Raw genomic sequence first — 72089 nt, forward strand, 5'->3', positions numbered from 1 at the left:
AATACGTTATAACGTTATACCATATAACGTAATACGTTATAACGTTATACCATATGACGTTATAACATATAATGTAATACGTTATAACGTCATACCATATAACGTAATACGCTATAACGTTATACCATATGACGTTATAAAATATAACGTAATACGTTATAACGTTATACCATATAACGCAATACGTTATAACGTTATACCATATAACGTAATACGTTATAACGTTATACGATATAACGTATTGCGTTGTAACGTTATACCATATAACGAAATACGTTATAACGTTATACAATATAACATAATACGTTATAACGTTATACCATATAACGTAATACGTTATAACGTCATACCATATAACGTATTGCGTTGTAACGTTATACCATATAACGAAATACGTAATAACGTTATACCGTATAACATAATACGTTATAACGTTATGCCATATAACATAATACGTTATAACGTTATACGATATGACGTTATACCATATAATGTAATATGTTATAACGTTAAACCATATAACGTAATACGTTATAACGTTATACCATATGACGTTATAACATATAATGTAATACGTTATAACGTTATACCATATAACGTAATACGTTATAACGTTATACCGTATGACGTGATAAAATATAACGTAATACGTTATAACGTTATACCATATAACGCAATACGTTATAACGTTATACCATATAACGTAGTACGTTATAACGTTATACCATATAACGTAATACGTTATAACGTTATACCATATAACGTAATACGTTATAACGTTATACCATATGACGTTATACCATATGACGTTATACCATATAACGTACTACGTTATAACGTTATACCATATGACGTTATACCATATAACGTAATACGTTATAACGTCATACCATATGACGTTATACCATATAACGTAATACGTTATAACGTTATACCATATAACGTATTATGTTATAACGTTATACCGTATAACGTAATACGTTATAACGTTATACCGTATAACGTAATACGTTATAACGTTTTACCATATAAAGTAATACATTATAACGTTATACTATATAACGTAATACGTTATATCGTTATACCATGTAACGTAATACGTAATAACGTTATACCATATGACGTTATACCATATAACGTAATACGTTATAACGTTATACCATATGACGTTATACCATATAACGTAATACGTTATTTCGTTATACCATCTAAGGTAATAAGTAATAACGTTATACCATATAACGTAATACGTTATAACGTTATACCATATGAAGTTATACCATATAACGTATTACGTTATAACGTTATACCATATAACATAATACGTTGTAACGTTATACCATATAACGTAATGCGTTGTAACGTTATACCATATAACATAATACGTTATAACGTTATACCATATAACATAATACGTTATAACGTTATACCATATGACGTTATAACATATAATGTAATACGTTATAACGTTATACCATATAACGTAATACGTTATAACGTTATACCATATGACGTGATAAAATATAACGTAATACGTTATAACGTTATACCATATAACGCAATACGTTATATCGTTATACCATGTAACGTAATACGTAATAACGTTATACCATATGACGTTATACCATATAACGTAATACGTTATTTCGTTATACCATCTAAGGTAATAAGTAATAACGTTATACCATATAACCTAATACGTTATAACGTTATACCATATGAAGTTATACCATATAACGTATTACGTTATAACGTTATACCATATAACATAATACGTTGTAACGTTATACCATATAACGCAATACGTTATAACGTTATACCATATAACGTATTACGTTATAACGTTATACCATATAACATAATACGTTGTAACGTTATACCATATAACGTAATACGTTATAACGTTAAACCATATGACGTTACACCACATAACGTAATACGTTATAACGTAATACCATATAACGTAATGCGTTATTATGTTATACCATATGACGTTATACCGTATAACGTAATACCTTATAACGTTATACCATATAACGTAATACGTTATAACGTTATACCATATAACGTAATAAGTTATAGCGTTATACCATATAACATAATACGTTATAACGTTATACGATATGACGTTATACCATATAATGTAATATGTTATAACGTTAAACCATATAACGTAATACGTTATAACGTTATACCATATAACGTAATGCGTTGTAACGTTATACCATATAACATAATACGTTATAACGTTATACCATATAACATAATACGTTATAACGTTATACCATATGACGTTATAACATATAATGTAATACGTTATAACGTTATACCATATAACGTAATACGTTATAACGTTATACCATATGACGTGATAAAATATAACGTAATACGTTATAACGTTATACCATATAACGCAATACGTTATAACGTTATACCATATAACGTAGTACGTTATAACGTTATACCATATAACGTAATACGTTATAACGTTATACCATATGAAGTTATACCATATAACGTATTACGTTATAACGTTATACCATATAACATAATACGTTGTAACGTTATACCATATAACGCAATACGTTATAACGTTATACCATATAACGTATTACGTTATAACGTTATACCATATAACATAATACGTTGTAACGTTATACCATATAACGTAATACGTTATAACGTTAAACCATATGACGTTACACCACATAACGTAATACGTTATAACGTAATACCATATAACGTAATGCGTTATTATGTTATATCATATGACGTTATACCGTATAACGTAATACCTTATAACGTTATACCATATAACGTAATACGTTATAACGTTATACCATATGAAGTTATACCATATAACGTATTACGTTATAACGTTATACCATATAACATAATACGTTGTAACGTTATACCATATAACGCAATACGTTATAACGTTATACCATATAACGTAATACGTTATAACGTTATACCATATAACGTAATGCGTTATAACGTTATACCATATGAAGTTATACCATATAACGTATTACGTTATGACGTTATACCATATAACGTAATACGTTATAACGTTATACCATATAACGTAATACGTTATAACGTTAAACCATATGACGTTACACCACATAACGTAATACGTTATAACGTTAAACCATATAACGTAATACGTTATAACGTTATACCATATGACGTTATAACATATAATGTAATACGTTATAACGTTATACTATATAACGTAATACGTTATATCGTTATACCATGTAACGTAATACGTAATAACGTTATACCATATGACGTTATACCATATAACGTAATACGTTATTTCGTTATACCATCTAAGGTAATAAGTAATAACGTTATACCATATAACGTAATACGTTATAACGTTATACCATATGAAGTTATACCATATAACGTATTACGTTATAACGTTATACCATATAACATAATACGTTGTAACGTTATACCATATAACGCAATACGTTATAACGTTATACCATATAACGTATTACGTTATAACGTTATACCATATAACATAATACGTTGTAACGTTATACCATATAACGTAATACGTTATTTCGTTATACCATCTAAGGTAATAAGTAATAACGTTATACCATATAACCTAATACGTTATAACGTTATACCATATGAAGTTATACCATATAACGTATTACGTTATAACGTTATACCATATAACATAATACGTTGTAACGTTATACCATATAACGCAATACGTTATAACGTTATACCATATAACGTATTACGTTATAACGTTATACCATATAACATAATACGTTGTAACGTTATACCATATAACGTAATACGTTATAACGTTAAACCATATGACGTTACACCACATAACGTAATACGTTATAACGTAATACCATATAACGTAATGCGTTATTATGTTATACCATATGACGTTATACCGTATAACGTAATACCTTATAACGTTATACCATATAACGTAATACGTTATAACGTTATACCATATAACGTAATAAGTTATAGCGTTATACCATATAACATAATACGTTATAACGTTATACGATATGACGTTATACCATATAATGTAATATGTTATAACGTTAAACCATATAACGTAATACGTTATAACGTTATACCATATAACGTAATGCGTTGTAACGTTATACCATATAACATAATACGTTATAACGTTATACCATATAACATAATACGTTATAACGTTATACCATATGACGTTATAACATATAATGTAATACGTTATAACGTTATACCATATAACGTAATACGTTATAACGTTATACCATATGACGTGATAAAATATAACGTAATACGTTATAACGTTATACCATATAACGCAATACGTTATAACGTTATACCATATAACGTAGTACGTTATAACGTTATACCATATAACGTAATACGTTATAACGTTATACCATATGAAGTTATACCATATAACGTATTACGTTATAACGTTATACCATATAACATAATACGTTGTAACGTTATACCATATAACGCAATACGTTATAACGTTATACCATATAACGTATTACGTTATAACGTTATACCATATAACATAATACGTTGTAACGTTATACCATATAACGTAATACGTTATAACGTTAAACCATATGACGTTACACCACATAACGTAATACGTTATAACGTAATACCATATAACGTAATGCGTTATTATGTTATATCATATGACGTTATACCGTATAACGTAATACCTTATAACGTTATACCATATAACGTAATACGTTATAACGTTATACCATATGAAGTTATACCATATAACGTATTACGTTATAACGTTATACCATATAACATAATACGTTGTAACGTTATACCATATAACGCAATACGTTATAACGTTATACCATATAACGTAATACGTTATAACGTTATACCATATAACGTAATGCGTTATAACGTTATACCATATGAAGTTATACCATATAACGTATTACGTTATGACGTTATACCATATAACGTAATACGTTATAACGTTATACCATATAACGTAATACGTTATAACGTTAAACCATATGACGTTACACCACATAACGTAATACGTTATAACGTTAAACCATATAACGTAATACGTTATAACGTTATACCATATGACGTTATAACATATAATGTAATACGTTATAACGTTATACTATATAACGTAATACGTTATATCGTTATACCATGTAACGTAATACGTAATAACGTTATACCATATGACGTTATACCATATAACGTAATACGTTATTTCGTTATACCATCTAAGGTAATAAGTAATAACGTTATACCATATAACGTAATACGTTATAACGTTATACCATATGAAGTTATACCATATAACGTATTACGTTATAACGTTATACCATATAACATAATACGTTGTAACGTTATACCATATAACGCAATACGTTATAACGTTATACCATATAACGTATTACGTTATAACGTTATACCATATAACATAATACGTTGTAACGTTATACCATATAACGTAATACGTTATAACGTTAAACCATATGACGTTACACCACATAACGTAATACGTTATAACGTAATACCATATAACGTAATGCGTTATTATGTTATACCATATGACGTTATACCGTATAACGTAATACCTTATAACGTTATACCATATAACGTAATACGTTATAACGTTATACCATATAACGTAATAAGTTATAGCGTTATACCATATAACATAATACGTTATAACGTTATACGATATGACGTTATACCATATAATGTAATATGTTATAACGTTAAACCATATAACGTAATACGTTATAACGTTATACCATATAACGTAATGCGTTGTAACGTTATACCATATAACATAATACGTTATAACGTTATACCATATAACATAATACGTTATAACGTTATACCATATGACGTTATAACATATAATGTAATACGTTATAACGTTATACCATATAACGTAATACGTTATAACGTTATACCGTATGACGTGATAAAATATAACGTAATACGTTATAACGTTATACCATATAACGCAATACGTTATAACGTTATACCATATAACGTAGTACGTTATAACGTTATACCATATAACGTAATACGTTATAACGTTATACCATATAACGTAATACGTTATAACGTTATACCATATGACGTTATACCATATGACGTTATACCATATAACGTACTACGTTATAACGTTATACCATATGACGTTATACCATATAACGTAATACGTTATAACGTCATACCATATGACGTTATACCATATAACGTAATACGTTATAACGTTATACCATATAACGTATTATGTTATAACGTTATACCGTATAACGTAATACGTTATAACGTTATACCGTATAACGTAATACGTTATAACGTTTTACCATATAAAGTAATACATTATAACGTTATACTATATAACGTAATACGTTATATCGTTATACCATGTAACGTAATACGTAATAACGTTATACCATATGACGTTATACCATATAACGTAATACGTTATAACGTTATACCATATGACGTTATACCATATAACGTAATACGTTATTTCGTTATACCATCTAAGGTAATAAGTAATAACGTTATACCATATAACGTAATACGTTATAACGTTATACCATATGAAGTTATACCATATAACGTATTACGTTATAACGTTATACCATATAACATAATACGTTGTAACGTTATACCATATAACGCAATACGTTATAACGTTATACCATATAACGTAATAAGTTATAGCGTTATACCCTATAACATAATACGTTATAACGTTATACGATATGACGTTATACCATATAATGTAATATGTTATAACGTTAAACCATATAACGTAATACGTTATAACGTTATACCATATAACGTAATGCGTTGTAACGTTATACCATATAACATAATACGTTATAACGTTATACCATATAACATAATACGTTATAACGTTATACCATATGACGTTATAACATATAATGTAATACGTTATAACGTTATACCATATAACGTAATACGTTATAACGTTATACCATATGACGTGATAAAATATAACGTAATACGTTATAACGTTATACCATATAACGCAATACGTTATAACGTTATACCATATAACGTAGTACGTTATAACGTTATACCATATAATGTAATACGTTATAACGTTATACCATATAACGTAATACGTTATAACGTTATACCATATGACGTTATACCATATGACGTTATACCATATAACGTAATACGTTATAACGTTATACCATATGACGTTATACCATATAACGTAATACGTTATAACGTCATGCCATATGACGTTATACCATATAACGTAATACGTTATAACGTTATACCATATAACGTATTATGTTATAACGTTATACCGTATAACGTAATACGTTATAACGTTATACCGTATAACGTAATACGTTATAACGTTTTACCATATAAAGTAATACGTTATAACGTTATACTATATAACGTAATACGTTATATCGTTATACCATGTAACGTAATACGTAATAACGTTATACCATATGACGTTATACCATATAACGTAATACGTTATAACGTCATACCATATGACGTTATACCATATAACGTAATACGTTATAACGTTATACCATATAACGTATTATGTTATAACGTTATACCGTATAACGTAATACGTTATAACGTTATACCGTATAACGTAATACGTTATAACGTTTTACCATATAAAGTAATACATTATAACGTTATACTATATAACGTAATACGTTATATCGTTATACCATGTAACGTAATACGTAATAACGTTATACCATATGACGTTATACCATATAACGTAATACGTTATAACGTTATACCATATGACGTTATACCATATAACGTAATACGTTATTTCGTTATACCATCTAAGGTAATAAGTAATAACGTTATACCATATAACGTAATACGTTATAACGTTATACCATATGAAGTTATACCATATAACGTATTACGTTATAACGTTATACCATATAACATAATACGTTGTAACGTTATACCATATAACGCAATACGTTATAACGTTATACCATATAACGTAATAAGTTATAGCGTTATACCCTATAACATAATACGTTATAACGTTATACGATATGACGTTATACCATATAATGTAATATGTTATAACGTTAAACCATATAACGTAATACGTTATAACGTTATACCATATAACGTAATGCGTTGTAACGTTATACCATATAACATAATACGTTATAACGTTATACCATATAACATAATACGTTATAACGTTATACCATATGACGTTATAACATATAATGTAATACGTTATAACGTTATACCATATAACGTAATACGTTATAACGTTATACCATATGACGTGATAAAATATAACGTAATACGTTATAACGTTATACCATATAACGCAATACGTTATAACGTTATACCATATAACGTAGTACGTTATAACGTTATACCATATAATGTAATACGTTATAACGTTATACCATATAACGTAATACGTTATAACGTTATACCATATGACGTTATACCATATGACGTTATACCATATAACGTAATACGTTATAACGTTATACCATATGACGTTATACCATATAACGTAATACGTTATAACGTCATGCCATATGACGTTATACCATATAACGTAATACGTTATAACGTTATACCATATAACGTATTATGTTATAACGTTATACCGTATAACGTAATACGTTATAACGTTATACCGTATAACGTAATACGTTATAACGTTTTACCATATAAAGTAATACGTTATAACGTTATACTATATAACGTAATACGTTATATCGTTATACCATGTAACGTAATACGTAATAACGTTATACCATATGACGTTATACCATATAACGTAATACGTTATAACGTTATACCATATGACGTTATACCATATAACGTAATACGTTATTTCGTTATACCATCTAAGGTAATAAGTAATAACGTTATACCATATAACGTAATACGTTATAACGTTATACCATATGAAGTTATACCATATAACGTATTACGTTATAACGTTATACCATATAACATAATACGTTGTAACGTTATACCATATAACGCAATACGTTATAACGTTATACCATATAACGTAATACGTTATAACGTTATACCATATAACGTAATACGTTATAACGTTATACCATATGAAGTTATACCATATAACGTATTACGTTATGACGTTATACCATATAACGTAATACGTTATAACGTTATACCATATAACGTAATACGTTATAACGTTAAACCATATGACGTTACACCACATAACGTAATACGTTATAACGTAATACCATATAACGTAATGCGTTATTATGTTATACCATATGACGTTATACCGTATAACGTAATACCTTATAACGTTATACCATATAACGTAATACGTTATAACGTTATACCATATAACGTAATAAGTTATAGCGTTATACCATATAACATAATACGTTATAACGTTATACGATATGACGTTATACCATATAATGTAATATGTTATAACGTTAAATCATATAACGTAATACGTTATTACGTTATGCCATATAACGTAATGCGTTGTAACGTTATACCATATAACGAAACACGTTATAACGTTATACCATATAACATAATACGTTTTAACGTTATACCATATAACGTAATACGTTATAACGTTATACCATATAACGTATTGCGTTGTAACGTTATACCATATAACGAAATACGTTATAACGTTATACAGTATAACATAATACGTTATAACGTTATACCATATATCGTAATACGTTATAACGTTATACCATATGTAATTTCGACCAATTGCGGTGAGACGTAATCGCGAGAAGAGACGTCAACGTAAATCCCCGTTACGATTATAACAATCGACTCCACGAATTGATCGATCCCCTGATTTCCGTTGATATAATAGGGGTGATTGAGTTTGTATGACACTGTGATTCACAGAATTATAAACTATATATTTCCAACACTTAGATTACACTGACGTAGAGAAATAAATAGTACGATAGATATGTACGCTAGAGCGGGGCTCTTATAATGGAAATTAATGTATTAATGGATTTAGCACTATAATATATTTAGGAGAGAAGATGTATGTTCGACAACACCGAGAACCGACAAAAGATTTGCGTGAAGTATGCGACTCTCGCGCTATGTTTAGACTGCCGCGTTAGGCGTTAGTTTTTAAACTGACTGTCGCTCTTTTTCTAATACGGAAGAAAAGTTCGGTGTGGGTGTGCTCCTGTGCCTAAAGAACGCGGTTTCGTTGTTCCCACTTTCGTTATGAAAAGTGAGGGTAACGAACCGCGGTGTCGATTGGTTATGACCTGCACTACTGCTCGAAAGGATGAGTAGGAAGTCTCCTACCATCGTGGTGGATAGATGACTGTGTGCGTGAGAAGAACCTGGCTTGTTTTATTACAGGGCTATTCGGATTTTCCTAATGGGTGCATACCCGCTTTCTCCGTGTTTTAAGTGCGCCTAATAAACCCAAGGACGTCTCTAAAAACCGGCTGTGTTTCGAGAATATTTTTAAGCTTTAGAAATTCTTCAAGACAAACGGATTGAAGACACATGGCGAAACAATACAGGGAAGTGAAAGTTATGGTGGGTCCTTAGGTTTATGGAGGGTCGAAGTGACGTTACGCAGGCCGGTTGCTGCCCGGTCGCGCGGGCTGGCGTGCAGATGTTTTAGGCGGCGTAACATCCTCCCCCCGTTGAGAGGGCACCGATCAAATTCTGGCTGTGGAGTCAGGTGCGTCGTTGGTGACCTCCTTCGCTCCGTGTGGACGTTCGGCCTCGTCTGGATCTGGGTGGATGGGTAAGGGGACCAGTCTTTTGACACCGCGGTCCAGGATGCTTGTTGCCGTCTGCACGGTAGCGGTCCGGATGATTCCATCGGCTCCTGGATGGACTTTGATTACGCGGCCCAAAGGCCACTGCATAGAGGGCACGTTATCCTCCCTGAGGATTACTACGGTGCCTTCACGAATGTTATGTTTGCCCTTGTCCCATTTGTTGCGGCGGGTTAGTTCATTTAGGTACTCTCGATACCATCTGCTCCAGAAGTGCTGCTTAATCTGGTGAATGCGCTGCCAACTGGATAGCCGGCCTGATGGAACTGTCCTGAAATCACGCTCCCGTAAACTGGTTAGTGTGTCACCGATTAGAAAATGACCGGGAGTGAGGACAGGAGGATCTTTCGGATCGGATGAGATGGGAGTCAGTGGGCGTGAATTGAGAATGGCTTCAATTTCGATCTCAAGGGTGTTGAGGTGCTCAAAGGTCAGGAGCTCCGTGCCGACAACGCGGATGAGATGGCGTTTGAACGCTTTAACCGCGGCTTCCCATAAGCCGCCAAAATGTGGTGAGTTCGGAGGATTAAAACGCCATTGTATTTGTCGGTCGGCGAGAAAATTCTGTACCCTATCCTGGTGGTCGTCGGACTGCAATAGGGTCCGGAGTTCTTGCAGCTCCCGGTTAGCCCCGACGAAATTGGTGCCATTGTCGGTGAGGATCGTTGCGCAGTATCCTCGCCGCGAGATGAAACGGCGTAGCGCGGCCAAGAAGGCGTCGGTGGTTAGGTCGCTGACTAACTCTATGTGGACCGCCTTTGTCGCCAAACAAACGAATATGGCGGCGTACGTCTTGATTTTACGTCGGTTGCGGTCCCTCCTCTCCTTGATGTAGAATGGGCCGCAGTAGTCGATTCCGACGTTCGTGAACGGCCACGATTCGGTAATGCGCGCCTCTGGCAAATCACCCATCAAGTATTCCACTGGTAGAGGGTTGGCTCTGCAGCAGCGGACGCACCTTCTGAGAGTGCGCCATACCTGGCTACGGCCGTCGATCGGCCAATAGCGCAGTCTCACCGCGTATAGTGTAGCTTGTGTCCCTGTGTGATGATTGTTCCGGTGCTCTTGCTCTATAATTATCTCTGTCACCGGGGATTTCGGCAGGATGGTCGGGTGTTTTTGGCTGAAGGGTATGGCGGAATTGGTTAGTCGTCCTCCTACCCGGAGTATCCCATCTTCGTCGAGGAAGGGGTTTAATGGCTGTAGTTTCCCTCCAACGTCCTCGCTTCGATTTTTCTGGAGGGTCCGAATTTCAGGCGCGAAATGACTGGATTGTATTATCGTTATTAGTTTGTTGTGCGCTGCAGTTAATTCGTCTGTGGTGAGATGGGCAGATCGGTGCTGCCTATGTCTCCATCAAAGACACCAGGCGACGATTCTTATTAGTCTTGGCCAAGACGAGTAACGATGGAGGAGTGTGTTGTCGTTAATATTCGTCTTCAGACAGATCGTCTTCCTTTGCTCCGGGAGGTCGATTACCGGTGTCGGGCTCCAGACCGGCCAATAGTTTTCGCTTTGCAGGAGCCACCTTGGCACGTTTTTCCAAATGGACGGACATAGGAATTCCTTGGGCATCTGGCCTCGGGAGATGAGATCCGCTGGATTATCGTCGGTAGGCACATGACGCCAGTCGGAGATATTGGTCTTGATCTGTATCTCAGCGACTCGATTCGCCACAAATGTTTTCAAGGTGTGCGGCGAAGACCTTATCCAATGAAGCACGATGGTGGAGTCAGTCCAGTATACTATCCGCGATATCTTGGTCGTCAGGGCCTGTCGTATTGACGAAATCAAGGACGTCAAAATAAGTGTCCCGCTTAATTCGAGACGTGGTATGGAGAGCGATTTGAGCGGCGCTACCTTCGATCGCGCCGTGAGGAGTCGAGTCCAAATATTGTTCTTTCGGTCCGTCGTCCGCACGTAGACGCACGCCCCATATGCCCTTTCGCTAGCGTCACAGAATCCGTGTAGCTCAATTTTCGTTGCGGATTCTATGATGGTCTTCCGAGGGAACCTTACCGCATTTAACAACGGCAATTGTGTGTGGTATTTGATCCATTCTGTGTGTACGTCTGTCGGAAGGGATTCGTCCCAATCTACCTTCAATGTCCAGACTTGTTGCAAAATCATTTTTGCTCGAACGATTACCGGCGCGAGCAATCCTAGTGGATCATAGATTTGTGCGATGACTGAACTGATTGATCGCTTTGTGACTCGGGAAGTGTCACTGATCGTCTTGACCGAATATAGTATGGAATCGTCGGCTGAATCCCAAAAGACGCCGAGTGTTTTTAACGTGGATGACTCACCGAGATGTAGTTTCTGGTTGGTGTCTTCCTCAGGTAGCCCTCGTAGCAGATCCCGATCGTTTGATGCCCATTTGCGGATATTTCGACCGGCTAGCTTAAGTAATTTCGTGAGATCATTCCTGAATGATAAGGCTTCGTCCTTCGTATCTGCTCCGGTCAACGCATCGTCGACATAGAATCTCGCCGTAGGATCTGCGCTGCTCTCGGAAATCGAGGTCCCTCGTCTTCTGCCAACTGTTTGAGACATCGGATGGCCAGATACGGGGCTGCGGATAGACCGAACGTTACGGTGTTGAGTCGGTAAGTTTCGATCTCTCCGTTGTCGGCACGCCACAGAATCTTTTGATAAGGACGATCTTCTAGACGTAGGATGAATTGACGGTACATTTTCTCGATGTCGCCGGTAAGGACATATTGAAATGACCGGAATCTCAGTAGGATGTTTCTCAGGTCTTCTTGTAATTTCGGGCCCGTATGAAGGGCGTCGTTTAGAGACACTCCCGTGGTACTCGATGCTGAGCCGTCGGACACAACCCGGAGCTTGGTGGTGTCGCTCGATTCCTTGATCACGCCGTGATGTGGTAAATAATATCCGTGGTCGGTGGCGTGATCCGTGTTGATCTTCGTCATGTGACCCAAGTCTAAATATTCTTGAATCACAGCACTATACGCGGTTTCATATTGTTTGTCGCGTTGGAATCGACGATGAAGAGAGGCGAGCCTGCTCATTGCAGCGGCCTTCGATGACCCTAGTGAAGAAAGCTTTTCGTTGAATGGTAATGCAACGATGTATCTGCCTTCCTTGGTTCGTCGGACATGGTTTCGGAAATGTTCTTCACATAGTCGTTCAGATTCCGAAAGATGAGTAGTGGCCGGTCCCTCGTCGATCTCCCAAAACCGTGCGAGGTCCTCTTGCAGAGCCGTTGTAGTTGCGTGGAACGTATTTATCGCGGTTTGGGACGTTGGACTCCCCCCGATTACCCAGCCGAACCGTGTTTTTTGTAGACGTAGTTCAGGTTCGCCTGGTTGCGCCAGATTGACCTGCCCGATGCACAGCGACGCAAATGTTGATCCGGTACTAAATAAGACATCGATCGGGGCTGGGCAATGGAATTGTGGATCGGCTAATTGGATATTTCTGGGTAATTCCAGACTCGAGGGGTCGATGGGCTCGCTTGGTATGAAGGTCGATATGGCCGGGATAACAAGAAATCTCAATGTTTTCTTATACTTGCCGTCCGTCGACGTGATTGTGGCCGTGGTGTATCGTTTTGCCGTGGTGCTCAAATTGTCGAGGGCTCCGATCTGGATCGCACATCTCCTTTGCCTTATACCGAGGGAATTCGCGAGCTTATCGGTCATAAAGTTCATGCTCGACCCAGTGTCGAGTAAGGCTCGGGCTCGGATTGGTTGTGCCTGTTTGTTCAAAACCTTGATCTGTGCTGTGGCCAACAGATCATGATGCAGATGGGTGTGGGGAGATGTGTTTGTTAGTCCGATCCCCCTTGCTGTCGTAGTCTCAGACAGTCAGTTTTGCCCGGTTGGGACTTGGACGAGGAGGTTGGGGTGGTGTTCTTGATCCGGGCTGAGCGTGACTCATACGAGGTATGCTCTTTCGTACCTCTTGGAGCCGAAGATGTAGGTGTCCGTGAAGTGTCGGATGTACGCCTCGACTTGTGGGACGACCGCGACTTCGATGATCCAGATGGTGATTGTCCAGTGGAGGCTCGCTTGTGTGATGAACGACTACCCGACGACCGACCGCTCGATGAGCGACTGTCCGACGACCGTGAGTCTACCTGGGCTTGGTTGCGGTGTAGATAAGTATGGTGTCGGTGACCGCAGATACGACACGAACCCGATGTACACTGTGTCGGCGAATGTCCTCTGCCTAGGCAATTTATACACAACGATGCCTTCCTCACGATCTGAAAACGTTTGGTCGCTGATTTGGCCTTGAAGATTTTACAGTGTCTGAGCTCGTGAGGTCCGTTGCAGGTCGGACACACCAACGTTCTGCTGGTTGTAGCAAAGGTTCGCCCATGCGGTATGGTTGTTCGTTGACTGTGGTGTTTGTGGGTTGACCCTTTTGATTCCTTCGCTTTAGAGAGGAGTTGAGTCCCGTTCGCCCGTGTTTTGAGAAAGTCTATCAGATGCTGATAGGATGGCACCTGTTGGCGGGGCAGTGTGCGTTGCCATTTACGCAGGCTGGACGAGGGCAATTTCGACGCGAGCAATTCGATAATCGCTATATTTGATGTGACGGGCTCTTTTAGGTGTTCGAGCGCCTTTAGACTTACGCTGATGGTTTCCAACAAATCCTCTAGGGCTTCTGGAGTTTCCCTTTTGATTTCCGGATAGTTGCGCATCAAATTCCAATGGCGCATGCAGATTTGGAGGGGGCAATTGAACTTATCCTTCAGTATGTCAAGCGCGATGGGATAGTTGGCCTCTGTGAGTTCTAGTGACTGGATACTCTGTGCGGCCCGTCCAGTTATAGATGAGCGTAGATGCTGGAACTTTTGGACATTCGTCAAACTTTCGTTACGGTCCACTATGGATGAGAACGTGTCGTAGAAATAGGTCCAGTTCTCGAGGGCACCGTCGAATTGGGGCAAGCGAGCCTCTGCAAAGGTGGTCGGCTCTGGTTTCCGGCATGTCTCGCCTGTTTTTGTTGTCGACGGGGTTGTTGCTGACATTTGCTCAAAGAGACCTAGGAACCGCATGTCAAGCTCCCAATGCTCTTGCGATAACGAAGCTACACGCGCATCTTCCCCCTCATCTAACCCATCTAACTCTTCTTGAACCGCGAGTATCCTCCTCCAAATTTCATCGAACGAACTGCGGCAAGATGTTAGGAAGATTCTGTTTGCCTTCCCAGACGCTTCGTATTCATCGAGTTCGCGCTTTATGGTTGCAAGTCGACCGGCTAGGGCGCCTCGTCTCCGCCGTAACGTGCTGATTGGTTCAGCTTGGGCCATATTTGATTTTAATAATATGAACGATCTTACCTTGATCAAATGGACGTTGATCTGGGATTCGGTTGATACTCGTTACGATGCGGCGTGGGTTCGTGTAGATGCTGAGCGACGGAGGTGCTCCTCTCCGATGGCGGTTCCCTTGATCAGTTGATTAAGTGGTTGGAACTTGGATTTCACGCGACACTGTGTCGTCACTGGTCAGTGCACTTTTTGGTGGCACGAAATCCGGCTCGAAGGACCATGTAAATTCGACCAATTGCGGGGAGACGTAATCGCGAGGAGAGACGTCAACGGGAGTCGTAAATTCCCGTTACGATTATAACAATCGACACCACGAATTGATCGATTCCCTGATTTCCGTTGAGATAATAGGGGTGATTGAGTTTGTATAACACTGTGATTCACAGAATTATAAATTATATATTTCCAACACTTAGATTACACTGACGTAGAGAAATAAATAGTTAACAACTTGTTGCACAAAGATGCGATGAATATGTACGCTAGAGCAGGGCTCTTATAATGGAAGTTAATGTATTAATGGACGTAGCACTATAATATATTTAGGAGATATATGTTCGACAACACCGAGAACCGACAAAAGATTTGCGTGAAGTATGCGACTCTCGCGCTATGTGTAGACTGCCGCGTTAGGCGTTAGTTTTTAAACTGACTGTCGCTCTTTTTCTAATACGAAAGAAAAGTTCGGTGTGGGTGTGCCCCTGTGCCTAAAGAACGCGGATTCGTTGTTCCCACTTTCGTTAGGAAAAGTGAGGGTAACGAACCGCGGTGTCGATTGGTTATGACCAGCACTACTGCTCGAAGGGATGAGTAGGAAGTCTCCTACCATCGTGGTGGATAGATGACTGTGTGCGTGAGGAAAACCTAGCTTGTTTTATTAGAGGGCTATTCGGATTTTCCTAATGGGTGCATACCCGCTTTCTCCGTGTTTTAAGTGCGCCTAATAAACCCAAGGACCTCTCTAAAAACCGACTGTGTTTCGAGAATATTTTTAAGCTTTAGAAATTCTTCAAGACAAACGGATTGAAGACACATGGCGAAACAATACAGGGAAGTGAAAGTTATGGTGGGTCCTTAGGTTTATGGAGGGTCGAAGTGACGTTACGCAGGCCGGTTGTTGTCCGGTCGCGCGGGCTGGCCTGCAGATGTTTTAGGCGACGTAACATATTGGTTTCCTCGTTTAGTTTTCGGCATGGGACCTATTATATGCATTGCTATTTTTTCGTTTGGTTTAGTGGGGGTTTAAGGTATTACTGTTTCTGTTTTTGACATGCTACGCAATTTTTTATAAATTCCTCTACTTTTGAGAACAAATGTGGGATTTTAAATCGTTCTTTGATTTTTGCGTAAGTTTTCTGTATACCTAAGTGTCCTGAAACATCGTTATGGTTTTCTTTTATAATCGCGTCAACTTGTTCGTCTGTTAGAATTTGAATCGGGTCGTATGCAAAGGTTATTTCTTCTATTTTGTCGTTAACATACATCAAAAATATTTTTATTCGTGCCTTTTCGATTTCATCGAAGCTTTTGTCTCCTATGCCTAACTTTTTATGTTTTGTAGGTCATTCTACGAGTCTCGAGAGTGCGTCAGCAGCCGTATTATCATTTCCCTTGTGGTATTGTATTTCGTAATCGTATTCTTCTAGCTTTAATCTCCATCTAATCAGTCGTAATGAGGGATCTTTGCAGTTTTTAAGCCAAGTTAAAGCTTGGTGGTCGGTTCTTATGAGGAAATGTCTTCCTAGCAAATATTGTCTTAAACGTTTTACTGCCCATACGATTGCAAGGAGTTCTTTTTCAGTGGTTGAATAATTTCTTTCGGGAAGATTTAGTGTTCTGGAGATGTAACAACAAGGATAGTCGCTTTGTGAAAGAACAGCGCCCATTCCTTCGTTAAAGGCGTCGGTTGCTAATGTAAATGTTTCGTTAAAGTTGGGGTATGGCAATACTGGGGCTTTGCATAATGCATCTTTGAGAGTTTGAAAGCTATCTTGTTGTTTGTCTGTTCAATGAAAGGGTATGTCTTTCTTTGTCAGGTCTGTCAGAGGTTTGACTATCTTTGAAAAGTTACATATGAATTTTCTATAATATCCTGCTAGTCCTAAAAATGATTTTTAATGGTTGGGTTTTTGGGAATTTTGAATTCTTTGACTGCTTCTATCTTTTTCGGGTTTGGTTTTATTCCCTCGTATGTGATAATATGTCCAAGGTATTCTAATTCTAGTTTTAAGAATTCACATTTGTCTGGTTGAATCTTTAGTCCTAATTCTCTTAATCTCTGTAATACAATGGCAAGGTTGTCGTTATGTTGTTGAATCGTACTTCCGAATATTATCATGTCGTCTAGATAAACGAAGCAATATTTATTTAATAAACCGCGAAGTGCTGTGTCCATCATGCGTTGAAATGTAGCTGGGGCGTTTTTTAATTCAAATGGCATTCGATTGTATTGAAAGTGTCCCTCAGGTGTACTAAAAGCTGTATATTTCTTTGACGTTACGTCCATTGGTATTTGATGAAAGCCAGAAGAGAGGTCTAGTGCAAAAAAGAATTTCGCGTTTCCTAATTGTGAGAGTATATCATCAATGTTTGGCAAAGGGTACGCGTCTTGAACAATTAATTCGTTTAATTTACAGAAATCTTTCACTATGCGCCATTTTTGTTTTCCGGAGGCGTCCGATTTCTTGGGGACTACCCATACTGGACTATTGTATGGTGAGTCTGATTCTTCGGTTATGTTTTTGTTTAACATTTCTTTGATTTGTTTTTCGATTTCTAATTTGTGTGCTTCGGGTGGTCTGTAAGATTTTGTATTTATGATTTTGTTTTCTTTCAATGTGATGATGTGTTTTGTTAAATCGGTACATGGTAAAGTGTCTGTGTCTAAGTTGAATACGTCAATGTAGTGTAAGAGGATTTTTTCGATAGGAATGCGGAAGTTGTTTTCAATATGGCTTGTTCTAATTATGTTTTTGAATTTTTGAATTTGTTCGAGATCAACTTCATTAGAAAGATCGTTAGAAATTGGTATTGGTTGCTCACCAGTATTGCAGAAGCATACTCGCGTTGGTCTCTTGTCCAGATAAATTGTTTCGACTTTGGTTTGTCCTGGAGAAATTACCTGTGGTGGCTGAAATAAGAATACATGATCGTTGAGTTGGATTTGGTCGTTTGTAATTTTGTATCGATAGTTTTCCAGCATTGATAACTCTATGATTCCGTTTTCAATTAGTGGGAAGTCGTCAGGTACTATGTAGAATTTGTTTCTTTTATCACAGATTCTAAGGTAAATGTATTCGTCTGTCTCGTATTTGTCATTGTCCATAAAGAATGTTTTCTTGTCGTCTGTTAACGGAGTGGAAATGATTTTTGAGCGTTTGACTATGTTTATTCCGGCTCCCGTGTCTATTAAATATCCCTTTAGTCCAAGTTTTGATCCGATGGTAATTGTGAGGAGTCTTCCAGTGATGGCGTTAATTCGTGTTGTTGGTTCTCTTCTACTTCTTCCTCGGGATTCATATCCTCTTCGTCCGTCGTTATATGGTAATTTCTCGGTAACTGTTATTAAATATAGGTCTGGGGTTGATATTTAATGGATTCACTCAGATCGAATTTTACTTTCTATATTTCACCACCTCGTACAAAACGTCTGAACACACCGGATGTATTTAGATAATTAACACGTGGTCGACTCCTAAGACAAAAGAGCATCGTTAGGAGTCGTACCACCTTAGCTTGTAGGATCATACCAACTTAACATTTCTCAATAGTAACATAATCATGTTTGTAGAAAATAAAAGAAGAAAACTCCATTGTTGCAGTAAATTGGCCATCTGAATCTTTGTACGTCACATAACTTCTTCATATATGTATATTGTTTACATGAAAGACAAATTTTCATGAAGATTCTCATAGATACAATTTGCGATTACTTCCATGGATATCTTTCGTAATATATTTTCCTCCATAGAGCTTAAAGTGAAGATGGATCTCCGACCATAATACGCAGTGCGTTAAAGTACGATAAAGATGTGTATAGATACTAGAAGAGATAAGAAAATAATTAGTACCTAATCAAGAATGCAAGAATGCAACAAACATACTACCTTCGCGTAATGAGACAGCGAAAGTTGCGGTACAACACCGCTGATCCCGATAGTTTCAAGTTTTTGAGATCTCAAAATAATGCGGAATACTTTCCTTTGCACGCTGATATCTCTCTTATACCAAGCCGTGTCGTAAACGCTTGTAGCAACTCTCGCACTCTACGATAAAATGAAATTCATCGTTTCACGCTGTTAATTGAAATATGCACTATGATTATTTCATTACCATACGCATCATTCCATCGGCTGGCCAAGCGTACATGAAAAGTTCCACGCTGGCACTGAACACTACGATAGCGTATAGAGTTTTCAAAATTAACGGTTGGTTCTATATAAAATTTCGAAACCATCATTTATATATTCAACTATTGTACTTAAAGTAAGAAACGTTTACTTACTGCGATTAAGTTTAAGCTACCAAAAATCACGGCGATAGTAGTTGTTGCGATTGTCGCCAGAACTAGATACTTGATAGATAAGCGGATTTCTTTCGTATACCTAAATATGTATATCGAAGTTATGCAAATTATGTATTATTACATACAATATTTTTAATTAACACGGAAACTGTGCTACTGACAAAAAGTAAATACTGGTCAAATAACTTGGTCTTAATAATTACAAAGTACATGAAAATCAAGTAACTCGAATTGAAGATCAAGTTCTTTGCTCAAATTCGAGTAACTTGACTAATCTAAACGGGGCTTTATAGATATAGTTGAATGATTATTCTAACGCGTAACAGACGCATCGTATAGTATTATATTTGACAGTCATTTCAACATAAAATAGTTTGTAATATTATACCTTAAAAGTTCAATATGTTTCTGTATGCAGACATTGAGCTCACTGTTATTCTTCGCGTTGCGTAATTGGATTCCTAAAAGCTCGAACCTGGCAGTTGCGTATCGTAAAAGAAGAGCAACTTGTGTATCGATGCCCATACCTGACGATGCTTGGAAACCAACCAACGATTGATGGAAGAAAATTAGACTATTATATGGTTGGTGCTTCACTGAAAACGGATATATCGCATGCGTGGGAAACGTTTGAGACGAGTATAATGGGCCACATATGACGAAAGCCGTGGTTATGAAAGACCATAGTATGTAAATGCAATGGAAATATTTATATTTATCCACGTATCGCTCCAGGACCATTCTTTCCGTTTTTGTGGCGTGCTTGCAGAAATTTTCCATATCGAAGTACAACATCTGAAATTATTTTACCGACAACGCTTAATTAAAATATTTTAATCGATCCTCTATTTATTATTATTATATATCATTACATATTATTAGGAATTATGATTACATGATTACATTTCTCTTGCTTTGATTTGAAAGTTGGAAACCAATAATTGCTACGAATAGATAATAAAATAGAGTGATACGGCGATACGTGAGTAAAATAAAATTCAAAGAATATAAATACACAGGAATGTCATACTCAAGCAGCTACGGAAAATAAAAAATTTTATTTGTGCTTTATCCGAAAAAGAATAATCGACTTACTTGAAAACGTCTCTGCTGCAAACGGCATATTATCATTTTGATTACCACTTGAGCAACAGCCGAGGCAAGACTCACTGTTTTTCCAAGAATAATAGGACTTTTGTAGTACTCGTAAATCGCGGCCAACAATGGTAAGAATAACGCCACAGAACTAGCAAACGCCGTGTACCATAATGTATTAAATAACAGAAGTCGATTTTTAGTTGTCAAAGGAGAAGGCGGCCAGGAACACGTCAAAGCGACGCTGAGTTTCGTGAAGAAAATCGCTCTCTCTAACTGTGCAACTCGTTTTCCCATCTTGTTTTTACGTCGACTACGTGTATATTAAAAAGACGTTAGTACGGTACACTAGGTGTTCTATTCTAGCTTTACCGTCTAAGTATTCTATTATTTTTCACGTGGAGACCAGTAATTCACGAAGGGTAAGAATGTAATGCGAACGGTACTTTGCAATCAAAGTACATACACACATACACAAATAGGGTACTTGTACCATAAAAGCTTGCTGTATTTTTTAACACGTTGCAAAATATAAAGTATTGTCGGTTGATGATGTTCAATGTTACTATCAGTTTAGAATGGTACCGTACTTTTCTTCGTATTCCATCAAACGGGACATTAATAATGCGCGATAAATAACACGCAGCTTGTATACCATGTAATCAAGATTCGTCGATGAGTGTAATTATTTTACTGCTTCGTAAAAATACAACGTGTACTTCGAATATGTAGAATCAACGAAATAATAACTGTTTCTTAGACGATGCCTATTTCCAGTTATCAAAGAGAAGCTACAGACAGGTATGCATGGAAAGTGTTCTGCAGTGTACTGCAAACTATATGAGTTAAGTGATAGATATGTAACGATAGCTAGCAGTAATGAAAGAGTTTAATGTCTTGTAGACTTACATCTTGGTAGGAGTTTGCTTGGATATAAATTGTAAAAAGATCCCGAACTATGATTATTATAGATTCAAATAACACTGATAAACAAATTTGAATTTTTTTCCGATTTTGTAACCTTTGATACACGATGCTTGTAAATATTTGTGAGTTGAATACAGATTTCTTCAAATTGCAAATTTTCAAGTTTGAAAATGTTTTGTGCTTTTACTGTAGCTCCTATTCAATTGCTATTGAAACGAAAAAATTTTGTGGACTTTTCCGAATAAAATGGTATACATTAGAAAAATTTGTGTTCCAAATGATATTAGAAAGTGCAATCATGTTTTGTTTCTAATATTAAAGTCAAATAGTTTGGCAAAATATGCGGCGACGGCGACAGTGATACTCAATGCTGACGACTAACAATCGCATACGTATAATATAAAGCGGTTCCGTCGTGCCGAGCGGAAGACAAAGCATATAGTATCACTAACTGAAAAGTGAAAATCGTTTTATTGCAACGTATTCTACTCCACACTCAACGAAGAACGAAAGTATTAAACCAACCATAGGTCATAAATGACCTCGTTTTCTGGAAGAAAATGTTACAGTTTTAATAATTTTCAAACTGGCTTTATTACAATGTATTTACATTTATATTCACATTTAATAAGAAAGTAGCATGCTATTTACAAAGCAATGAAATCAAGAGCATCAGAATATGGGAATAATGGGAGATCTCTGCGTTCACAAGATATTCCGTGACAATGCGATTTTCAGCGGCTAAGTTAACAACTAAGTGATCAGGAATTATTATTGTATACAAATAACTATGCATTCGACGAAGATTTTGCCATTGAGTGCTACATAAGTTGCAATGGATTCTGCACTTTTTATAACGTATTATTATTATTAACGTGTATTATTTACGGATGAAAGTTTACGGACGAAATTTGGATTTGAACTTAAAGAAATTTACATGCAATGTTTGATGGATTTAACCACGAACGATTCGCCATAAACGTATGGGCAGGAATTATTGGATATTATATTATTGGCTGTATCTTTTTACTTACATCAATTACAAGTGCAATATATTTGTGACTTTTACGCTCATACCTTTTAACTGAATTATGCGAAATTATACCACGCCAGAGTTGTCATTTCATCCATTGTATGCACTCTGGTATACGCCTTCATCTCACTATAGCCAATCGGTACGACAATTGTTAAACAAAATGTTTGGATAAAACGCAAACCTGTTCCTCACATGGCGGATCTAGGGCAATAATATCTACATGCAAATAAATCTACGTTCTGACTGCAGAATGTAAACATATTGTGAATAAAGCCATTTAAAAATTATTAAAACTTTAACATTTTTTTCCCTGATAAATAGAATATACTACAATTAAAAAAATGCTGACCTTGAAAATCATGCTCAAAGTCAATTTTGCACGAACTTTTTTTATCAATTTCTATCAATCCAGAGGTGTAAAATTACGCTACGATGGTTTTTATATTTCATTTCTACACAACCTGTATAAGAATCAGTTATTGAGTTTTGAACTGAGAGTGTGATATTAAAGATTGCTTATAATTGAGAATTTATTTACAAATTTATATCTTAGGTAGGTAAATTCTCGTACGTGAAAAGCATATGGGTAAAATGTGGTTAAAGTAGGTCTCCATACGCAGCAACCTCCACATGGTGAAACCTGTGCAATCGATATTATTTGATATTTTGATAATTACTATTTTCATTACAGGTGATGCAATTTTAAATTATATAGCAAATGATACAATTTGATTGGTTGCGAGCGCGATTACGTTTTTATTCAACTTTAATTCTAATCACCAGAAATGGAATTGAACATCGAAGGTTCTGTACTCTGCCGATGGTTGAATCTCATTCTGCGCTCAATCGGTAATGTTGGAAATGACACAAAATAGTAGAGTAGGATAAAAAGATTTATTAGGTAATACATCTATGCTATATCTAGGTTTTCGTGTAGACATTATCTAAAAATAATAAATCATTGTCGATAGATAAAATGAGATAAACTGGAATTATACAAAGTTTTACTATTAAACTTTAAAATCGAACAAGAAGTAGAGAAAGTATTATAATATTGTAATTTCTATATTACTTAATATGTATATATAAAATTTATTGGTTTTTGCTTTAATTCATAGATCAGACTTTACAGAAATTATTATAACTAGAAAATACGACACATAACGTATTTCATTCTAAATAGTATTATTTATCATAACTTATTTCCTATAATATATTTACACAGAATATTAGTGTGAGATTTTATGCTTTGTACATGTGCTTCTCAGTATCGCGTACACAGAAATCTTGTAAATGAAAAAATTATAATTTAACGTTACTACGCTAATTAGTTTCGCAACAATTAATCTAGCAAGTATAATACTTGTATTATGTTTTTCAATCTTTATGTTACTTTTGTTATTAACATAAGCATAAAGAAGCAATATTAATATTAATGTACAGATACAATTGTTTGCAATATGAAGTTAAGTTACAAAAATCATTATTTAAATTTATCCTAATAAATGCCCAACGAACTAAAACTAAGCTGAATTATTTGTAATAATTACGTACACTTATTGCTCCTCGCAAGGATTTGTTTATCCGCATTTCTCAAAAGATTATAAATTAATCGAGAGAAATTTCACTATAGATAATTGAAACATAAACTTCTTTTTTAATAAAATATACAACTTTGGTCAAAGTACTTATTCTACTATTCTTACTATCTACTCTAAAATTTTTAAACATCTTTCACTTGTTTCGCTTCTACCATTAACCATTTTAGATAATTTAGATGTCACGAAAATACCTTTAGAATATTTTTATCACGCAAATTTCGAATAATTTTCAATACACCTATGTCGTGATATTTATTAGTACCCAAGTAGATAAAAAAAAGTCTTTCAAACAACAATAAACCGTCGATTGGAATATAAAGTTATTGAATTTTAAGTGGCTTGAGGTGACGATACTTTACTCGAGTGAGAATGCGTCGGTTTCGGTCCAGTGGTCGGTAGTTTGCTAGAAACTGGACACAAAAGTTGCTTATAGGCTTCTCTGTACAGTTTGTTAGTGCCAGCATAGATGAAAGGATTAATTACAGAGGAGGCCCACGCAAGTACAGAACCTATCACATGGAAAACCGGGACTTTTATTTTGTCATCGATCACGTTGACCAGCATCAATGGCATGAAACACAGAAGGAAACACAAAAATATGGTCAACATCAATCTGGTCACTCTGGAATCCTCTCTTCGTTGAAATCCTCCAGTTATCCTCCTGGAGGCTCCAGTATGAGCCTCCAGATTCTTTCTGCTCTTTCTTACACGCCAATAAATGCAAAGATAAGATACGCTTATTACCACGCAAGGCACGACAAATCCTAGAATGAACAAGAATTTCTTTGGACTCGCACCATTCTTCTTTAGAATCGTACAGGAAAATGTAGATGGTTCTAAGCCGAGTGTCCCCCAAAAACCGAGTAATGGCGGCAAAAGTAGGGAGAAACTCAGTGTCCAAATGGCGATCAGCATTAGAATAATCCGTTGCGTGGTGTATAATTGAGCGTATATCTCTGATCTTGAGATCAGTATATACCTGAAATTTATCGATTAATCAGTTTTACATTTAGAGTTCCTTTCCCAATAATTTATTATTTATTTATTTGAGCTATTGCAATTGTTACTAGAAGCGGATTTATTCTAACACTTTGGCAATATACTAAAGTCCCTTATATTTATAGAAAAAAGAATATCGATGTTAATGCAGTTAGTATCTGTTCATAATTTGGCGGACTAAAAATCACAGTGATGTAAGCGAAAATTTTGATTTTCATTTCATTTTTCATCTCAATTCTTAAGAGTATCGTTCCTTTAGTTTCATAATTACTTACGAATTTAGAACTTTATTCTCTACTACGATACGTTTCCATGGTTTAGAAGAAATATGATGAATTTTATATTATATTAGATGCGAAACATTATTTTGAAAAAAATATCAGCAGACAGACTTGTGTCTTTAAAACATTTTTTCAACGAATAGTTGTAATTTTTTAATAAAGGTATCGATGCAAATTCAATGAGGCCGATAATTTAATACAATATCAGGAGCAGCTGTTGGTATTGGATTTATCATGCGTACATTTGATCCTATTCAGATGAGCAATAAACGATTAAGTTCCACAGAAGTATGCTGACTTTGTAAAATCAATAGTATAATTCGTCAGCATATCTCAAAATAAACTGAACCAAGCACTTTGTCGAGACCAGGTGTCTCGTTATACGCCAAAGTATTAGAAATAATAGAATAATTCTTAATATGCTCTAAGTCTATAACGAATATGATTAAAGCTATTTTATACAAACCGATTGATCGTAATCGCCACCATACTAAGCAGAGACACTGCTACATTCCCATAAAAGAAGAGCGGAAATATTTTGCATAGGGTTTCACCCAGTACCCACGCCTCCTTCAAATATCTGCTTGCAGTTAATGGTAAATTTACGGCAGAGAAAATCAAGTCTGAAATACTAAGACTTATCACAAATGCGGTCGTAGCATGCCGTCTCAGCCTTGTATATCTTAACAGTGCTATCACCGTTACCAAATTACCTAAAATGTAAGAAAATGTTAAGAAATGTAAAAAGGGTAAAGTGGAAGCTATAAGTATTCATTTTTAAGAATTTCATTCAGAGATAAATGATTAATTATTCAAATTTTAGTTCAACGCTCTGTCATTCTCAAACATGTGAATAGTATTGTGTTTAAAAAGATATACAGAGAAATTTAACAACGAATTTCTGAAAGTATTTCTTCAAAATAATTCTCCTGATTACAACTGAAACATTGTCACCATAAAGAGAGTGCAGAAGCAAGTGAACAATTGAAAAAGGAGATATTAATCGGTCTAATTCTTGACACTCTCTGGCATAAATTAGGGGCGTTAATAAGTCATAAACCGAGAAATGCCACCCATGGGTCAACGAGAACTTAACCATAGAATTTAAACGTCCAATTAAGGGTTTATCCATTATGAACTTACATCTGTAGGCTATTTTCTTCGTATACTATAACAAATATTTCTGGAACTTCTTCCAACAATAGAATCTTTAAAATAAATTTTTCAAACTTTTACGAACGTTATGATCAAATTTAATCTTTGCTCTAAATCGTATTTCATAAACTTATGAATGACTTAATTTTCTGTATCTTCCATATTTGATTAATTAATTTTGTAATTTCGTTGCAGCTTTTCTATTTATAGTTTGTGACAAAGAGTAATGTATACGCAATTACGATAAGGTAATTTTTAAAGAACCTCATTCATGATCACACATATTACAAGCGTAAAGTTGAAGAAACTGGATTTTACCCGCAACTCCGACGATGCTAAAAATTATCGCACAAATCGCAGCTGCCATAGTAACTGATCGTGGAAAATGCTTGAGGCTCTCATCTCCGGATTCGAGATCAAAAATTGTGCCGTTTGTTAGAGAATCGTCCATTTTGTATCGTGTTCATATACTCCTTCGTTGTGACATGTTTTCAATAAGTGAAATGCAAGACGGAATGAACACGCTTTAAAAAAAGGAAATGATGTCATTAAAGAACACTTGAGCTTAATAATGGCAAGATATTTACAATATACTCTGACCGTTGTATACGACGTATACGTATATATAAAATTCTAAGTAATTTTTAGATTTGAGTTAAATATATATCGTACTTACGTGTCGGTATCAATATTAGTCATCGTATCTTCACGTAAAATCACAACGTCTCGATTCTCTTCTCTTTAAAATTCATAATCCAATTATGCACTTCGAAATTTTTGTACGAGATTCCATTTATGTCGTACTCAATATTTTCAGCATCGCTGCATAAAAATACGTAAAACAAATATTTACCAGTCAAGAATTTTCCAATGGTTTCCATTGACTCCATAAAAAGTACCTCCTCTAAAACAGAAGCAACCACGTACTGTGATTAAATTTATTATCCATAATTAATAGAAAATCTCCATTTATTAATCAAGATGAATAACAACAAATTTTTGATCGAATCATTTTCAAGCGAATAGCACTTTTCATAACTGCAAAACTTTCCTTCGTTACAACATCAATCCTTTTCTTATCTTTATACACGAATTAAAAAGATCCATACGGTATCAGAAAACAAATTAGTTTCATTTATTTAAAACATACTAGCGTTACGTTTCCACGGACAAGATCCCTTTATTCAGCAATTCGGAAACGGAAAACGAAATCTGAAAATCCAACGATCCGATTAGCCACAACATCTCTTATTATTCGAACGACACACAAGTGCCACTCTCGATTTGCATATGCATTCGACGATACAGTCGTTGCTCCGACGCCCTCGACAGTGTCTGGAACGATAAAACGCACGAGGGTTCCTTATCCGAGGCAAACCATTCAAATATGATTCTCTCTACGCGTTTCGTCTTCTTTTTGCTCGTTAGTTAGCAGCTTCGTTAACTCGCTCTATTCGTATCGTTCGTCGATTTTCTTGCCATCTCTGTGGCGATGTCAAAAAAACGGGACGAGAGAATCCTTTAGACGTTGACCTCGAGGAAAGAATTTCCTCTTATAGCCCTTTCGTCTCTCAGGCGGGATTTCAACTTGTTGCGACAGCCGCCTTCTACTCCGAACTATCAAAGTCCGATGAACTTCGACCTTGTCTTATTGAAAATAATTGATTTTCGCCGCTTTCTCGGAAATATTGTCGACGCGTTTCCTCTGATACGATACGCTCGTATTCGTCGATAATCACTTTCTTCTTGGTCTTGAGAAACGCTTTCGTAATCTTGAAAAGCAGTCGGTGAACGTATTGAAAATCTCGAATCGTTCTTAATTTTTAATTTGTCCTAATAGTCTTACAAATTCAGAATTAAGTATTTTTAAATGAATTAATATCGTAATAGCGACCTGTCAATTCCTTCGTTCGGCATCATCGCTTTCACGATTCTGGCTTGATTAAGCAAATGCAATCGTGATTGAAAAGATAATCGTTCGAAGATAGCTATTTTAGAATATTTTCAGCCATCTATGTAGTTTTTCCTTCCCTTTTTATATCAAATCACTATCGATAACGCTTCACAAAGGGTCGCATTCAGTTCAAATGCCTGTTGTTCAGTAGCACACTTTATTTCACTATTCCATCCTTCACTACCAAAACAGCTTCGACGTACACGATAACATGTTATCCTAATTCTATAACCTTCATTTGCTCAACCAATCGTAACTCGACTATTTATATCATCTTCATTATTTGTTCACAAAAATATCTAAGTAAAAACAACTGTCGTTTAGAATTAACAAAAAAGAAAACTATTTGTCATATATAGTATTGATATTATTTTATGAAATTCTAAAGCACACTTTGTCCATAAAAAGAAACTTGTACAATTATAATTTACTGCAATTTTCCGGCAATTCTTCGAGACAAGAACACTCGTTGAGTCTTGTAGTCTAGCTGGCACAACGAACATTCGTCGACTGACCAACTTGGTCGACGTATTACTCCCCTTTTACACGAGGAATACACGAGGTCTCCTTATCTGCCACTTCTTTCATTTAACTCTCTCGCTTCCTCCGCCGCTGCCTTTTTTCGGCTGTTTCGTATTCCGCTCTCCGAACCCTTGCTTCTTTCACTCGAGTACCACTGCCGCCAAGGAATCATAATTAATTAATCTCTCTTTGGAGATCATTGTTAAGTACAAGCATCGTTCAAGTACAATCGAGCGAAATGATACTACTCCTCGAGCTATGCTGGCCGTCGCGTCGTGTCGTGAGAATTCTCGGATCCTTATTCTGCACCTTTCAAACGATTTCTCTTCCATAGCAACGGAATTCTTCCGATTTGCATATTCCACATTCTATTATTTTTTATTTCGATAGTTAAGCTTCGCATACTTTATTATTAGACAGCAAATCCGTATGCAAATTCATATTCTCATAAACACATCTAAAAGCTAGAACCTAGGTACAGATTTGTTTCACCTACTAGATATTATAACGAGTGTTATATTGAATATTTTATATATTTCTGTGTATTATGTACATTCTATGCGTCTCAGCATCTACGAATTCTCCATAGATGCATAAAAGTCCGCTATCTATTTATTATTCATTCTCTCCGTTTACTTTTTTCTTTTGGGGGGGGGGGCGATTATATGTGAAATTTAAAGATATGCTTATAATAGGTCAGAACTAAATTTAATATAAAGAATGAATATTTAACTTTTAACTTTTCAATTTTCTCATTAGCTGTTATTTCTATGCTAATGAAACAAAGCATTCAATTTGATCTTCATCATATACAATGTGAAGGTAAAAATTGTGAATGGACACACTATATTATGCAGAGGTGGAAAAATTACTACCTACGAATAGACATTTCACTTGTGTTCTATCTAATCTGCTAAAATTGCTTCCTTAGGAGTCTGCGTAGATTGCGTAGGTTTAATAGTCTGTTAAAATTAGCATATTGTCTGATAGAAAATAATAACTTCGAAATCAAATTTGTATAGAATTTAAGACATTCGTAAGATCCTATTTATTTAATATATAATAATATGATCGATACGAAATTCCGGATATTCTTCCTTTCTATAAAATTTTTGTTTTACAAAAATTTTTTTGTGTATAGATGGTTATAAATATATAATGGGAAAAGTAGTACAACAAACGTCATAGTAAAACTTGATGTTTCAATTTATTTCTTTTCTGTTGCCATCGCCGATTCACGAACATGACGCGATGACTACATTATTGTGTAATAGAAAAGTAATGTAAAAAAATAAAAAAGAATGTAAAATTACAAAGTGAATCATTTAAATGTTTCGATTGTTCGTGTTAAAGGAAAACAAGAATGTTTTAGTTGTATAAAATAAATGTGGATCGTTTTTTAAAAATCAATACTACGTACGAACATTACGTAAAAAGATAATACGTAAATAGCTAAACAGGGAATGATATTCATAAATTTAGAGAAGTTTTTTTATAAAAAAAGATCTTTAACGTCACGAGGGTAGATAATAGCGATATGAATTTCTCTCTTCTACTTGATGAATATATATGCTGGTGAAGTCAATTTCTTTAATTTTGCTCTACTATCCGTTTTACATTCATCTTCTTTAGTATTATTTACACCTCATGATTGAAACTTCATATATGATTTAAACCACATCTTCCTTAACTTTGCAGTACTTCCGCTTTGAATAGCAGCAAAACTCTGAACACTCAACACATACACTCTTCGCCAAAAAGATATCCCAGGTGTACTATTTCTCAATGACGCGTGTAAAGTTTTTCGTCTGTAACGTATAATATCAAAACATTATGAGATTTAATGTGTAACAAAAAGAATTGTTTTATTTTAAAAACGAAATGATAGCACATGTACAATAAGAAAATAATAATCAACATAAATTGTAACTAACAATAATTACTTATCAAACATATATACTTATTTAATAATGGGTACATTCCCCTTTATTTCCTATTACTTCTATTGTACGATTTGGTATCGATTTATATAGCTTCTGGATATAATTTTTACTTAACGTATCCCAGTTGCGTACAATTGCATTTTTTAATTCTTGTACGTGTTGATACTGCTTTCCATTCGCGTATACGCCGTGAATAAGTTCTGCCCAGCTATTTTCAATAATATTAAGGTCCGGGGAACGTGCAGGCCACGGCAAAATAGATATATTATTTTCATTAAAATATGATTGAACCAATCATGATGTGTATACAGATGCATTATCTTCCTAAAAGATGTAATCAGGTCCAGAAATGCGTTCTGCATGATTATTTATTTGTTCTTTGATTAAATTTATGTATCGGACACTATTCATTCTCCCAACGATGAACTTGATACTTGTCTTGTCGAAATAACGGATGCCAAACGATCACGCTGCCTGCTCCCATTTGTCGTCGAATTACTGATATTGTCTCTTTTCGTATGTCATAAAAATAATATTGGAACCCATCAGGACCATCCAAGTTGAATCTTTTTTTGTGTAAATGGTACCCTTCTCTATTTCTTTTTCCAATGCACTCTTTTTTTTGCAAAGCGTAAACGTTCTACTTTGTGTTTCGTTGTTAACGAAGGTTTCTTTTTCAATTTTAGCCTTTTAATATTTTTGGAAAATAGATAAAGGATAATAGAACTCGACGAACACTTGAAACACTAGCACTAACACTAGATTTTTCCATTATTTGTTTCATTGTTAACTGCGAGTTGGAAGCTACACCCAAAATTGCTCGCTTATCACGATCGGATAACGATGACGGCCGACCAGTACTTTTCTTTTTGTCATAATCTTCAACATTTTTAAAGAAATTGCTATCATTTCGACCTTAGTATGGAACAGTTTTTCTTTGTTGTATACAAACATCTACGACATTATGACTTATTTCCAGCAAGCCGCATATTCTAAGCTCATAATGTTTTGATATTATACGTTACAGACGAAAAACTTTACACGCGTTATTGAGAAATTAAAGATAACATCTGGGCTATCTTTTTGGCGAGGAGATAAGAAATCCAGTTTAGAAAAGGTAAACTGTGAAAAAATGAGACATAAAAATTATTTCCAGCATCTACAACGTACATTCAGATCAAACAATATCTAAATAAATTGTTTCCTATTCGTTTATACAAATAAATGATAAAAAATTATTTAGATTTAAGAAATGTTTTACGTCTTTCAAATGAAACATTGCTATATAAATGTAAATTAAAAATTGTATGTATTGAATAGTAACTATTTTCCTTGATAAAAATATTTTTTTATATATTGATGAATATACTTCTTTTTACAAATAGTCTAAAGAAAAAGATTACGTAAATTACGAGTCTCAACATAACAAATATTGCGACAATATATTTATAAGTCTTCGGCATTTACCTCAAATCAGAATCACCAATTCTTCAGTAGCATTTTTCTCGATTACAATCTGTCCTTCGATAACCACAAAACGAAAGTCCACGTTTAATTTTTCGAAATTGAGATCCTTCTACTATATCTAATACTACTTTAATTGAATAATTAAATAATAATTAATTACTACTTTAAATCCTACTTGAATTAATCGAAGCACAACTACATTCTTTTTCACATAGAACTACGAGTCACATCACATTCACATTTCTCTTTTTCCATAAATCAATTTACTTCAACGTAAAGGAAGAAACATGTAACATAAATGCAGTGACAAAAATCGAAAGGGAATTATTTTTTTGAATTATTAAAGTCTTGCTTTTTAACTGTTGTTATTGCGTTGAAAGTTTCACCCTGTAAACGACTCGGTTGAAAACACGATCACTAAAGTTCCAAGCTTTATGGTTGGTTCGTTCCTCGCGGCACGCGTTTCACATACTGACGGTTGTTCCTTATAGTGAGATCGGACTGATGGCGAAATAGTCGAGGGATCGGTGGTCGTGTCACGATTAACACGCGCTGGAATTAACGCGGTCAACCCGCTGCCAGAGGGTGGCGATGAATGGCAACGTTTGCACATTTTTCCTCCTGCATGGGCCATTAATTCTTCCATTAATTTAGTGTATCGATTGGACATTATTGGCGCAAAGTGTCGAGTAATAACTTATTTATATTGTTATCAGCCGATTATCCGATAAAAATGTAATAATTCAATTGGAAAACAAGTATGTAATATACTTGATATTTGAAGAACGAATCGTATAAAAATCATTGAACTTTCGATGGAGATTAATTAATTGATTCTTCATTGGATACTCAATAGTCGGAAAATTAAGTTACTTCAATTTGTTTAAACTTTTTCAAGCTTGTTCTCAATCGAGAATTATTTTAAATATTCAATTAATATATTGTTGCACTACTCGATCATTTTATTTGAGCCTTTAAACAGTAATCAGTTGTTAGGATTCAATTAATATATGGAGCATGAACTACACCCATATACAGACGAAATATGAAATAATATTTTAATAATATCCTGATTATTATTTATATACTACGATAAGAAATAATCGTATAATTTTTACTAGAGTTAGGACAATGCAGTATTACTATATTATTATTTTATCGTACTTTTTTATCCACAGCATGAGTCCCATCAAGCGTAGTAAACGTAATTATGCGTCGACTTTCTCATGAAAAATTTCAATGCAACTTAACTCCCCATTGATGTTAAAAGATAGCTATAAAGACAACTTACCACCCCGGAGGCCAGCTGTTGGCGGACTCGGCACAAAGCCAGAGCTTAACAATCGAAAGGAACGGTCCAACAAACAAAACTTACCCTCCGCGTCCCTTTCATCCCCTCGATAAGTTTCACCTGGTCCTCTACCCTGTGATTAAAAGTGAACTTGGAAAATTCTCGTTGGCCTGTCGATCCTAAATCCGAGAATCGTTAATTCGCAAAAACTAAGAGAAATACATATCTGTTCTTTTTATCCCAATGTTTATTATTACCTTTTTTCTATTTCTACATTTGTTAATCTACATAGAAAATTTAATTAAACCAATGTGTAGCAAAAATACAATTTAATCTCAAAACGATGTAAAAAATAATATTAGGACTGATTAACAGCGTATCAAATTTTAAAATTGCTCTTCCATAACAAACGGAAGATTGAAGCAATAAAAGCTTGAAGAAAGTATAATATAAATCGTTAACATTAAATTCTATAGAATTTATTTCCAAACCTTAAAGCTAGACACGTGTCCCATACCTTTTTGTTATAGAATATTCTACTAATTCCACTAATTCTTCTTTTTATTTCTTTCGTCTTCCTAAACATCTATACATTTTAATGCAATGCTTTTCTTTCGTTCCTTTGTCAGGAAAATTCCATACGAATTCGTTCTTTTCTCCAAAGTAACACGAAAATACCAGAAAATCGCCTCACCTTCCAAACCGAAGCTGTTTTGCATAACCAACCCCGATTGGACCGGTTCACGTAACCTGGCTAGTAAAGGAATGCACCGTGAGAAGAACAGTATTCTTATAGCCGTTTTCAGGACAACGAAGACTAAACTTTTAAACTTAGGGCGAAAGGTTCGTGTAATCAGACTGTGCATACAATGGACATTTTACCTAAACCTTCGTTATCGTTACGATAATATTTTATCTTTGAGAAAAAAACAAATTCATCTCGTTATTTTCGCTTTCGTCCTTTCGGAAATAATTTTCAATTTACATAGCTTGTTGTTTTATGATTACAGGAAGGTTTTTGCGTCTGTAAACTAGCTAGGTTTTACATCATTGGCAAATATTCTTGGGAATGGAATTGAAATTGTGTAACTAATTCGAAAGGGCTTTTTCGCTGAAAATATCTCTTAGGATAAATTATATATCGTAAATATGTTTCTGAACCATTAAAAATTTTTCAATTGCATTTATTATCGATTTTCATCGATTTATTATTTATTTCTTATCGATTTTTTGGTTGTGTTCCAAATATTTGAGGCAAATGTATAGATAATGCTAGTGTAAAAACGCCGGAATTCCGTCGTCTATATTTATTACCGATAAGCTATCTACGATAAAGCATCCAAAAGCAGACTCGTCTTATATGCATTCACACTTTCACACTGATTAATTTTTTTCTACTCAATTAACAGTGGTGCTTTTAAGCTTTCATATAGAAATTTTACTATTTTACTTGAATACATACTATAATAGTGTATTATAACAATATTCGATTCATACACTACGAGTAAATTTAATAAACAATTACTTGAAAAAATGATGAATTTCGTCTATAACTCGTGTTAAACCGGTACAGTTCCAATATTTTTATAATTTCCGTGTCCATTTAGCACTTTTCAATTATTCGATAAAATATAGATATAAATATCGATAACATAAATACGATAAAAATATTAAAACGAAACAGAATAAAATAACCAACAGCGAAAATGGCCACGTTAATATTTACAATGGTTTCCATATATACTTATAAGAAAGTTATTTTACTGCTTACGAAGTATAATTAACAATTTCTTTACGGCAACCGATTGTAATTTTATACTTTACATCCTGACCGGAAAGACTAAGAATCTGACCGTACGTAATACTTGCTAATATATATGCATTTGCAGATAATCATAATCTTCGTCCAATAAAAGTAATCGGTTTTATAAGTTTCACGAGGCATCAATGATAAAGGTCGTGAATTGTGCATTGAAAAACTCTTTGTTAATGATGAATCACCATTAGACTGAGATACTTTCTCCTATATCACGAATCAAGCTTACGCATTTTCATCAATTTGCACTAAACGATTTTCACATGCGTACGTAAATGATCATTTTTTTAAATATATGTACTTGCTTCAAGTTGTTTAGAATTTCAAAATTCTGTTTCTAATAGTAATGTCGGACAACCACTGGTGCGCGTCCTGAATGAACTCATTATGCATAGTACCAGGAGCCCATACACCATTTCAATTCAACAGTGCTGTCTATTCACAAAATACTACAGCGTCTGAAGTCGATTCTAAAAGCCAAAAGGCTTAAGTACGAATAGGTGCGTCGAAATAATAAATGAAAAAGATCCATCTGCAAGAAGAGAAGTCTTCGACGGTAGATATGTAAGTGCTTTTTAAAACATAACCAATTTTTTCATCGTCATAAAAATTTTATTTTGACGCGTGCGTTCTTTACATTTGGTTCCTGACGAAATGGCAATAATTTCAGATATATGTTTATAATTCTTAATTCGTTTATTTAATTGTTTCTAAACTTCTAAAAAATAAAAGGAATAGTAAAATCATGTGGAAATTGATTAAATGAGAACCTCTGTTAGATTCGACATGAATTGAGGAAGTTCAAATGCAGACAGACGGGACACGATGTCAAGATTTTTGACAGGGGCACGAAACAGCGGGGTGCACGTGTGGATCGAAACCAGACTCCGTGATAATAAACTACAAATACTATTTTTATAAAGGAGTCGTTACACATGTATCAACCGAACTGAAATATGCTGGGAACTTTCCTGACAACCTATCCTAATTTTCTCTTATAGGAAGAATTAACAATAAGTACAAAAAAATTCAAAGTTGCTAAATCCATTTTATGAAAAATATTTCAAATAAGAATTTTTTGTTCACTTATGATATATATCAAATAATTTTTCAAGCTAATAATGCTTCGCTTTAATATGCTGTATGATTAATAATATGCTTACGACATAGAGTAAATTCGAATAATACAGAACATATCAGGTACATATTTTAACACGGGATCTTTATTTAAAATAAAATCTTGACAACGAAAATATTTTATCACCGCGGTTCCACGTTTCCGGCAAGTCCTTCCGTCTTTTAACAGCGACACAGCCATACGTTAAGGAAATATTGTTATCACGTCGAAATCCACGATGTTTCATGTTATCGTGCTATCGTCGGATAAGATTTTCTTTGTGTTTTTTCTTACAAATTCAAAATAACGTTAAATATAACTTTTTAATAAATGAAATTAAAAATTGTGTTTTTTCAATATTATTTATTTTTTTTAACCTGTATTTCTCTCTCGTTGTACAAACGTAGCTGTTCATTAAATACAATTAAAAATCGTTTGGTTCGCTTAAAGCTTTGTTTCATTTCTCACCCGAACAAGAACAGATATGCAATAATAGCCGTTACTGACAATATCAATAGTTCGGTTGTTACTCTAAAACATAGATTTATAAATAACTATAATGCTTTTTTATCGAGGAATTCTCTTTTTGGTATTTTTAATAACTTCCTCGACACGTATTATTCGTACATTTCAAATCTCGTGGCTTCCATAACATAACACATTTATACAACTGCCTAATATTCTACAATAATTTATCGAAATTCGATTATATTCATTAAAAATATGTAATCAATGAAAAATGCAGTTTTGCGAAAAGGCGTAATAATATATTTACATACTATTCATAAAAATTGTATCTATCTATTGCACCCGTGTCTTATTATAAATGCAATGTATGTAATAAATGCAACATTTTATATAAGTACAAATCTTATCTTGAGATGTATATAACAATAACATTTATTGTGAATCAGGAATCGATATTGATACTTTAATTTCTATTATATATTAACTAGCTCAATCATTTTTCTCGAATAGTAGACGGTTTATGCGGTGTTCGGTTCATTTTAAAATATTTGGTCCATGATAATAAATGCAATGAGAAAATTCGATTTTCGTTTATTGGCACTTTTTACGGTTAGTTGAAAAACGATTTAAAGAATTCTCCATTATTAGATTTTCGAAAAGTTACGTACGAATGCGTGTATAAAATACGTAATATGTCAACAAATAAATGGCCCCTTCGTTTACCACTATGGCACTGGAAAAATTATTTCCTTCGTTTCTTTAGAATCAATATACTTTATTATAGAATCCGAATAATTCTTAGGAAAAATAAGTCTCGGTTTAAGATTTCACGATCCTCTCTTTAAAGTGACCTATATTCTATATATTATTTCTTTATATTCACATTGATTCGGTCATAGTAATGTATGTTACTTCTTTACGTTTTAATTACAGTCACTCAAGGAGTACAGTGCTTGTACCGTTGGGCTTTCTGTTCGATTTCCGCTAAATATTTCTCCATCTCTCCATTTAAAGAATCAACCTCCGCCATCAAATCGGATAGCATTCTTTCGTTATCTCTGTAAACACTCTCCATACCGTCCAAGTCCTTCAATTTCGTCGATGTATCGGCTGTCAACTCGGAGGCTTTTTGTAAGAGCTTCTTCGCCCTCAATATATTCCCTTTGCTCTTGTTTGCCCTCGAATTCAACGCTTCGTCCGCTTTTCTGTATTCCATAGCGAGTTCCTTCGTCTTAGCATCTACCTTTTGCGCTTCATCAGCTACTTTCCGCGCCTCGACCCTGATTTCTTCATTCAAAACAAAATCGTTTCTGACCGATTGCGTTTGTAATTGTTTCAAGCGAGCGTCCAAAGAGTCGACCGTCTGAGTGGTGCTGTTTGCCTGCATCTGAGCTCCCCTGGTCATCTCGGCTATCTCTTCCAAGTCATTTTCGAATCTCCTGACATCGCGTTCAGCTTGATCGATAGCTGCTTGTGCTCGATCTTGAGCCCTCTGAGCATCACTCAATAAAATTACCACTTTGTTAGCTAGATTTTGTTTCGCGATCGCTTCCTCTTTTGCTCTGTCAGCATCATTCTTTAACTTTTCGGCCAACTGAAGGTCGTCCCTAGTATCCGCGAGAATTTTCTCGGAATCGGTCAAGGAACCGACGATGCTCTTAATACGATCGGCTAATATTTTGATCTCGTCGGGCTTTAGTTTGATGTTCTTAGCCAATACTTCGTTGGCCAAGTCTCTGACCATAGCTGGTGTGGGTTGGTCCTCCTCCAAAATGTTACGGACTCGTTTGTTTATGTCAGCGAGATCTTTGCTCAAGGTATCGGTTAGATTACGAGCTCTTAAGGCGTAGTTGAAGGCATCTTGAGCATTCGACCTGGCTGTCGTTGCATCGCGTTTCACTTGAACCATCTGGACAAACAAAATTTGGATCAACATAGGAAACTTCGAAATAAAAGGTTCGTTTTAGCAAATTTATGAAACGAAATTGAAAAAATATGTCATAACTTACATTACGAAGTAACTGTTCTGCCTCGTCCTTGTGGTTCTTGATCTCAGCAGCCTGCTTCTTAGCTACGTCCAGAGCTTGATTAGCCTTGGTCACAGCACCCGCGTCGCAAGACAGTCCACCACAGAAACCACAACCAGCGCCACCACAGACGCTGCTGCAATCCGTCACGTTATCTCCACACATTTCGAGATTTAATCCTGGCATAATTCCATCAAAGTTCTTCAATTCCTCATTTATTTTATTCAATGACTCCTGGTTTCTCTCCTGTGCCTCTATCACGAAAGCACGATTCTTAGCTAACAAGCTCTCAGTATGTTTGCGGAATCTTTCAGCGTCAGCCAGAACGTTGCTAGTGTCGTTGGCCATTTTTTCCGCTTGTCTAGACTGTTCCGCCATTTGCTGGGTAACGTTAAGAGCGCCTAGGACATTCTCTTCCTGCAATCTAGTCGCATTTTCTTTAAGATCAGCAGCAGCTTGGTGCAAGTTGTTCGTTCTATTTTTCAAATTTTTAAGAGCAGCATCCCCTAGATTTACTCTTTGACTGACATTCTCCAAAAGATTGTTCACTTCTTCTAATTTCTTGGTGGATTCTAATTTCTTATTATTCAAATCTATAGCCAAGTCATTTAATTCGTCTAAATCTTGACTTCTAATGGAAGCGTTACTGATCAGTGCTTGGACTTGATCCAGAGATTCGACCATGTCGTCGAATTCTTGGCTATAGACACCGGTCGTTCCAACCTTTTGAATTCTCGATGCCTCTTCGATCACAAGATTCGTCTTGTTTCTCAAACCAGTCAGCGTCAAGTCCCAATTGTCGAAACACTCTCCGCAAGGATTGCATTGAGGCGCATTTCCATAGTAGCCACGATCGCACTGATCACATTTTTCGCCACCGATTCCTTTGTGACAGACACACATTCCTGTTTCTCTGTCGCACTGCTGACTGGCAGAACCGGTTAAATCACAATCACACGGATAACATTCGACATTAGGGTTTCCCCAGTAGTTGGTTTGACACTCGTTACAACGTCTTCCTCCGAAACCTGGTCTGCACTCGCAAGTACCGTCGTACGGATTACATCTATCGACAAAAACAGGTCAAAGTACATTTTAAAAATCGATATTTTTAGGCAGATTTGTTTGAAAATATTTAAATATTTAATAAAAATTGGCATACGGACCTGTCGGAAACGCTCCCAACCGCGTCACACTCGCAAGGATCGCAACCTTGGCCACTGGCAATTCTCCAATGATTCTCTTCACAAGAATCGCAGAGTAAACCGATAACGTGAGGCAAGCAGGAACACTGTCCAGTTCGGTGGTCACAAGGACCAGCGTTTCTATCTGTACCCAAAACGTCGCACATGCAGTCCTCGCAATCCTGTTCTAGAGCATTTCCGTAAAATCCTGCCTTGCAAATCTGACAGTTGGTTCCATCAGTGTTGTAGAGACATTGAAGACAGCGTCCAGTTTCAGGATCGCAATTTCCAGGTCGACGTAAGTCCGTGTTATTGTTGCAATTACACGACTCACAGCTACCACCGGGAACTTCAGGATTACCGAAATAGTTCTCCGCGCAACTTTCACAACGTGGACCGGTGTATCCATCGAAACATTCGCAAATCACGTCGTGAGTCACCGGGTCTAGGGAACAACTCTCGGCGTACGAATGTCCAGAGTCTATGGTTCCTGTAAATTTGTGAAAAATTGGCGAATGAATAATACTTTAGTAAATAAAAATTATGCGTGTGGAATCTATACAAAAAAGCCGACAAGATACCATGGAAATTTTATATCTATATATAGTATATATAGTATATATAGATATAATATACAGTATAAATATATATAATATACAGATAAATATACAGTATAAATATATATATATCATTACTAATCTAATCCAACTTACCCGGACAAGGGCACGCTCTACATGGAATATCCACACCAATCCTAGGATCACCGTAATACGTCTCGATACATCTATCGCAATTGTGTCCAGTCGTGTAGTCCCGACAATTTATACAGGCGCCAGTCTTAGAATCACAACTTTCAGCATGACCATTACACTCGCACCGTTGACAATGAGGGAAATTCCAGAAGCCAGGCTCGCATTGACCGCAAGTTCTACCATAAGTATTTGGTCGGCACTTGCATCGACCTGTTTCAATGTCGCAAAAATTATCCAGCGCCCCTACACCATCGCAATCACAGGGAATGCAACCCTCCGGACTAAATCCGTAAGTACCAGGCGCGCAACGATCGCAACGCCTGCCAACAACGTTTTGTTTACAAGGACACGTGCCTCCGTAATTTTCACACAGCAAACTGTGCGATCCAGTCGGATTACACTCGCAAGAATGTGCTCCGTCATAAACGTAGTAACCGATACTATTTTGGTACTTCTTGCAAACTTCCGGGATATTATTCGTTATGGCGTTAAAATCGTTATAAAAATCACTACAATGATATATTTCGTATTCCTGCCGACGAAGTTCGCCAACTACCGGCGTTTTAAAGAAAGGAATGGAGTCTATTTTTGGTCTCAGAACGATAGAGTCGACCAAAATAGACGCGGACGGTGTGTCCATGTGATTATTGAATTTACGGAATTGTAACAGAATATTGTATCGTTTCCCTGCTTCCAAACAAACGGATGGTTGCACAACGACGCTTCTCGATCTTAAAGGAAGTTGCGCGTATAGTTGATCGTACTCTGGTCTCCATTCGGCACAAGGACCATTCGGATCCACTGGACTTTCTCTCTCGATGATTATTTGAACATTCTCCCAAGATCCAGCCTGAATTGGTTCATATCGTATGATGATATCGTACCATAAACTTTTACGTATATCGTCGATCGTGAAATTCAACACTGAACCTTCGAGCGCTTTCATAAAGCCAGTTCCGGTCCACGTACTATTCCTTCCGTCGCGATAGGGCTCTCTTATCACCACTTGGCAATTCTAAAATAGATTGTATTACAAACAAAGTTATAGAAATATTTGCAAGAAAAAATTGTGTTTTATATTTCGGCAATCTATAAGTTGACTTTTTAATTATTTTTAACCAAAAAAAAATTGAATAGTTACATCGCTGGCTCTGGATAATTCACCCTCGTAAATGAGAAAGTCTAACGATCCAGTGTAGTAGCTTTGTTCAGGTTGGTTACAAGTTCTGCCGCTGACGTGAGGTCTACAGCGGCACTGGCCAGTGACTACGTCGCAAGAATTCTCATAGGAACCACCAGGATCGCAATCGCAAGGCTTGCAACCGTCTGGATCTTCCGAAAGTCCCCAATATTCTGGGAGACATTGGTTACAATCGCGAGCAGTAACGTAACGCTTGCAAGTACATTCGCCAGTCACCATGTTACATCCACGATTGTCGATGGTACCCAGGATGTTGCAGGTGCAAGCTAAACAGAACAATTTATTTTCACTTCTTTTTTAATTTTGGAAATTTATATCATCTGCTGCTTGAAAAATCTGGAGAAAAATTTAAACAGACGTATCCTAAATTGTGAAAGAAAAATTCGTGCTGAACCGTTTACGAATCAATACCTTGACATCCCTCGGGATTTTCAGGATCGAAGTTCCAGAAACCATTTTTACAATGATCGCAACGACGACCTTCGACATTTGCTTTACAGTTACAGCGGCCAGATTCGCCTCCGGTGAGAGGATTGGTTATCGAATCGCATATACCGTCGTCCAAGGAACCACCTAGGTCGCAGTCACAAGCTACGAACAGATAAGAAAAAAGAAAGTATAAAATTCCATTTATCATGAAGTACACTATGAAGAGAAATTTGGAGTATCGTTAAATTTCCCATAGATGTATTTTTATACATCTATTATTCGAAGTCTTCTAATGAAACAGAATCTACCAAAGATGTGATTGACAGTAGTAATAGATAAGCAACTTACGCAGACATGCTTCAGGATGAGTAATATCTTTGGTCACGTCGTGATAGAAGAATGGTTTGCAGAGTTCGCAGTTCTTTCCCATAGTATTGTGTTGACAGTCATCGCAAACACCGCCAGATACTCTTCCAGAATTTTCATAAACAGCTTCGTCGAAATGACAAGAGTTCGTGTGATTGTTACAAATACAAGGTCTACAAGCGTTCGTCTGCTTTCCAACAGCTGGTTTCCACGGAAGATCATTGTAGAAGTCTTGACATTTTTCACAATTCAATCCCGTAGTATTATGAGTACACTCGCATCTGCCGTGCACCATATTTTCCTCATCAGGGACTCCAGGAAGCGGAAGGCATCTAGATGCATGACCGTAACAGGAACAAGATCCGCGAATCACTATGTTTTGAATGGCATAGTAATATTTCTCTCGAATTTCTGCGCGGTCGTCGAGAAGATCGTCTCCTAGAGTGTGCAACCTAGTCATGTTTATGCGAAGGTTCGTTATTTTCAGTTGGTTCTGCACTTCCTTGGAGTAGGGGTTGTCTATCTCCAAATTCTGAGGCAATACTCTGGAAACAATGAAAAATTTATTCAATCGTTATTCGGATAATTAAAGTAATTGTGTTTAACACTTAGCCAACCGCGCGCGCCACAGCGAGCTATACGTTACTCACCGCGCTCGGACAAGCCAACCTATACGCTGTCCACCGCGCATTTTTCCAAGAATCGAGGACTAATGTTCACTACTTAAAAAACAAAGAAGTCTAAGAATTATTTAAGTGGTCAATTATATTTTGTGGTGATAATCTTATTTAAAGATTTCACATATTGTTTATACAAAACATGAAATCAAAAGTATATATTAAAAGTATAAAAAATATAGGTAAAATTAAGAACAGTAAAGATGATTAAAGATAAATAACACGACTTGAACGTGAAATTAAACATTCATAATGCATTTTAATATTTTTTTACAATGTGGTATCGTTAGATTATAACTTTATTTAGTCATAATCGATAATGTAACTTTTTAATTAATCTTAACACCACTAAATTGGTGTATTTTATCATATACTGTATTTATAAAATTTATGCTTTATAAAAGCAGAAAAAGTGGCGCAATTAATTGGAAGCAATTCCAGGTAAACAATAACTGATAACAAAAAAGAAGAAAAGGCGTTGCAAAAGTCAAAAAGGGAGATCTCCCCGTTCGGTCACGCAACGATGTATTTTACAGAGGGGAGATCTCCCTATTCAGTTGGCTAAGTGTTAATCCACTGAGAACCAAATTATTTATCATAATTTAAAAAATGTAAACATAAAATCATTTTCATCTGTCACACTTTCTTTATACAACAACGATTCTTAGTTATTTTCCATCAAAGTAATCATATACATAAAATCATATCTCGAATTACAAGACACGTATTCAGTAAATTAATCACTAAAAGATGTAATTATTAGAAATGTCAGTTACATGCAACGTATCTAAAAGCAGCGTTGTGCTATTGAAGTTAAATGATCCCTGGTTATCGTTATTTACATACCTAAAGATAACATCACCTCCAGACGATGGCGCCACGGCGGAATACCTCGTCTCGCAGATAACATCCGTCAGTCTCTGAGGTTGTTCCGTAGACACTCCAGGGAAGTACTTTTCGCAATTGTGCGCGAAGTATCGATACACTTGCCACGTTTTACCAAAATCGGACGATCGTTCAATCAACATCTTCGCCGGTCTAAACGTTTTGAAACGGATGATGCTGTGGGTGAAATGGAACTCCGCTTCCAGATCGAAGCGTATCGTTACGTTCTCCACGCCATTTTCCGCTTGCCACCAATTTTTACTGTTGGATTAAACGAGTAAAATTACGACGCCATTATGTAAGAATGATATAAATATAATTAATAGTACCAAAGTAGAAATTTTATTTTTCTTATTCAAGATAAGTGTTTGAATAGAAGTGATAAAAGATATTTTTGTAAAAAAGAAGGGAGAATTGAAAAACATAAACGTATAATTTAATGGATTACTTACTCGGTAACTACATTTTCGATGTTATGTTGCTTGTTGGGCGACGATGCGTCGCAAAAAAAGCACTTCTTCCGCTCCTTTAAATGCGAAACGATGCAGTACCTTTCAGGTTTTGTAAGACCGCAAGTAGATGATGCGGACAATCGATTTTTTCGACCGATTAATAAATTTCCTGTAGAGGGGTAACATGAGCTCTGCTCGCAGGGATGCTTCCTCTTTATTTGTGCGCCTAAAGAGAACATAATCGAATTTCAACAAATTTCTTCACGAAAGAAGAATCGAGTTAGCTATTATTTTAGTAATTTATCTCCATCCCCTTCAGCCAGTTCAAGTATCCTTACATCGTCAATTGGTAATTACGTTAATCGACTGTTTGTTATTTACACTGGGTTAACGAGATTCCCAGATACCAAAAGTTAGTGATCAAAAATATAGTGTCCAGATATAATTGCCTCAACCAAATTAAAAAGATACGAGGAAAGAAATGTAGGATTACTCGCTGATCTTTTTGACCTTCTGCTTCGAAAGATGAAACGTGAATGTAAGTCATCGACTTGCATAAGACAGGAAAGATCTATGTTAGATCGTTCGAACGATGTAGCAAAAATTATTTTAATCAACAAGAAATACTGGCGATATTAATCATGTACACCTGTGACAGTTTAATCATAGAACATGTCATTCCATGTAGACAATAGATTAAGCAACGTTATCATTATAACGATAATAGAGCAGCTCTATCATGCTGGTTATAATTGTCTGTAAACAATGAGTAACGTGAGTTTTTGAAACCAGCGAGAACGGACTACCTCTTGGACTGTGAATGATCTGCCTTGGCCAATAATGGCGATCTTCGCTCACCTCCGTAGGTGACATATCTCCTCTCTGGATTGATCCTATAACACCCCGCTTTTATCTCCAATGCTCACTGCTATCCGATTCTACGTATTCTTACAAAGAATTTCTTAACGGTTGTTCCAAACTTTATTTTGATATAAATTCTTTAAAATGAAACTTTTATTTTAATGTATATTTTGGAGATCCAAAATATTTCCTATGTATTATGCCCTGTATATGTGTATATAAAAACTATATATGTATTGTAATTTATATCAGAAATGCTAATGTTCTCAAATTGAAATGAAATATTGATCATTGAGTTGCATTCACGGTTTGCCGATTCTTTTATTGTTTTTTTATTATTTTAAAGTAATCGAAATGATATTGAAACTCACCTCTGGCTGGAATAACCCTTTCCCTGCCATGTTGAGGCTCTGCGATATCTGAAAGCGGAAATGATCTGGTTAAAAAACTATTTTGTAGACTTTAATATCTCTGTACATGTTTTATCATTCGTCGTTTAAAACGATAAACGCAGACTATCTTACATAAAATAATCAACATGAATTCCTTTTACTAAAAATTTCCACGAAAATATGGGAAATCTTTTAACACTTTTTTTTTTAATCTACAAATCTAAAGAATACTGCTCATTTTTTGGAGACGCTGGACATGGATAATAAATATAGGATGAAAATTAATAGCTACGATTTTTCGGAGAAAAGTTTAAACAAAGATAGAATTATTCAGTTATCACGTAGAGTTCTACTACCGGTTGAAGCTATCGCAAGTAACAACCGGATGTTTATGATGTAGCTTCTCTAGAGACCGTTAAAAATGAATGAAAATTCTCCAAAACTCATAAAAAATTACGTTTTATTGATTTTAAATTTCTGATAACTCTATTATATTATGTTATTCACTAATAAGAATTCTAACTTTTTCTAAATTCTTACGTTATTATACACAAATATTTCAATATAATTTGCATAAAATATTTCACCATAAAATTATTTTGTTCTATAACAGTTATAATTTTAAAGAAAATAAAATGCTACTAGATATCTTCCCATATTTTCTTAAAATATTTAAATTGTAAATGTTGGGATAAAATGGAAGATTTAAACGAGCAAATGCTTTACAAGAACATTTTTTAATGATCTATTGATGCTAAAGGCCTTTTGATTTTATTACTTGAGATTTCTAGAGCGCTTAGATTTTGGAGACTGAAATAAGCTTGAGAAATTCAGAAGAAAGGCAGGTCGAGGGGTCGAATCGCTATCTAATCGTGTGGATAAAGTGTCTTCCAGGCCACATTAAGAATAATAACTGGATAGCACTTAAAATCAAGACGAATTTCAACTATACTGTTTTAACCTAATTTTTTTTTCTTCTTGTTCAACCAGAAGCACATACCGACAATTGAAATATTCAAAGTAAATTTTAGGAAGCTTCAATTTTCTTTAATCAATCTTTATGAAAGAAAACTTCGTAATTTTACAAATATATTAAGTTGACACCGGGAAATTTTTATTCCAATTTTTTCGAAATAATTATTATCTTATAATCTTATTCTATCTTACAAAATTTTATTAAAGTCATGTATACAAATGATATAATACTCGATAAGTATAAATGCGAAAAAATTAATGATAACTGCGGCAAACATGTGTTGAATTAAACGTATTAATAAATAATACTTACCCGACACAATAATTATTGCAAGTAATAGTATTGCAAAAATTGCCTGAGAAAATGCTCGAGCCATTTTTGCTCCTCCCCCCTATCGTTTAAATTTCTTGAACAGAATTTAAGCCATCGGCAATATATTCTGGAAACAAAAAACATTTACTTTTTACAAATAAAATTTATTTCGTCTTTGAACAACAATGGCAAAATGATACTAAAAGCGATCATAGCTAAAATTTTTCTTTGAAGTTCGATGAATAACCAAACTTATCTCAAGGTAAGTCCATTCCAGAAAGATTTGAAATCTTGGAATTCTTATTTTCTTGGAATTCTATAGAGAAAATTTCCTTTGAACGCTGTAGATTTTACAATGTGTTTCTGTCAGTCAGAAAGACTTATGTCTTCCCAGTATCTGATATTTACTATTTTTTTTGAAGAGGTAATGAATCACCACGGTTGTAGATACCCAGTGAAATTTTATTTTCAATGTGTATTTTGTGTTATAAGAGCTTCCCAAAAAACTAGAATTCAAATTTCGTCAGTTTTATATCAATAATATTAGTTGCTTTCACATAAATTTATAAACCTAGTAAACAAACATAATGCTCGCATATTAAACAATCTGAGCAATAAATAAGTGTAGGATTTATCTACAATGTATTAAGAATCACGATGTTTGCCATACATATTTCGAATCGTCAATGAGAAATGAGAACAAAGAACCATATTAGCTATTACTACATTTTTATAAACGATAATATATATAAAATTTTTTAGTCTTTCGATTATATAATATTGGCGTATAAAAAGAATCACTACTAATGCACTCCAGTTTTGTAAATGTTTATCGCGCATAGTTCAATGACCAAACGCTTTCGTAGATCTGGAACGTCTGATAAGTTGTTAAATGTTCACGTTCAACGAACATCTTTTTTTTTTAATGTTTTAGATTCGAATATTTTAAGTAATGTAATTAAGATCGTCCTAATTCATTATTTTAGCAATATATTAAAAAATACATATATTATTTCCCATATAAAAAAGTATCCTATATTCAAGACAACTTTATATTGAATGTAATAATCACAAATATTGTATATCACAAATATTGTCTTTGTTATATTATATTCAAAATATACTACCTCTACTATACTACACTCAAATATTACTGCACTTTATTTTATTCCAACTTCCTTATTCCGAAAAGTTTTACACATTTCCATATAAACAAATACTTCTTATCAAACCTATATCTTAAATTTAAAATTACAAAACTCTCAATTTACAATTCTAAAATTTCAAGCTAATTTCTAAATCAATTTACACTTTACATATCAACAATTTTTGGTCATTCGATATTTCTATTCCGAAATGGTACCTATTGTTAAACGTCAAATTCTTCCATGCAATTATCCAGAAGGACAATGTCAACAACTAATATTTGCGCAATTTATAAACCGCGTCTAATTAAAATCACACATACGCATTCACATACATATATGCACATAAGCTTTCTTTCGTATCTGTCAGATTTTTAATACATCATTACTCGACAAAAAAAAAGCAGTAAGCCGTTATTTCTAAAGTGATGAGGCTTACAGACAAGTAAACGATCCTGATACGGCCGAGAGCGAAGCAGCGTCGAATGAGGAAATGAGAATAGCAAGAACAAACTGCGAGAAACGTCTTACCTAACTCGGTGTATCGTGTATCTCCCTTAAGAGAGTGTCTCGTGTTGTGACCTGGCAGACGCCTCGATAGATCCACGACGAGAATCGAACGACACAAGTAAACTGATTGAGAAGCCAATGATCCAGAGTGCACTCGATCCCCGCGATACACCGTTCCGATCAATGAGATGAGGAATGGACGAGAGACAAAGTCGTTGTGAACGCCTCTGGTGACGCGCCTCTCTCACGGTGTTTCTCGGTTAAGGAGAACCTCCGACAGTGGCCAGTGCCGTACGTAGAATGAGGTCCCTTCTTTGCCGGCTCGTGACGAGGGTGCTGACACAGGCTGAGGGGCAAAGCGAAGTTTCTTAGAACGATACCGGAGTAGGGGAACGAATGCGGGGGCGTCTATCAAGGAAAGGTTTACTTAGGGATTAGCCGCTTGCAATAATTTTATCTACAAACGAGAAGTCTCGTTTTGTTTCTCTTTGTTTATTTGATAGATTAAAGGATCCTAAACGAGATTAAACGAAAGGTTGAATTGAGAAAGATGGACGAAGTGATTCACCGGTTATTATAGTTGGCTTAGACTTAATGGCAAGTCAGAAAAGTTGTGTATTTATTAGTTTCGAGGATTCCATTCGTGGGAATTGATGTATTAAGTTTTTAATTAGAGGTCTGAGAAATTGTTTTGTGAAAGGTATTTAAAAATTCTTTAAAAATTTATATACTTACATTTGTGTATATTTTATATGTATATTTTTTTTATATTTTATATGTATAAAATTAATAGAATCTTTAACAATAAAGCAATATGATCTTTAAAATACCATAATCACTGTAAATTATTAATTTCAGACTATGTACATATGTATATTGAGCAAGCTTTTGGTAAACCATCGTGTTCCGTTTAGCCCATCATGCACTAAGAGAAACAGCTTAATTTATGGCACCCTCAAATGTCTTCTCTTTTTCTTCTTAAAATCGAGGGTGACAAAAGTTAGACGATCGCTCCAAGCGTCAAGGTTTTTTTTATATATACATACATATATGTATGTACATACATATGTACATATGTACATACATATGTTAAGAGGAAGAGATAAGTTATTGTTATTTTAAAACTGAAAAACTAGATTGTCTCTGTGTAACAAAAATTATTACCGGGCATTAGTAATACGTAAAAAGTTATCGTGTAAAAATGCAAAATTATTGCTGATATAGTAGTATATGTACATACATAAAAGGTACATAATACATAAAAGATTGCTGTCCTGTGATATTCACAAGGCGTTGTGTCGCGCTGCGGTGTCCATTACATCAACCAGTTGGCTACAGTTCACATGTGCAGCACACTTGTATTCGGTTTCCTTTATTTCTTTTCGCTTCGGTTTATATCTGGCACACCAAACTGTTGAAACTGACTGACTGACCAGTATCTCGGTTGTTGGCTATAATCGGAGGTCTTTTCTACAAAAACGACTTAGTGCAATCGTTTGAGAAAGTCCCCTCCTCCTTTTGAATTTAGATAGAATTACAAATATCTACGATTCTTATAACATATTAAAATTAATTAAAATATTATGCAAATAGTATTGATAAATCTTTAGTATCTACTGCCCAAGGTTATATAAAGGTTATATAATAAATTGTTTAAAATTGTATCTTTTTAATCTGCCATATTTTGAAATATCGACTAATTTTGTTTTAAGTTCAAAATGGAACAAGAATACAATGACCTTTATAACAGAAGTGCAGTAATGAAGTAGAACTCGTACACGCGAAATGTGACAAACGAATGTGATCATCGAAAAGGAAGGAAGAGTAGTGTGGGCTGTGTTATCACTATAACGTATCCCGGTTATGATAGTAACGTACGATTGTCTCCTCATTCTTGCCATTTCTCTTTTACATGTCTTCCCTATTCTTTTTTTTTTAACTAACACACCGACACAGAATCAACGACTAATAAAATCACCCATACATTCGATAATTAATTTTTAAAAGAATTCCCTGAAATATTTATAATTGATATAATAATTCTTTGAAAACTGTTCAAACGTACAAATAACATTCAATAATAATAAAATTATTATTTTAATTGGCACTAAAACAAATGTAACATCTTTATTTTGTAAAATAAAAATTAAATTTTGTTTGTGTTATACATTTTTTTAATAATCATACAAAATATAACAAAAACATTAATGTGTAAAAAATATAATTTTATTACAACTTGGATTCATTAGTAGATTCATTAGGAGATTCATTAATAGATTCATTAAGTAGTAGGTCTATATAGGCATTTGCTATCAAATCTTCATGTTTTATACCTAATTTAGACATTAAGTCCTGAGCAATCTTCTCACCACTTTCTATATCCTGTTCATCAGTCAAGACTACCTAAAATAATGACACTACTATATTATTTTACAGGTGCAAATGTGTAATGATCCATTCCTTGTGGTTCTACGAACCTCTAATTCCAAAAAAGTTCCTAAACCTTCAACATCATCAATATGTACACGAGTTTGACCAATCATATACAATTTTCTAGTCTTTTTTACAATGCCTAGACGACCATTTGATGCACTTAAAATATTTCCAACATGACTACAAGCAAATTTGTTTAGGGTTACTTTTTCATAATCGCAAAGCTTTGGACCAAACTTATTAGATCTTCTGTAGTAAATTAATTCTCCTGAATCATCCTATGTGAGAAAAATATTTATCTTATTACATAATTAGATGATTGTTAAGATCAATAGTAGTAGTTATCCTCTCATATTTTACTGTGTCATTGAAAGCATCGTCATTGCTTTTTGACCTGTTTTATCTTTTGCATCTGGTTCTAATATATATTTCTATCGAATTGATAATTACTGTTACATGAAGAGGGAAGGAAATAGAAACAGGAATTAAAAAATGTATAACTATTTATTCTCTAAAACCTTGTATAATAAACACTGTTATTTATATGTATATAGTTTATATATATATATACATATATATATACATATATATACATATATATATGTATATAGAAAAATAAGAAAGTAACAATCCTATGTAAAAACGTAATTAATTTCTTACTTGGAATTTTCGTAATTTTAATCTTCCTCCTTCCTTGACTTTAAAAAAAATATCATACTGTTTCATGACTTTCACGATACTGTTCTGCTTTGTTAATTGTACAACTCGAGAAATCTTAAGGTCTGGATCATCAATTTTTGCTTTTATTTCAATATTACGCATTGTTAATGATTTATAATAATAATTATTGTATTTTGATATAAATCACTCACGAATACTGGTTTTGTATACTACTTTTGTACTCGATACTTAAACTACCATAGACGAAGCATAAGATAGATCTATCATTTAACAGCTCAACACGTACATTGCGTCACATGATTCAAAGACTAGCCAAACTGTTACCATTTTCGTATCACTTCCAACATTACCGATCTAACGCAGAGTAAGTTTAATTTATCACAGAAAAGATATATTTTTTATATAAATGACATAAAACGATATTCATTTTACCAATTTCAGTGGTAGGATATATACATATATATGATTATCTATATAAATATAATTATATATATATAATATAAATAATATATATGTAATTTATTAAACGTAAATTTGTTATATGGTCGGTGTTTTGGTTTCCATGATATTAAATTGTACGAGATGCTAGATCTATGCAGTACATCGTCTATGATTAAAACCTAACCAATATCTCTCTACCAACATAAACTTAGCTAAACAATTTGAAGATTTGAATCAAGACGAGATAAAATATGAATTTAAGTTTGAAAATTTAAAAATTTGAGTGGGAGTTTGTAATCAACGTATTAACCTTCTCCTTCTGACTTCTAAACATTTAATCCGAAATAGAATAAATGAATCGCATCGCTGTAAATGGAATAAACTAAACTAAATGAACTAATTAACAAAATCAAACACATACCAAATTAAGGTAAAAGCAAAATAGTAAAAGAAAATAGAAAAGTAAAGAATTCAACAACCACAAAATTGATACAGTTATCATTATCAATTTAATATGTTATAGGCGACGTTATTCTTATATTAAATATTATGTAATATACAATGATGCGCTTGAAAATGATTTTGCTCTAAAGGAAACGTAATGTTAAAGCAATCTTTTACGTTTGCTAATAGACCTTATTGTTTCTTTCTTTCCGCTTAGATCAGCGGACGAACTCCTTTTAAATTCAATAATTGTATGTATTATGGGTATTAGTTTAAAACTTTTTTATTTTTTTCGTACCTTTAAAAAACTAGCAAATAATTAATAGCATAATATATATAGATTGATTGGATCTCTATATTCTACAATAGGTTGTTTGAAGTTTTGGTTAAAATTTTATTTCATTCAAAGTGCGAAAACAATCGTATTAACGTCCTTAATTTTTTATCGAAAGTATGTTATCGTTAAAATAAATATCGTATCGAGAAAACTAAAACATCGATTTTAATCGATCATGGTGAGTATTCAAAACGATATCATATATCGTTTTTATCAATCAGTTTTTTAATGAAATGAAATAGTAGTAATATTAAATTAAAAATGGTAGAAATTACCGCAGCGTATATTGTTTTTTCTTAAATATAGAACAGGGATGTCTATTTGCGCGTCACCTTTTAACTCTTTGAGGTGGCCGTGTTTTAGTGAGAGATAAAAGAGCGGAAAAAATGCTCAACAGCAACGCAATTTTTAATATTTAGGACATCCCTCAACGTATTTTAAACGTAGAATAAATAATGAACTTTTGTTCGAGTTCAAATATAGTAACGGTAATCCGATAATCGCAAAAAAATTGAAAAATTAATAAAACAAATATATTTAAATAAAAATTGATTCGTAAATTTTTTCGTAATTCGAATTATGAGATTTTTTATTTTTATGTTTACATTTTTCCGAATTTGTTACGCGTTATAAGTTTAAATAAATGAATGCATCTTGAATGTTTCTCAACCTATTGGTTTTAACAGTATTACACATACTATCAATCATAAGTTCGATACCACCTCTTAAGGAATTAGTTTACAGAAATTTTAACAATTCACGCGCAGATCTATCTGTTACTTAAAGAAGAAAAATTCTTCCTACTTCTATTAAAACGACCACTTTTAACTGTGTAATTTCTAATCTACATGCACTTCAAACGTACCTGTCTTTGAATTCTAGTGCATTATTATTATGTGTCTCATTGCTCAAAATAATAATTAAATCGAATTAAACTATACTGCATATATACACTGCATGCAGGTAAACAATAATTACTTGTGATTTGTAAATATAGCTGTTTACTTACTATCCTTCAAATTGTAATACTGAAAAAGATAGTGTTAATCCTATATTACCAATATGTATAATTAACTTATATTTAGATTAATTTTATATTTTCCAGGGCCCCCTCCGCAACGCGCATGGTACGACCATCGTGGGTTTTAGTCGGTAAGTCCGACATTACCACGCGGTCCATGAGGAGTTCCCCGCGTAAAAAAAAGTTGATTTTATATTTATGATGTACTATTTGCGTGTGTGTACAACTAAAACAAGAACTTTAAGAAAAACCATGAAATGTCTGAAATATTAAGAAATATAATATACACTTTAGAAAATATAAAAACTTTTATGATAATAGGTAAAGGTGGTAATCGGAAATAAAACTTATGATCCATAGTATAGATAAACAGTAAAAAATTCAAATATAGAGCTGCATAAAGTTTATAACAGTCAGAAATAAATTTGGGCACCCCTTGTACGAAAGACCAAAAAGAGAAAATCAGTATGACACATTTACGAGTAAACGTCATCATATTTCGGCCGGAGTCGTAAATATAGTATTGTACCAGTTTTCTCAAACGAAACAAGTGTTCTGCTACGTCTATTTGCTGTACAAGTGCGTTCAACGCATAGCGTTAATTAAAAGTCTTCGAACCAGAGTTATGTAAAAATCCGTAAATACTGGAGATTTGAATTAGGTTAAATAACGTACTAGAAATCCATAATTCTACAATTTTTCGACATTTATAACATAACTGATTCGAATCTTTCTATTCGAAACGTTTGATTTAAGTCCATTTTACGTTACGTTTCATTCAATGTTTCCCGTATTTTTGTGAACGTTTTTAGTACTGCATTCTCTTCTCTTTCTCCTTCTTCTGTTTAATATCATGACTACATTATACATATATATATATATAATATATATTTATATTTATATTATATATAAATATAAATAATAATTTATATTAATTATTGTAATTTATATTTATATTATATATAAATATAAATATATATATTATATTGTATATCTAGATTATTTATGTATATAGATATGTATCTATAAATGTAGACTATATATATATATATATAGTCTACATTTTTTATTCATTCGTGCCACCGCGATAAAATTTCGCTAAGAAAGATTTAGAGTTTAGAATTTTATTCTATAACAATTTTGATATTTTTTCATCGAAGTTTCTGAAACGACATGTATTTCACTTAAATTCCGTATTTTGCAATTACTTTGATATCTTAGCACTGTGACATATGCGGTAAACATGTTACAAATAATCTCGGAAGCAAAAGTTTCAAAAATTACAACGAGACGATCAAGCTTTCTCGGAACAAGGATATTCATTACAGAAACGTTTTAGCTGTAAAGATATGAGAATAATCTTGAGTAATATCTTCTCGTATTTGATAATCATCGTTAATAAACGGAAAGACAGCGAGCAGAATGTAACGATCTTGTTACAACACCTGTCCACTGTTAATTTACTAGTTAGTTTAATTAGATTTACGTTAACAATTGTACAGTTATCAATTATTAACAATTAATTCAGCGACATTTATCACCAATGATTAGGTTCTTACAACAAAACACGTGTTATCTTTTAACAATAGTATAGTTATAAATTTAAAACAATTTAATAGTAGATTCTCGAATATTTTAATATGCTTTCTCAATATTTCACTTTTTGTAATCTAATGTGAGACGATTGTGAAATTATTGAACAGGTCAAACGGTGCATTCAAACAGTTCCATATTCCACTTATCATGAACGAATATATATGCAAATTCTTCGATACAGTCATACAGCCTTTAATATTCACTCAGACGCATCGATCACCGTTGACTACTGTTTCACGTATCTTTTTTCTCTTTTTTTCTTCTCCTTTCGTTCGCTCGTAATGAAAAGGATAAAACAGCGTATTAATCGATGCCTTTAAAAGAATACAATTAACGATCGCTTATTTTCTCGTATCACTTTTCTGCTGTTATTTTGTTCTCATTTTCCTTTGAGTTACGATTCGATAAATGAACGCACAGTTTATATTTGTAATCAATGGATTTTATTATACGAAGTATATATCACGTGTATTCATTAAGTAGAGTGGGTTGAAAATAACGGTGCAATGGAGAAGAAAGTCAATTTTTGTCCACAAAGAAAGAGTTAAGTTTGATACTTTTTACTTCCATTCAAACATAAACTCTATAAAATTATATATACAAGACCTCGACAATTTTTCCGATTTTTAGATTTTTCAAAATACTTTGAGCAACGTTCCTTTTTTATAAGAAGAGAACGCTTTTGTTTATTGCTTCTACACGTTCTTCTTCATTGTACCAAGATTCTTCCATCTACTCTATGCAACTTGAAACCCTCGATCTCTACCACTGTTCTATCAATTAGGGCAACGACCTGAACAAAAACAAGCATATCAATGAAGATTCACTTTCAGAATCGACTTTCGATCTGTAACACTTTCTCAATCAAAACATTGTATTCGGCCGTATCCTTGAAGAATATAGCTACGATCAGAATTCGTTTCAGTATCTTCTTCCAGCGTCGTCTCTTCCTTTTCGTCTGATATCTCGTTTTTCAACATCGACGTTTCCGTTTCTATTTGTTCGAGCTCGTTGCAATCGGTTTCCACGATAGCTTAAATGTACTCGGCGAACATTATCCAGTAAGTTACATTTAATACGGCGAATAAGAAAGGGAAGAAGACACGCGAGACTCGATCGATGTTGAGGGCACGCATTCGCGCCCTTTGGGCAGGTGTAGGGCCTGGCGGTGGACCGGTTGTCGATTTCTGCGATCGGCCGGATAACAATATTGTGTTCTCCTGCGTGATAACGATCGCAACTTGAACTGCCGCTGTGCAGACAACGCTTCTGTGCCTCGGAGCCGCGGAGAGATGAACGCGTGGTCGATGACGCGGTGAAATAATTTTCGTACCTTCTATAGAGGAGTCTTCTAATTTCTTTCTCTTCTTTCTCTTCTTCACCGCGCCAATAAATGTTGGGCTAAGTTAACTTCAATATACTTGAAAACTCCCTAGAGTTCAAGAGTGATAGGAACTTTCTCCGTTTCACGGACAGCACGACTTTCTTTGTTTTACGAACAGCCATTTTGAGAGACGCTCATTTCCCAAACAGACGGTCAGAGAGCAATATCAGAGATAGACAAAACCATAGAAGAAAGAGTAATTATTCAAAACATTAAGGATTGATGGAGAAAGATCGGTAGCTCAGGACGTTGAAAATCGATTCTCGATTTTCAGACATCAGAATCGATCACCTGAATTACCACGTGATTAACGATCTTACATACTTTTTTTTCAAAGTTGCAGATGTTAACATAAAATTGCTCTAATATCTCTTTCGTAAAAGCACGATGAAGTAAAAAATATCATTGTATCTACATTTTATGATTCTTAAAGAAGATGACTGTGTTTTAGCTATCGATTTGAATCAAAGTTTATTCAATTTCAAAGTTTTTGCAAAGTAACAAGCTTCTTCAAATAATTGTAAAAACTACTTACGTTAGAATTATCTTTAAAAATATCCAACAACTATCTGTCTGGGATATTATTTAAGACACGATAAAAAGGTATCAACATTTGTTGTAAAAGATGATACGATGGACGTAAAACGTTATAAATTTGGATAAATCAACTTTCTTTAAGCCAATCATACTTTCTACGCAATTTTCAGAAACGCAAACGATAGAACGAACTTTTATCCTCTTTCTCCGAGGCACAGAAGCTGTCTGAGTCATTTAGATGTTCATCCAGGCGTTACCTTAGTAGCGATGTCGAAAATTTTATCGAGCTTTGCGGCATCGGTGCCGCTGGAAGATGGCGGCTGAGGCGGGGACGCTGGTTTCGGAGGCGTATCCGAGTCGCCGAGGACGATGTTGACCAAACAATACTCCATCAACGCCATGAACACGAAGACCGTGCAAACCGACATGAACGCATCCACGGCCTTTAGGTACGAAACAGGAGGCAAAGAAGCTTGACTCTTCGCGTGTTGCGTCGAAAGGGTCAGCAAGGAAGTTACACCTAGCGTTACCCTGGCTGGCGCCGCTTCCGGTTTTATCCAAAAGGAAACCCACTACGCAAGATATAAGTAACTGATTTCGAAACAAAGGTAACGTTATAAATGTTACAAAATTAATAGGAAAAGTATTAAAATAAATGATAAATTGTCCTCATAAGAGTTAGAAGTTAAATGAAGTATAATTAAGATCGGATCAAAAGTTTGAAATATGAAGAAAGAGATTATATCTTTAAGAAACAGATCGATTAGTCTATATTTAAATACGACAAAGTAAGATTGCAGGATTGTAGAAATGAAATAAAAGTCAGATTAATCATTATAGAAAAAATATCTAGGATGTTAATAATTTTAAAAGCATAGTGTGTTCTATGATAACAGAAAAACAAGACATCTTTTATTATCCGTATTTCAACTTCGGACTTACCGACATGATAACGATTAGACAGGTAGGAACGTAAGTATGAAACAAGTAATAGCCAAGTCTACGTTTCAAGACGAACACTACCTCGAGGCAAGTGAAGTTACCTGAACATTAAAAAGTTTCAATTAATTCTATTAATTCATCTACGCTCGACTCTGAACCTTTCTTAATAACGCGAAGACACGCCAAACATCAACATTTATTCACGAACAACACGATTCACACGAAAGTCACTTTCAAGCGAAACTGTTTCTTGGTTGACGTTCCTCTTCGATTTCGATTTAAAACAGTTAATTAGGAAGGAAAAGAGCGTTCTTTCTTCCATGGCTAAAAACGACATCGACACGAAGCGTCACTTACCAGTAGAGTAGACTTGCGTGCAGTCGGCCGTGTAATTCTTAACCAGTTGCAGCTGTGGCAGCTCAATGTTTTCATCGACGACGAGTGGCACGTCAGGATCCCATTGGAAGATCATTTCATCCGTCGTGTGCGATACTGTTGACCGAGTTGTTTTGTCCTTGTGAAATGGCACGGCATTCACTCCGTAAAATTAAAGGAATATTCATGCAGGTCTACGGTACCGTTCCGAAATGAAACACGATTGTCCGATCTCCTTTGACTCAACTCGATTGTCGCTAATATTGGACGTCTTTCGAGGACTTTTTTACACTATATCAGCGACACCGCATTTTCTATCGATATCTATCGATCATTTTCCATGTTTGCTTCAAAGACGTGACTATGTTTTAAGGAATCGTGATGAATTGGATGGAAAATTGGAACGCGGATAAAAATGTATTATCGAAAAGTGGAGATAAAGTAGACTGTGTGATAATAATAGAAGGAAATCGTAAAAAGTCCTGAAAATTGTGTATGGAAGAAACTGTAATGAATTAAATGGTAAGATTAGAGCAAAGATGATGAAGACCAATCGTTATGAAGTGAGGATAAAATAAAGTGTATGGTAACGATGGAAGATATAAGAGGAAGTTGCGCTAACATTCTATTTTACTACAGATAAAATATAAAGTGAAGGATTTAGAAGTTGATATAGAGGGAAAGTGTCACTCACAGCTTTCCATTTGTAATTTACACTCTTGCGTGTCGTGAGGATAGATCAGGAAGTTCATGGCACAGGATAACTTCAGCGTTAATCTAAAACATCGTACAAAAATTTTGTTTCTTTAATGAAGAAAAAGAAGAGACAGAGGTGAGAAATAAAAGCTTTCTAATCAAGAGCTAAAACAAATTATGCTACTATTACTACCATTGTAAAAGTAGAATAAAAATGATCGACAATAGTATTGAGAATCTTGGAGCTTTTGTTTTCTTACTTGACCATGTATAAAATAGTCTTGTCTTTGTACAACCATAAGTAATGATTCGGTATAGTCATCGTTTGAAAAGTCACCGATTTGGCATTCTTGAAGAACGAATCCGGCCGCCACATATTCTTCAACCAATCGACTTCCAGCAATCTTGAACGATACATTTGATCATTTTTCACGTATATTTATAAAGCACAAAAAAAAAATAGTATAAAGAACACTATGCCTAAAAATATTTTCCTTTAACTGGAATTTTCGACTAAGAAAACAATATTTTTTAAATTAAATCATGATAATTCCACATACCTGTATTCAGATGTCATATTTTCTGGCAACCGTAGTCTGTTATCTTTCCAAGTTTGAGCGAAGAATATATCAGCTGCATAAGTCTGCAAAAGTAAATCACGAAAATCGACATATCAAAGTTTAATATCAATTACCCATTAAAGTTTAAGTACTCTAATTTCTTTTGTGAAACAGAATATAGCATTTACGATTAAAGTAAACATTTTGAAATCATTTCGGCGATGTAAAAATTAATCTCTTTGAACTTGAAATCATATCCATGTTAAGGCCATAAGCAGTGTAAGAACGATATAATGGTTAATGAATTTAAAAAAGCCTTTTAATTTAAAAATTGCATCTTACCATTGAATTCTCATCTATGGAATCAAGACCCATAACAGTAACATGGAAATAAACGATAGTCGCCTGTCCATCTTTCTTTGGCGGTCGCATTTTATCGTACAGTTTAGGATCTTCCGGCAGCAGATCGAAGAACTCCAAACTCCTCCTGAAATTTCGGGTCGCAATTTCAAAAAAGTTCAGACATTTTGTTAATCGAATCATATAATCTATGTATAAATTTCCACATAAACATTTTGTGTTAATAGTAATCCATAAATCAGAATTATCCTCATATCTTGTTAGCACTAAAATTTTATAACGAAACAAAATCTTAAGCGATTTTTCTCGGATTCACTTTCAGAAATTTGTTTCACAAGCGTTTCACTATTTTCTAACTTGCAGTTTTCTAACGTCGCGAAAGAAAAATGAGATTTCACTGTATGTTTCAATGTTTCTTAACACACTGTGTACGAAACACACGAAGCGAAAAATTACGACTGAAATTCATAAAAGCTCAGAACTGCTTCTCCACACTCTCTAGTGTTCGTTTATTATGCATCGTTGATTATCTTTTTACCGTTTTTAACACTTTGCTTTGCGACACTTTAATATCATACACATATTTGCACAACTACTTGGAACTATCGTAGGTATTATCAAATTATTTTGACATGAACAACAGTTTTATTACACGATACACACTGCGCTTTATCAACTTCACTGCAATTTTGTTTAATACTTTAAACTTTTACTTCCGAATTTCTTCGAAAGTATCTCAAATTCTTCGTGGTGATTTCATCGGGTTTGGAATCCTTTGCTTGCGGTGTTCTGAAGATTTCATATACCGACTAAATATAATATTTTATTTAAATTTGAAAAAACATGTAGATGCCTACATTAATAATTTTTACGTATGTATTATTGCTATTTTTTCATTGGAAAATGAATAATTGAGAACATGATATAACTAAAGGAAAATTCATTAGAAGTAATCAAAAAATATCTACATGTTACAATTTCCTGAATATTATTCTGAATATGAAAAAATTGATATTTTGCTAGCAAACAAAAAGCATTACAATTTTGTTCCAGATTGTTTATCGAAAAAAACCTTATTAGAACTAAAATTTTACTCAAGGAAATAACAAAAATTTCCACTTAGAAAACCAAGAAACTCTAAGACACGGAAAAAATATAACTGCAAAAACAACGGTATTCGGTATAGTTATTGCATCTTTGCGTCAGAGAATCCTACATTCGTGGGGAATATTTCTTACCAACAATAAATTTCCTACGAACAAATTACTCGTAAAACAAGAAAATTCTACAATTACGTCCCTTCAACGAGATATATCGTTAAGATGTTGGAATTCCCGACAATGTTGCTACAAAGATATAAACCGAAGGAGAGGATCTGGCCTTGCGGAAGAGCTTAAGATGGCCGGCAATGTCGATTGTAAAAGCGGAAGAGGAAGAGGCCATCTACGGAGAAGAATCTTACTGAGCGTCTGCGGTGCGTCCGAGCAGGAGAAGAAGCACGATCGAGAAAAGGATTGCGGAAACCATGCTGCCTCCATGCGTCTCATCCATCGACATTCTTCGTCGATCAGCTCTCAGCGCATCTTCCTTGTGGCAGAAGCGGAACGAACCAACAGCGAAGCGGAAAACAGCGAAAAAGGGTTCCGGACAGGAGAGACGACAGACGAACAACGAGGAAGAAGGCGAGACGGAAGAGAAAGGAGAAAAGAACGTTGTTTGCGGCAGCCCCTGGCTTGAAGACAAGGCGGTTCTCAGTTGGTGACAGTGACTGCGATTCCTTTGCTTCTTTCTTCTCTCTTCCCCCGACCGCTATTCCCCGAATCGCGAGGACGTACAACCGTCGACTGACTTCTTCAAACGACTTTGCCGAAGCTGCAGAATCCTCATCGTTGCTTCGTAGAGAGGCAGAGGTGGAGGTGGATGCTCGATGGTAGCGCGGTGGTGGTAGCGATGGAGGTGGTGGACCAGCAAGTACCACCGGAGGTACATCCCAATATACCTCGCCGCCACCCCGCCGTTTCTTCCTCTTAACTCGATACAGAGGGATGAAGAAAGGGGAAAGAAGGGGTAACTCTCTCTCGCGAGCTTGGTGACGTGTACAGAAAACGAAGACAGGGGTTGGAAAGGGTCGAGAAAGAGAGAGTACCGCGCGAGGACCGACGTGTTGAAAGAAGTGGTGGTAATCCCCGGTGGGTCCCTAAAGCGTTACGAGATGGTTCCGACGACACGAATTTACTCCAATGCGGCATGTCCGTGACATCCTCCGCTTTAGATAGGTGCCGTAATCGCGCACAACTCGCAACACACTCCACCACCGCATGCTAATTGCCACGATGAATACTACGAGGTAAGAATAACGCACCGATGAATAAGGGACCATGCGGAATTCGCACGTGTTTCGTTCGCCCGCATCGCGTCGTTACATCATGATGTCATTACGTATTTTTCTTCTCAGTAGACTTGTTTCCTGGAATTTTAAAGAGCACTTGGGATTTAATGCTGTTTACAGAAATTATTAAGCCGTTGATAGAATAGCACAAATTAATTTCTCACACTCACTTTCTATTCTATTCTCTGTTCACAAGAACATCATACTTAAAAGCAACACGACAGAGGTGTCAGTGGAACAGTTAAATTGTTTTTCATTGCCGGAGATTCATTAGCAGAATTCATTCCGCACGATGAAAACGTGTCTATTCGCTAGGTTTAGAATACTCCACGGAGAAGCGCGTAACGAGTGGTGAAGAACAGAATATCAAGCACAGCTTTCTTTGATGTGGTTGCAACCTAAGGACGTGTACATGCCAAAACCACCCTTCGTTTTCTTACGTTTTCTGATAAGATCTCTAAGACGAAGAAGGGTTAGGAAGAAAACGTTTAATGTAATTAACGAAAAATAATTTTTATTTGATATTTTGAAATTTCATATACAAAATATCACCAAAACGAACCAAATATATTAGAAATATTATAAAACCATTGAAATACTCAATCTTCGAATTGCAAAGAAGATTTAACTACGACACATATTTTTTTTTTTTTAAATAAAAAGGTAATTACAGAATTCGTTCAAAGGCCAAGATCGTGAATTTTGCTTGATGCATACATGCATTCTTAATCTCAAAATAATTAGAAAAAGACAGATTTCCATAATTGATACTTCGAACTCTCCAAAACGACTGCTACGCGATCATCAAAAATCAAAGATCTGATAATCGACAGAACGAACCCAATGAAAAATTGAAAGACCAATCGAAATTACGATGAAAACACGGGCAGGAAGAAGAAGAGAAGAGTGGAGAGGAAGCACGTCATCGTTGACGAGAGGAAGAGAAAGCAGAAGAATCGAGGTGGAAAGGAAAGGAATGGGTCCTGCAATCTCTCCTCTCGCTCTCGCCACCCTCCTTAAGGGTGACTCTCAGAGACGTTAACTACCGTGCTATTTGAAGACATTGTCGTCGACCAACGGGACATGCCGCTCGATATATCGATCCTCGAAAATTGTGCCGCGAATAGAATGCTACGTGTTCGCGTCGCTCGTACATCGTGAAGTGGTCGCTCTTCGAGAAGATATATAGACACGCATGAGCACTCTCGCGCGCGCACACGTACACATGTTCACTCACTTTCCCGAAATTATGTATACAATCCCGTCTATAGTCACCGGACACTTACGAACCTTAAATATAAACTTTCCTAAATCAGACTTATCATAGAATATTCAAAGTATAATATATTTTCGTTTTTCCTATAATACACAGGCTTAATGAGTTTCAACGTCATTTAATAATTGAGGGATTCGGAAGAAAAGTAATACAACTGAGGAAATCCGTAGTTTAAGAAAGAAGTTAAATAATTAACTTCCTAAAAAGTATTACGGACACTAACATATACAAGGTGGTTGGTAACTGATGGTACAAGCGAAAAGGGGGTGATTCTACGCGAAAAAAGAAGTCGAAAATATAGAATAAAAATTTTTTTTTAATTTTTTTTTTTTTAATTTTTCCATCGAGACAACGATCTACAGTGAGATCCGTTATAACGAAACGTGATAAAGTGCACGCGTACCGAGCAAAAATTCAAAGTCGATTTTCTCGAAAACAGAGCCTCAAACGAAAAATTTTTATTCTATATTTTCGACTTCTTTTTTCGCGTAGAATCACCCCCTTTCCGCTTGTACCACCAGTTACCAACCACCCTGTATATAAGTGCGTGGTCTTTACGACACCTGCTGTGAAATATATTTTCATAACGATGTCTCTATTGGTCGTTAACAATGAGATTTAGAAATTTATTGGAAGCCTGAAGTATTAACAATAGAGTATTACCTTTTAGAATCCTCTTGTGTAAAAGATAAAATAGGAAGCGGGAAATATTAAGTGACGAGAAAGAGATAGGTGTCGAAACTCGAGGAGATAGAGCCACCTGCGGTATATCTCACTATAGAAATGCACTTCTCTGCAGGGGTGGCACGACATCAAAAGTGGCCCCGATCGTTATCAATGATTCCCAGAAACTTTGCATTGTTATCAATAGCCTAAAGCACGCTCGTCGTTGTCCCTATCCCGAAGTCATCACTTTATGTTCACCTTTTTAAGAACAAGGTCGTTATTTTTCCTACACAACATTCAAAAAGTGCATCTATTCTGCCTTTTATATGAAACGTTTGAAACATAATAGTTTTAAAATAAGGGAGGAGGGAGATATTATTTCTATCGAAAGACTGTTATTTAGAGTAGAGAATTTAGTATGCATATTAGAAGTAATTGGAACCACCGATGTAAAATACACTTATTCATCAGCGATACATCTCCGTATTTCCGGAAATGTTTTTCATTCGAAGTATTAAATCGTTCTTATTTTTCAGCTTATAGTCAAATAATCATTACATATAACTATTCTCATTAAACGAATGATACTGATATTATCATTAACAGCGGAGGATAATCAAGATCAATGTTCTACCTTAAAATGACACTTCTTTACCACGTGACACGTGAGGAAGAAGCTGTGTTCGCTCTCATTAGTATATACCACCACAATTAACGACATAAGTTTCCTCAGAAATCCTGATACTCTTCGTCTACGTGAAATCGTAATTCACGTTACGATAATGTTTACGAAAATTCCTCCCGATCGAATTTTGTTGATTTACGTATACGTACATTTAATAGGGTAATGTGTAACGTCCATCTTTAAAAATGAATTATTTAATTTTGATGTAATAAAGCGTTATAGGTGTTTTCAACAATGTACGAAGAATTTTTCGTATTTCTTCATGTATAAAACTTTTCTTTCATTTTAGGAACACGAAACAGCTAAAAAGATAAAGGGAGAAAGAAGTTTTATGAAGATCATAAGATCATTGATCTTTTTATAAATGCCAGGGATCCCACAGTTTATTAAAATTATTAATTAAAAGATTACAAACAAATTGTGAACATCCAAAATTAAACACTTTAAGAGAAATTTGATCAAAGAATGTGTACAAAACATGAAATCGCAAAGAAAAGTAGAAATTTAGTATCGTCGTATAATTAATGAATAATACTTAGTCAGGGCGAGTATATTTACTTCTACCTTGACCTCGTGACATTACCTTGAAAATGATAAGAACGAATTCCTTTTCCCTTCACTGATTCTAAGTCGTAGTATCGACCAGCCTCTTTGAAAGACGCGTTTCCACAATGCCTTTCTAATTGTTGAGTGCTGTATGCGATATGGCAACACATTGGCGCAGACGTTGCTACGTCTGGATTCCTTTGAGAATGAAAATTATCAAGAAAAATAAAAAATTCAATGTTGCTTCTACATCCGGATAGTACGATAAATATCTCTTGAAATCGGTACCTTTGTCTTTAAAGATGAGTTTGCATTCTTCCTCCAAAGAGAAACACTGACATTGATTTGATTATCATTTGATTATATGATATTGATTATAGGATTTGCTTTAGTTGTGTCTTTTATATTACATTCGAAACTTAAAACATATTCGGCCATTAGTGTTAGTAATCTCAAAAAAATAAATTTTATTTGTTGGAAATATTTTACTTTGTTTCCGGTTGTGTGGTAGTGTTTCTTTAACATTTAACATTGAGGACCAACGTTAAAACAAGGTTTTATTTGTAAATTCTAAAGTAAATTTCACAGAATATGTTAATAACATCATCGCTTTTGTTTTCACTTTTCAATCTATGGTATTGATAAGTATGATTTATATATGATTCGTAAAGAGCAATGAAATGCACCGCACTTTCGAACTCCCCATAAATGTATAAACATCCTAATTACTGTATTAAAGAATATAAACAACCAACTGAATAGCAGCCAGATGTACATGTATTCCCAAAGAGATACTTCCTTTTTGTATATCTTGAAAAACTCCCTTATTTCGCTAGAATAAAGCCGATATTGATCGATATTCTTAGGTCTACGGCAATACAATGACAAACATACATGACACATGCCAAAATCAGATATATATTTCGATGCGTCTGGTGACGTCATTTTTCGTAGTACTGACGTCGATACTGCAGCTGGCTGTCGTTAGAAAGGAAAGAGCCGAGAAATGGATTGCTGAAGGAGCGATTCGAGTGGTTCACGGCATTCGGCTATTCCCAGTGGTGTTGCAGGCCCAATGACCTGATTGTCGAGGTAAAAAGAAGCTGCTCTCGATGGTTCGTTACCACGAACCGCCCCTCTCCGTCCCCCGACAGCAGGATCATGTCTGCGGCATTTCCACCAGTAAAAAGTGTCTCGCCGTCTATTGCCACCACTTTCGAATTCATTTTTTCTATTCCTTCGAGACCATTCCATTCGTGTAACTCGCTCACCACTTCTAACAAATTGAGTCGACGAGCATGAATTGAAAATCTTGCACGATACTCGATGATACATGAATAAGGCAGCTTGGATGATTGATTACAGGATATGTGTAACGTTTCAGAAGCACGATACAGCTTTCTTCGGTAGGTGATTTTGTGTCATTGAAAAATACAATGGAATAGTTTGTAAAGTATTATCCTTAAATTTCAGTTTATGAGTATGATAAAATTTTAAGAGTGGGTGTAATCTTGGTTCTGATTTTCGGGAAAATTTCTTACCATGGAAAAGAGAAATGTTATCCGACGCAAATTATTCTTGAAATCTGAATTCTCTTAGCTAGAAGTATTACGGGGACTATTGTTGAAGTAATTACTTCAAGAAAAAGTCTACACTTTTTCTTTTGTATATCCGCGACCTGGAGATCGCTGTTACAAAGAAAATAGAATTTAGTGAAACAAAAAATTCGAAATAAGGAGAAGTCCATATTATTGTACCCTTGAATATAAATTTTATTTTGGCTTACAAGGTCTAGAAACAAAAGAGCTATAAATAGATTTCTGTTGCTGTTTCTTGTAGCCTTCAGCTAGAGCTACAAGATTAACTTTTTGGTAATGTCCTTTTTGCTATAAATATGATATCATAGTTTCTTCTATTGTATTGTAACACTGTAAGAGTGAGGATCTGGATCAGCATACACTATACCTGTACCTATACCTATACTTATACCTATACTTATTTCAATATATTTTCTATTACAAATTCATCCACTCGTTCCTCTATCAGTCAACCTCAACAAGGATTATCTCAAACTTTCAAGCTCATTCTCATATATGAGCTATTAGGAAGCAACTTTGATTAACTTTGTTAATTGAAAAGTATAAAAAAGTCATATTTCTACGGTTTAATACGTCAAAGATAGCAACTTTATCGTTTCTTCCGCATGCTGTTAAACACTTTTTCTTTTGGTGGAGGTTTCCCGATAAGAGGAAGCGATTATCGGAACAAGATCATCCTATTATCGAATTTAAAGATCTATATTTGACTCGCTCGAGGATGAACGCGGGGATGAACGTTTAAAAAATCGAACTCGTTTCAAGTGGCAGAGGTGTTGCCAGCTTCTCTTCGATCACCAACGGCGAAGCATTTACGTCAAAGACTGTATGACGTCACCCAATGAGCTAGAATGTCAGCTAAAAACGTTAAATGTTTAATATATTTTTTTTCTGCAAATAAAAGTCATTTGTCTTCGAAGAAAGGAAAGATCGGTATTGAAATGTTTTGCGTTCTAAAACCTTTCCTTTACAGAGAAAACATAGAGCTGCCCTTTTATATTGGTCGTTTTTGATCTTACTACAAAGAATTACTAAGAATTTCGCATCAAGGGAACGTTGAATAATATCTTCCAAATATCAAGATGTAGAACAAATTTTAAGATTACACGTACTCTATTCCCTCGAATGATGATTACAAGTATAATTGCCCTAATTATTTTCACAATTAGAAATTTTTCATTTTATGGTGGCAAATGATAATACTTACCAAAGTAAACATAAATTTCATTCTACCACAGTTTTCCTATTTTCATTTATATTGAAAGTTATACCTTGCATCTCCTTATAGAAATATATTTTCTATAAAATTTTATAAATTAGACATTATCTGTCTTCTAAACGTAGAATGGCAGGTTCTTACAAAGTAATCGCATGAAAAAAGTGTCTGTAAAACCAATGATATCTATCGATTATTAAAATCAATAGTTTAAATAGATCAATAGATCAATAATCAAAAGATCAATAGATTTATATTAAAATCAATCACACTTTGAGAAATACCTGCTCATAAGACATTGTAACTGTGACACGTACCTCTAATTATAAGAAAAAGACTCACAGAACGAGAATACCATAACATCTGCTATCTCCGAAAATATAAAGTTTGTCTTCACCTATAAATAGACAACTGGTACTTAGTGGATTAAGCATCGTGTTTTCAGCTATCCGATCAATAGATCTCTTACGTAATTCATTCTGTTTTCACGATCGTACCATTTTTCTCTTTTAATTATGCACTGCTCAAGTATATCAACTGCGTTGTAATTAATAAATCAAGTATCATTGGGGTCTCTTTAATTGTCACTCTTTGAATTAACAAGGATCAATTTCGTAATATTTCCCTGAAATATTAAGGCATGATCTTCTCATTCTACGGTCGAAGTTCGATCTTGAGGAAAGTAATGAATACATATCCTAACATCTCACGAACGCGAAATCGCTTCTGTCAGTCGACAGCATAAAATGAATATGTATATATTTCTTCGTGTAGGACGTACGTTTTCGTAGTATATTTATATAACTTCATTTCATCTTTATATCAAAGGTAATATCTCAAAATCTGCCAAATGTTTAGAGATTACACGATGTCGATGAACGAAACAATGACCATTATTATATCAGAAGGAGCTTTCTCCTTTTAATCAATTAAAGTTTGATCGAATTGGTGAACAATAATCCAGATGAATATTTATAGATGAATGGACAAATTATCACAAGGTAAACACCGAGGTAGCAGTGCCTCGTTCGTGTTCCGTTAGATCTAACAACAATACTACGGACGCAGTTCATACCGAAATTAAGCCTCGAGTATGAAAATTGAACGATCATTGAAATAACGATTGACATGTAACGTCGCCCAGAAGCCAGGAATCCTGCCGACCTCAGGATATGCATATTACACCTGGTCATGCGATAGCAGTGAGAATAGACAGTAGCCGGATTCCCACCCGTGAGATATATGAATCATAGTGAGAAGGTAAAGATCCCAGTCCTTTAGTCGGTAAGTCAGTCTGTATTTTTCTATTGAAGTGTAACTTCGCCTTGTGAATAAAGTATACGAACGGGCTATTGTTCATTCTCCTTTTTTTT

At 34.8% G+C, this 72089-nt stretch overlaps 6 protein-coding genes and 1 long non-coding RNA gene across 12 annotated transcripts; 1 reads left to right on the forward strand and 6 right to left on the reverse strand.

Annotated features, from left to right (window-relative positions):
- Positions 1-13324: 13324 nt before the first annotated feature.
- On the reverse strand, positions 13325-14539 carry LOC143302796 (uncharacterized). The gene has a single exon (XM_076619120.1). The coding sequence runs from the start codon at positions 14537-14539 to the stop codon at positions 13325-13327; it is 1215 nt and encodes a 404-aa protein (XP_076475235.1).
- Positions 14540-19777: 5238 nt separating this feature from the next.
- Positions 19778-22087, reverse strand: LOC117160276 (odorant receptor 13a). Its single transcript, XM_076619121.1, has 6 exons — positions 21791-22087; positions 21084-21490; positions 20675-20774; positions 20503-20604; positions 20277-20435; positions 19778-20212 (listed from the first exon to the last, which is right to left on the reverse strand). Exons 1-6 carry the CDS (start codon positions 22085-22087, stop codon positions 20144-20146), a joined length of 1134 nt encoding a protein of 377 aa, XP_076475236.1. The 3' UTR covers positions 19778-20143.
- A 2757-nt stretch (positions 22088-24844) lies between these two features.
- On the reverse strand, positions 24845-34100 carry Tre1 (Trapped in endoderm 1). Of its 3 annotated transcripts, none has more exons than XM_033340919.2 (6): positions 33676-34100; positions 28643-28693; positions 28466-28528; positions 28108-28313; positions 27101-27347; positions 24845-26333 (listed from the first exon to the last, which is right to left on the reverse strand). In XM_033340919.2, the coding sequence occupies exons 4-6, from the start codon at positions 28238-28240 to the stop codon at positions 25685-25687; spliced, it is 1029 nt and encodes a 342-aa protein (XP_033196810.1). In that variant the 5' UTR covers positions 28241-28313; positions 28466-28528; positions 28643-28693; positions 33676-34100; the 3' UTR covers positions 24845-25684. The 3 variants fall into 3 exon arrangements, with proteins under 3 accessions (XP_033196810.1, XP_033196809.1, XP_076475484.1); XM_033340918.2 differs by lacking the exon at positions 33676-34100 and adding an exon at positions 28940-30291; XM_076619369.1 differs by lacking the exon at positions 33676-34100 and adding an exon at positions 28940-30291 and having other exon boundaries at positions 28466-28691.
- A 2836-nt stretch (positions 34101-36936) lies between these two features.
- LOC143302763 (uncharacterized) lies at positions 36937-38428 on the forward strand. The gene is made up of 3 exons (XR_013058560.1): positions 36937-37049; positions 37127-37346; positions 37562-38428. It is a non-coding gene; the product is annotated as an uncharacterized LOC143302763 (long non-coding RNA).
- LanB1 (laminin subunit beta-1) lies at positions 38243-51238 on the reverse strand. 3 transcript variants are annotated; one of them, XM_076619023.1, is made up of 13 exons: positions 50558-51238; positions 48882-49008; positions 47573-47620; positions 47147-47233; positions 46341-46566; positions 45850-46149; positions 44309-44871; positions 43943-44122; positions 43472-43797; positions 42292-43345; positions 41561-42068; positions 40377-41460; positions 38243-40276 (listed from the first exon to the last, which is right to left on the reverse strand). In XM_076619023.1, exons 2-13 carry the CDS (start codon positions 48943-48945, stop codon positions 39305-39307), a joined length of 5412 nt encoding a protein of 1803 aa, XP_076475138.1. In that variant the 5' UTR covers positions 48946-49008; positions 50558-51238; the 3' UTR covers positions 38243-39304. The 3 variants fall into 3 exon arrangements, with proteins under 3 accessions (XP_076475138.1, XP_033196826.1, XP_076475139.1); XM_033340935.2 differs by lacking the exon at positions 47147-47233 and having other exon boundaries at positions 50558-51237; XM_076619024.1 differs by lacking the exons at positions 45850-46149; positions 46341-46566; positions 47147-47233; ... (1 more) ...; positions 48882-49008; positions 50558-51238 and adding an exon at positions 44977-45060.
- A 1376-nt stretch (positions 51239-52614) lies between these two features.
- LOC117160281 (uncharacterized) lies at positions 52615-53905 on the reverse strand. The gene is made up of 3 exons (XM_033340939.2): positions 53630-53905; positions 53014-53247; positions 52615-52939 (listed from the first exon to the last, which is right to left on the reverse strand). Exons 1-3 carry the CDS (start codon positions 53789-53791, stop codon positions 52766-52768), a joined length of 570 nt encoding a protein of 189 aa, XP_033196830.1. The 5' UTR covers positions 53792-53905; the 3' UTR covers positions 52615-52765.
- A 1527-nt stretch (positions 53906-55432) lies between these two features.
- ort (glycine receptor ora transientless) lies at positions 55433-64391 on the reverse strand. 2 transcript variants are annotated; one of them, XM_033340938.2, is made up of 9 exons: positions 63806-64391; positions 62326-62470; positions 61984-62066; positions 61684-61827; positions 61422-61504; positions 60710-60844; positions 60353-60453; positions 59668-59982; positions 55433-58676 (listed from the first exon to the last, which is right to left on the reverse strand). In XM_033340938.2, the coding sequence occupies exons 1-9, from the start codon at positions 63898-63900 to the stop codon at positions 58524-58526; spliced, it is 1254 nt and encodes a 417-aa protein (XP_033196829.1). In that variant the 5' UTR covers positions 63901-64391; the 3' UTR covers positions 55433-58523. The 2 variants fall into 2 exon arrangements, with proteins under 2 accessions (XP_033196829.1, XP_033196828.1); XM_033340937.2 differs by having other exon boundaries at positions 55433-58709.
- Positions 64392-72089: the final 7698 nt, after the last annotated feature.

This window comes from Bombus vancouverensis, chromosome 6 (assembly GCF_051014615.1).
Source record: "Bombus vancouverensis nearcticus chromosome 6, iyBomVanc1_principal, whole genome shotgun sequence".
NCBI classification, from domain to species: domain Eukaryota; kingdom Metazoa; phylum Arthropoda; class Insecta; order Hymenoptera; family Apidae; genus Bombus; species Bombus vancouverensis.

Excerpts from the sequence above, each read along its gene's own strand:
- LOC143302796 (XM_076619120.1), bottom strand. The coding sequence starts at position 14,539 with ATGAACTTTATGACCGATAAGCTCGCGAATTCCCTCGGTATAAGGCAA.
- LOC117160276 (XM_076619121.1), bottom strand. The coding sequence starts at position 22,087 with ATGGGAAAACGAGTTGCACAGTTAGAGAGAGCGATTTTCTTCACGAAA. Across the intron at positions 21,491-21,790 it reads TGCAGCAGAGACGTTTTCAA|ATGTTGTACTTCGATATGGA; the intron begins GTAAGTCGATTA and ends AAATAATTTCAG. Across the intron at positions 20,213-20,276 it reads CGCTGTCTCATTACGCGAAG|TATCTATACACATCTTTATC; the intron begins GTAGTATGTTTG and ends TATCTCTTCTAG.
- Tre1 (XM_033340919.2), bottom strand. The coding sequence starts at position 28,240 with ATGGACGATTCTCTAACAAACGGCACAATTTTTGATCTCGAATCCGGA. Across the intron at positions 27,348-28,107 it reads TAGCATCGTCGGAGTTGCGG|GTAATTTGGTAACGGTGATA; the intron begins GTAAAATCCAGT and ends CTTACATTTTAG. Across the intron at positions 26,334-27,100 it reads GTGGCGATTACGATCAATCG|GTATATACTGATCTCAAGAT; the intron begins GTTTGTATAAAA and ends GATAAATTTCAG.
- LanB1 (XM_076619023.1), bottom strand. The coding sequence starts at position 48,945 with ATGGCTCGAGCATTTTCTCAGGCAATTTTTGCAATACTATTACTTGCA. Across the intron at positions 46,567-47,146 it reads GATCATTCACAGTCCAAGAG|GCGCACAAATAAAGAGGAAG; the intron begins GTAGTCCGTTCT and ends TGTTCTCTTTAG. Across the intron at positions 43,346-43,471 it reads AATTATCCAGAGCCAGCGAT|AATTGCCAAGTGGTGATAAG; the intron begins GTAACTATTCAA and ends AATCTATTTTAG.
- LOC117160281 (XM_033340939.2), bottom strand. The coding sequence starts at position 53,791 with ATGCGTAATATTGAAATAAAAGCAAAAATTGATGATCCAGACCTTAAG. Across the intron at positions 53,248-53,629 it reads TAAAATTACGAAAATTCCAA|GATGATTCAGGAGAATTAAT; the intron begins GTAAGAAATTAA and ends TTTCTCACATAG. Across the intron at positions 52,940-53,013 it reads GAACTTTTTTGGAATTAGAG|GTAGTCTTGACTGATGAACA; the intron begins GTTCGTAGAACC and ends TCATTATTTTAG.
- ort (XM_033340937.2), bottom strand. The coding sequence starts at position 63,900 with ATGTCGATGGATGAGACGCATGGAGGCAGCATGGTTTCCGCAATCCTT. Across the intron at positions 59,983-60,352 it reads GTCTAATCGTTATCATGTCG|TGGGTTTCCTTTTGGATAAA; the intron begins GTAAGTCCGAAG and ends TATCTTGCGTAG. Across the intron at positions 58,710-59,667 it reads TTTTCGACATCGCTACTAAG|GAGAACACAATATTGTTATC; the intron begins GTAACGCCTGGA and ends GTTATCACGCAG.